Below are 65,079 nucleotides of genomic sequence, written 5' to 3' on the forward strand. Positions count from 1 at the left end.
ACTTGATCTGCTTCGGCTAACCGGCTACGGTCTTGGCTGTGTCGAATTCGACCCAAAGGATGACCCGGTTCAACGGCGTTTCATCCGAGTGGGGTACCTATTCTACTTCTCCAAGTTCTTAGAACTCCTCGATACTCTATTTTTCCTACTGAGGGGCAAATATGACCAGGTCACCTTCCTTCATGTTTTCCATCACGGTGCTATGCCTCCTTCAATCTGGTGGGGTATTAAATACGCTCCAGGTGAGTTTTGAACCGGGCTATCTACACTTTTTGTTGTACGGTTCGTTATTTGATCATGTTGACCAGTTTTTGAGGTCATACATGCAGTGGTTTTGGTTTGATTTGCAAAAGAGAATTTTATGCTGCTGGTTTTTTCCGCTCTCTCTCTCTTCTGCGAAACTCATTAAAAATGTGGCTTCTGCCCCGAGGGGCCTGGTGCATCGTACCCCACGAAAAAAAAACATTTAGGCAAACCGGAAGTAGATCGTTTAATCGCCTTTGTTGGCATCGAAATCCACTCTAGCTCTGGTGTGGTTAAGAATATCCGGTTTCAGGCCAACCTTTCTTTTCTTTGCCAAACAAGTATCAAAGACAGTGAGCGTTTTCCAGTGTTTATCTTTCGCTGGTTTTGAAAAGGAAGCTCTGTATGGGATGCAAGTGGAGGTGTCGTCGGGTTTGATGTACTAGCGACCTTCCCTCGAGGTGTGAGATCTTTGTGCCCGAAGGCACCTCTACAAGATCAGGCCATTCCATTATCCTCTTGTCCTTGCATTCACTGTCGACGGAATTGGACGAGAAGTGCTCCCTGAAGCTCAGAATTCCTAACATATTTTCTCTGCATGAAGGTGTGCCTCATTGAATTGGCGTCGAAACTCACCCGTTTACTCCTAAATGCTTCTAAGATTTGACAAGAAAACTGGTGAGATTCGCAATTGTGTGGGAGTTTTGAGCAATATTTTAGGGTGTAAGAATAGCTGTTTCAACGTTTCCGTTTCTTGTATACTGTTGTTGAAACTACGGGTGCCTTCCCATCTACGTGACCTTAAGATGGGGGTGTCGCAAACTCAAAAGGTACTGGTTCATTATCTAACTCTGAGAAAGTGAACGATACGATATTTTAGTACATGCCTTAGCCCTAAAGGTCATTCACCCATTCATCCTTTGAATCGGTATTAAATTTGTACTAAACGTAACCGTGGTGGTGAAGTGGATCTATGGCCTTAGGCTGGAAGGTGACCGATCAGAGTTAGGTCTCACTCGGTTATCTAGTCACCTGCATCACCTCGTTGCTGCACTTTGTGCAATTCAACGGTTTTGGTTTGAAACTTGAGCTTTGCTGCTCCTGCTGCTGCTGCTGCCGATGAGCCACGTGTGGCAAGGCGACAAATGTGTCTGCTTTCAGGTCGTCATCCACTGCCCTGGTCTCAGCCCACCTCTGACTCGCATATAGCACATGACCCATTTCCATAGCTAGACCGGGACCACTTGCCAGAAGGGAGGTTATCGATGTGCCGTGCGTTCATTAGCTAGATAAACGCCTTCTTCGTTGGTGAATGCTTCAAACTGTTGTCCGCAATGCACTGTGCTGTTCCGTTTCACGATAAGTCCTATTTTTACCTGAAGTTTAAATGAGGAGGCCTAGCTGTCATAAGTCAGATCGTCCGAACCATAGTATTCCTAGCTGGAGACCGTCTACTCGTGGAAGATCCAGTAAGCGAAGTTATCCGCAAGTAAGTGAACAACACGGAGATCAGTTTGAGCAAGAAAATTGGCAAGGCAAAGACTTCGGAGGACTGGATGAATTAAAGGAGTTTCAGAAGAGGAATTATCTCCTCTACTATCATCCAGATGGCTTCGGGATAGGTGGATGGGCAGATCAATCAGCAGTTCTGCAACGGTGGAATCTGTGATGAATTGCGAGATGTGTCCTCTTTTTTTATTCTTCATTACGTCGTGATCGAGTTCTTGACCTGCATCCTACGTACCTTGGGATGGATTTCACTTAGCCTGTTTATGCATCCGGCGTTGTGAAGTGTGGAACCCTCCCAGCTGATACATTGATTCAGGGTTTGGACTCCTCCTCTACCACTGCTGCCTAGCACCGACTCATGGGTGCTTGTTATTGTACGTATGGGTGGATGTGTGTACCCATGTGTGTGTAGTGCCTTTGATACGGAATACGGTACGTGTGCGTGTGGTTGGGTGTGTGCGTGCATTAGCTCTATCTCAATTCGCCTGGCTTTCAGCCAAACACGTCATTTACTCCGTTGTGAAAGTTGCAGTAGTTGAGCTTAGTCCTGTGTGCTGTTCGCGGTTTCATCGATTCCGTCGACAAGTTACAAGGATTGTTCAAAATTGGATCTGCTCGTAATACTTGCCTCGAAGTTCGACTAACACTCGGGGAAGAACTTTGTCGTAGATTTGTCAGCGCAGCTGGACGTCTCAAAGACAGAGAGCTGCCATGACCAGTGGTCAAGCTTGATGGTTAGGGTTACGGTCGTCCCTTCCCCCCCCCCCTAACTGATTTGACAGAAGTGACTTCTGGGGGGCGGAACCGCCGCAGCTGAGGTCGTTACTAGCAGGGGTGCGGTAGACTTTTAAGCGACTGTGTTTGAGGCCTTGGGTATATGTTTTTTGTTTTTCACCACGTACTGCAATCTTGATTAACAATGTCTGGCCTGGAGTGGCTGGCCATCAGTGTTACAATTACCTCCGATGGGACCCCCATGGCACTTGTTACTGCGGCTTCAATTTAACTATCTTTTCGCTTCTTAGGTTCTTAGCTTTCCTCATTCCTCGTCGTCGTGACAGTAAGCAGGATGGAGTTCCGGAGTGTTTGGCAGTCACTGCAGCGGTACAACCTATTTCGAACTGTTTACTTCAGTCATTTGACATGATGCAGAGCAATCCGAGGTGACTCCACACAGCCACAACTGTCCTCCATACGGAGCGTAGGGCGGAACACGATTTGTTCCTCTTTCTCACCAATATCACAGATCTCATAAGCAGGTTGACAAGTGTCGAACTAGAATGGAAGAGAGAAGTAGGCAAATGAAAAGTCAAGACATGACTGATGACTGCTACAGACCGTGAAATCTTTATTGCATATTCTGAAAAGTAGAAGATTCCGAAAAGTATTTTAATGTCTTATGACTTTGAGTCTTTTTTTTCCAAGTTGAAATGATAAAAAAACCTGCTTCTACCATACCTACGTTCACATGGCTCACATTGTCCATCGCTGGTTTAGTCTCAACTCAACTTTAAGCCTATATCTTCACGTGTCAGTGTGGCTGACTGGCTCATTGGTGTGATCCGAATCACCTGCATGCAAAAGAGATGGAACTTTTAGCTCAACTCGTCGAGCAATGTGCATTCATAAATCACCTGTGCTGCTTCATTGCCAATTTTATGACCGAACTCATGGTTGATAATAAAACGACTGCTTAATGGTCTTGTAAACAGCCCGGGCCTAGGAATGATGGCAAGAGACAATTGCAAATCCACAACCATGTGTATTCCAACCCACTTTTTGCGCAGTCGTTAGCTAGCCGACGGCAAATCCTTAATGTATTGATTTATCAGTGGTAGGGAAGAAAGATAAAGGAATACATGAACGGATCTGGAAATTTTTAGGTATTTGGGGGTTAGTTATTTATTCCAGCAGATTAAATGCCCTTGTCCACTCATCTTGGGCCGATTCATCGCCTCATCTATGTTGTATCATCTTAAATTTTCGTCTTCTTCAATTTCCATCCTCTGTGCCCATTCCATTCCGTATTCATTGCCCCATTCCAGATCTACTTCCATACCTTCCAGTTTATCAAGTGCTACTTATAAGCAGTCGACAAGTAGTATGTTAGACAGTTGTGGCAGTGGTATTCCTTCTCTTGTATCCTTGCGTCCAGCCATCGTGAACCAATCCTTTTGATCCCCAGCACATTTGGCTGTATTTCTCCCTCAAATCCGTCCATTTACTCACGCACCAAATCGTTGAAGCTTTACATCATCAAGCTCTTTTCCCAGGCATGCTGAGTTTTTCTTCCATCTCCTAGGCGGTATCGTGTACATGTTCCCCCTGGCCAACAGTTTCGTGCATGTCATCATGTACACCTACTACGGCATGGCAGCTCTGGGGCTGTACCGCTACCTCTGGTGGAAAAAGTACCTCACCGTCCTGCAGATGGTGCAATTTTGCATCTTCATTGTGCACCAGGGCCAGGTTTTGACGCCCTTCAACTGGGAGTGTCGCTATCCCAAGGTCTTTCCTCTCGCCATCGTCATATACGCTGTCATTTTCCTCGTCCTTTTCTCCAACTTCTACGTGCAAGCCTACTGGCGCAAACGAAGATTGGCGAAGCGGGTAGATGAGTCGAATGGATCCATCATCACCAATGGAAAGGTCATGGACCACAAGAAGGCGGAGTAGGCATAGTCGCCGGTGAGAAGTGCCGAGAAGGTTTTGTGGTACCTATATTCCCGCTTCCTCTGCCTATATGTCAGTCTGTCTGTCCCCCTGTCCTTCCATTTATTCTTTACCGCGCTCTAGGTGATTGAATTTTTTTTGGAAATGACGGTGATGTAAACGTATTAAAACAATCATAGGCCTCATTTTGCCCTCCTTGTATTTCTCCTTTATTTTTTCCCTCTTATTCCTCTCCCCCCGCTGCTGATACTCCTTTTGTGACGAAGAAAAATCGTATGACTATGGAAGAAGTCAGAGTGAATTGTCTTCCCGATTTAGTCGGGTAATGGGGAGGATAGATTGAAATGGGAGTTGATGCTTTCAGTCATCCAGTCCGTGATCGTCTACCCATTTCTTATCTGCCCGTAGGTCTTTACATCTTTCCTTCGTCCACCTCGAATCAATTTATCCTGGATCCACGTGAAATATAACTGTCAACCCAGTCTCAGATTCGACCACCTCGGTACTGATCCACTCATTCGGGGTCCGTCCATCCTGAGTTCGCTTTTCCGCTTGTCACATCCTTCTTACGACCCGCACCGTAGAGGATTGACTGCCTCGGTACCTGTTCCTTCTCTCGTTCTCGACTATTTTGGTACTGCTCATTTGCCTATCTTAATTATTCTCGACTCCTTTAAAAATCGCCGACCCTGTAGTAAACAGTATTGAGGAGTTATTTCATGGGTGCTTCTGATTGGTCCAAACCTCGACCTTGCTCTCCCATTGGTTATCACGACGACCTCGGGGTTGAGGTAGCGGCTGAAATTCGAGGCAGTCTCAATGGTCCTCCTGTTGTGAATCTTTACAGATTCGGCCTGAGACCTTGCTCCTCTGTCAGTAATGTAGCACCCGAGTTACGTCTGGCCACCACACGAGGCACATTGAATTAAAAGTGTCAAGTTTCGAGAAAAAAAAAATTGGGTTGGTGTTGTGGTGCAAAAGCAAATATCGAAGGTGTGGTGATAGCTTTCTCCTTGAGACAGTTTTCTTTGGTAGCTTCGGAACCTAACAATTGATTTTGGGTACCTACGATTATTGCCAATGCCAATGAGTCAAGTTGACGATCAAGCATGTTATGTATTAACACCGGTCCTTTTAAGTGTGGATGGTGACATCAATTGGCTTTTGATGAATTTTTTGTGTGGGGGATTGAGATAAGGGGTTTTGTACTTTATATGATAGCGCAGGAGTAACACCTTATGTCTTGTCAGGCGTCATTACACTCATCTTAATAAGCTCAAGGAAAGCGGATGCGTGGGGCTGGTCACCATAAAATAATGCAAAGAAGACCGCGATGTGTGTTAGTGCTCCATAGAGATGCTGAAATTGTGGCCTATTTCGGGAGGATAGGTGTTTTTTGCCTTTATTTACTTATTTTTGATAAGAATCGCCTCAACGTTGATTTTTATTGGTGAGTTCAAGACCACTGCGTTGGTCTTTCACAAGACCTGGTAATCTACCACATAAAACTTTTAAACTTGAGCGATTTTGCACAACAAAATACACAATTTGTATACCACTACCAGCTACACTTTTCTCTCAACTCTACCGCAAATTATCACATCAATGCCTTTCTGGCATTGAATAACACAAATGCCAGATTAACTGATGAAATGATTGCGCAGTAGTAGCCTTCTCTCCGTTTCCGGACTCCTGATCAAACAGAACGATGAGATAATGAAGGAGTTGCAAAATTCTTTTGCCTTATTAGGCCAAGCAAATTGAAAAGTCGAGTGCTAGTGACGGAAGTGATAAGATGGGTATGGATGAGGGTAGAGAGGGAATCCCTTTAGATGAAAAATATAGATTTGCTTTGGCATAGTCAACTATGATAGACTGGTTAAAGAGGAGTTTTGCAACTTCTTCATCCTAGCAGTCAGTATATTTATTACTCGAGCACCAATTTTATAGCCCACTTATGCAGTGCAGCTATTGTGACTGGGTGGGGGTGGATTCGTTCCACAGTAGCCGTCAAGGTGATTGGCTTGACTGACCAACCTCGGAGAGGTTTTTCGTGGCTCTCTTGAAGGCGTAAAATGAAAAGCAACTTTGCAGATGACTATTCTTTTTTAGCGTACACAGTGTTTATGTCAGCGCAGTAGATGAGAGAACTGTTAGTTGTAGGCCACTGGCATACATTTTAAGCATGAGATTATAAAGTGCCCCACACTTGAAGTTACACACAAACACACGTCATGCAGTTGTAATGTGAAAGCTCTACGAACTGGAGTGATTCGCGCAAACCTGAATAAACCAAACGAATGCCATTTGGGTAGACCTCGCTTCAGTCGCCTCCTCGAGCCATCAGTGCTCTCGACTATTGGGGGTATTTTATAACTTCAGACCATAAAATATTCGTCGTTTTTGGTGAAAAATTGACTCACTTAGAAGATAAAAAGGCAAGCAACTTGTTTCATATGATATCATAGCTAAGAGGGTACTAAATGAAAGAGGGTGCATTTTAAAAGGTGGAAAATTATTAACCCTCCTACCGGTCCGCGATGGAAAACTGGAAATTCGATGGAACAAACGAAATAATAGACTTAAATAGAGAGAGGGATAGCGAAGGAGATGGATGGAGAGCTTTTTATGGGAAAACAGATGGATGAGTGAATAGACCGATATCTTGATAGATGGCTATGTAAGACACACGGGGCGACGAATATTAGGACAGACAGATAACAGATAGATGGATAAATGGACAGACAGACGCAGAGACTGATGGATGGAGACAGACAGGTAGATAGATGAATAGGCTTGTGGATGGAAAGGTAGATGGATGGATGGATGGATGTGGGATGGATGAATGGTTGAAATCCCCTTAATGGTACTTAAGCTTACTTTGATTCCTTTCTGGAATATAAGCAACCGGGTCATTAGATATGCTTCTCACTCATTCAACTTCAATTCTCACTCTAACAAACACCAAGCCCACAAATGCGACAATGATCACACATCCGAAGGAGAAGACAAGGATGGTCTTCATAAAAACAATAAAAGGGCCCACCGGGTCCGGACATCTAAAATTAAATACAAATTATGGATAATTATCTTTAAATCTAGCATAACACCCAACTGACGCATCCAGTGGTCGATCTGCCTCTCCATGTCGGATCGAGTAAATCATCCACCCGCCCATTCCGCATCCATCCACTTAACTCAGACTCAATGTACGGTTAATGCGTACAACCATCCTGGGTGCAGCCAATCACCGTCACTACTCATTCTATCAATTTCAAATTCAACCATCTTTCCATTAATCTGTCTGTCTGGACTCTTTTCCACTAATGGACCTACGTGGCCTTGCAGAGTTGGCGTTGTACATCCTCCCCATCACAAAGCCCCTTGTCCATTTCAGTAGTGATTAGATGCGTAAGATTAGCTCGACAATGTCGAACGCGATGTCGCCAGCCGAGTCCCATGCAAATTTCTGCGGAACACCCACTCCATGCCTCCCACGGAAGCCTACAATCAGGTAAAACAGTAAAATAAGTGGGAAAGTAATTCTTGCAAGTTTACTTCGAACAATAGACTACAGGCTTTTATCTTGGAGTGTAGAAGGGTGATATTTTTGACGTGTCTTTTTGATTGATGGTAATCAGTTTCCATTAATGTCACAATGATCTCCCCTACCGGTTGTAGCTAAGGTGCGTCTAGATTAAAATGCGTAACTCGGATACGTATAATGCATGCGTTACTAATAGCTGGAGCTGCAGTAAAATCTCAACTAAATTTGGCACCATATTTATTGAAGTGAAACCTACATTTGTCCGCATAGTAATGACTCAATGCTACAAATGGAGAGTACTAAGATTGCTTAAGAAATAATTTAACAAAATGAGATGCACTTAAAGTACTTATTGTTCCAAAATCGTTTTAAAAGGAAAAATTTCAAGTAGAGATTTGCAACAACCCAATTACGCGGAAAAATGGCCTAATGAGGCATTCTACTGACAAAAACATAAGTAGCACAATTTTGAATCTTTTTTGCTATTAGCTGATGTAAAAACTAACCACATGCGAATGTCGGGAGTGTCACAATGTCGTCCACGCCAACCCATCTGACAAACACACACGTAGCTGAGTTGATCTCGCGATGAGACGCAGTCGCCACGTCGACAAATGACCTTGAGTAAGCAAGGAATGGAAGCATATCAAATCTAAATAATAGAAATATGATTTATTTAACTTAATTAATAAGACCTATTCCTTGCATCAGCCCTTCAAAAATTGTATAGGTATTTGTAATAATCACATCACTAGATAGAAGTATCTTTTAAGAGTAAAGTGGGAAAGTAGGACCCGCTCACTCCAGCGCAGATCGGTTTCACACGGTAGCAGTTGGAAAATGCGACTGCTTCATCGGCAGTATAGATGTCACTGCAATGGCACGTGTAGATGTTCGTCCCTATTCGGGGTTTACAACTGTTACCAAGGAAGACACGACATGCCTGGTTTCCTGATAATTGGTTTGGATCTTCATTCTGAAAGGTAAACGAATGGGCTTTGTAAAGCCTAATTACCAAATTTTGACCAAGTTTAATACGACGAGTTTATGTGTTATAAGCGTTTGGCTGTAAGCACCTTATAAGATTATTTCATTTTCTTAAACTGTTAGACTCCCTGTCCCTCGGTATGTTGTTTATAAATTGTTCCCAGACTCAGCCTATTTAATGTGTTTAAAGACAATCTGAACAACTAAGCAGAAAATTCACTCTAATAAAAAAGAACCTTAATTTTGTAGCTTAGGTGACACCTTTAAATGCCAAAGGAATGGCAGAGTCTGCCTCAAGTTACAATTTAAAATATTACCTTCTGTTATCTATATTACTGGTCATTCAGACCTTCTGCATGTTAATGATAGTCCTAATTATTCGTTTTATTTCTTAATGTCACTAAATTTAACTTGAAAATAATATGCTTGGCTTTGATTTATCCTACATTACTTGCAGTGTCAAAGTGTCACTTGGAGGAAATAGCTGCTACTCGCTTGATTAAGTAGACTAGATATTTCGAATTCAGGAACTACCTGACCTCAATGCAGGCATCACGTCGTTTCTCACACCTAGCGCCCATGAAACCGGAGAAGCAGAGACAAACGAAAGGAAGACTCAAGGAATTTGGTAGATTCACAACCGAAGAGACACACATTCGTGTGCCACGAGGATCGCATTTCGATTCACCACCACAGCCGTCCTCCAGGACACAGGATTTTGTCTCTTTTGACCACACGTAGCCCTTAAATTTACCACGTCAACAAATCTGTCAATTTTTATTCTAAGTAATATGTTCCCTTTGTAAAAAAGTTTGAATTTCGATTAGATCTGAACGTTGGGTGCGCATGTTTTACTTATGCGGTATCAGTAGAATGCTTACCTTCCTGCACACGCATTCATAGGCCTGATCCGTAAGCGTGGCATAGCCTTCAAGCATTTCACCATTTTCTCCAACACCACTGTCAATATTTCGGCATATCTGCATTCCGTAGATGCGATCATGATGGTCTGAAGAACCCTTTACAAGAGAGTTAGATAGCTGGACAACATTGTCCTTGCCCAGGCAAGGATTTCCACGATAGCGAGCGCAAACGTTAGGACAAGATGGATGAAATGTGGAGAAATGGGATTCGTTTCTACGTAGGTAGATGGCTTTCCGCCAGGCGTGCTTGCAGAAGAGGAGCCAAAATAGGGCTGATGTGGATGTAAAATTTATAAATGGCCATGTTAATAAATGCGTTAGTGAGAAGAGCAATGAATAATATCGAGATTTGGGTTTAATCGGAAAGTGTGAATAAGGTTTGTTAATTTCTCTGATCAAGTTGCCCGTAGAGAAGCTATCAGACATGCGAGTCTTAAAGCAGCGGTTATCAAAGGCATATTCAGCCATCCACAGGAGATACCTCCCTTCCGTCACGTTTTATCATGTTATTCATTCGTAGAACGCAAGGAATTTTCTTTTGAAATGAAGTAACTTACCAAAAATACTAGCATGATAGCTTTAGTCTCCCCTGAGAAATAATAAAGCAAAGCAACGGATACTCAGGACGATTTGGAGGCGACTAGGAGGACTCTATGTCTGTATCAATAGAACTTATTTGCAGAATGTTAGAAATGCAATTACTGGGATGCCTAAGTGAGATAATGCCACAAGGCAGTAGGAAAATTTAGTAGGCATCGCAAAACTGCGCCAAATACTACTCATTTCAAAAATAAGTAGCTCACCAGACATCGATTGACTGTCATTTCTAGGCGCCACTTGCACACAATCTCTAGGTATATTCGCCCTACTTTCATGCATTATTGCCAGAAAATTCGCATAACCACATGCCCATTCCTGCATCTCACCCGCCTTCAATGGCTTCGCCAATGCCTCCACACACTTCTCCATCACCTCTCGAATTGCCACCAACCTCTCCGTGGTAATCAGTCCACTGACACGGCTAAAACGCCGTTCTGGTACAAGGTCATGTTGAAGGTAGATAGGTATGTACATCCACGTCTGCTTGAACAGATGCTGAGTCCATGATTGCATCGTCCTTGTATTAGCTTCCCGCGTCTCTCCCACTCCATACGGCCAGTGCGAGTTATTCCGCATGATCCTATTGTAGTCTCGAGCGCCATAGACGCCATGCAGAGCTTGGATGGCGCGTTGACAACGGCGAGATGCACCTTCGTACTTGCCTGTTTTGATGAAACAGATGTCCCCATGTCGGCCCTGAGCTTTTACCGCGAATGTGGCAAACATTCCACCAAACGCGTCCACTGGATAGCCGTGCTGAAGGTTCAAGTGCTCTAAATGGTGAAGAGTGGTGTCTTTAAGGGTGGCTTTCGAGGCTAAAGTCGACAAAAAAAGCGTAAAAATCCCGAGAAGACGCGAACAGAACATGGTGGAAGTGAGCGTGCGTATTTTGCTGATTAATCGATATTGCAGGCTGATTGAAGGACGCCTTCCGATTGGGCAGCAATCAACGAATCACAGAAGAGGAAGTATTGATTGGTCTGACGTGGGCAAGCAAATCCCTTGACAGGGGCTTTTCTCTCTTTGGGAAAAAACTTGCATATTCGGCGACCATTTTGCTAATTTGGAATTAGAAGAAGGCGCTTCATTCAAACTGGCAAAACATGCTGCTGTGCTTGTGAATAACGGCTTGTTTTGATTGGCCGGAAAAGCAGGAGTAGATTAATATTCCTGGTCTTCGAATCAATCATTGCTGAATACGTGGAGAAAGTGAAGTGCACATTTTTAGGTCACCATAGCGACTTCATAATTGGAACAAAAATTAGGTGGCACTAACCACCATATATCATTGTGATAATAGGTAGGACAGCGATAATTGTTCAAGTTGGTTGGTTTAAGTTAATCAAAATAGACGTATTTTAATATTCACTAAACTTAATAAAATTAATGGAATCTTGTGTGGATTCCTAAAAAAAACATCAAAACGTAAAATGTCAAATTTCTGTTATTTCACAAAATCGAATGGGGACGCAAAACTATGAGAGGAGTAGTGGAAGGAAGGAAAGAAGGGATGGTGAATGGATGGATGGATAGATGGATATAGGATGGATGGATGAACTCGTGATGGACATGGGATTTATACGGCATGGACATGGATCGCAGTCGAGGTGGACATAGGATGCACATGGGATAGACTCTTGATGGACAGACATGAGATTGTTGGTGGTGAATAATTGCATAAGGTGTCACATTTCTTTTCTTCGAAAGAGTTTTTTCAATTCTTAATTCCTCCTTTTTGTCACCATTAGGCGGAATTATTACTGGTAGTCTAAATTTCCAAGGATTTTTGATAAGTCCGTCGAGATCTTACTCCATTCTTGGGCTTGTTTCTTATTGCCGATGGCATCAACTTCCAACTCGTGGACATTTGAAGTGGTTTACGAGCTAGTCAATGCACGGCACATCATTCCATGGTTTGGGTAAAAATCTGCGGCCTGGTAGATGCTCTTCACCTGACCACAATCTAGCTACTCAGCCACTTGCCACACAAAACAAAGACCTCCACCGGTTTATGACTGCAATCAAGGCGAATGCATTCCAACCCTCTATCACGATGTACTCATAGTTCTGCTAACCTTTTATCTCAAAGTTATTCCATGGTGTTGCGTTTTGAATTTCTTGATTTTTAATAATTTTTCATTTAAATTACCATCCCTCATTTTGACGATAATTATTTTGCTAGAAAAGGGAACCGAGCATCCCTGCATTGAAAAGACTGCTTGTTTAACTCCAAGTGGTGCTGCAACGAGTTGCTTACTACTTACAGTCATAAGTAGCGTTTGAATTTCGTGCATTAATTTGTAATTTTGGTTACTACAAAATCTAGGGAATTTCTGTTTACTGCAACACTTTTGATTATTTTTTACTTATGCTAAATAACATGCCTTCCTAATTGCATGACTGCAAAAAGTTAGTGCATTTTTTGCCCATCCATCAAACGGATTAGGTTAACATTTCATAAGCAATTTTCGAGTTGTTTAAGCAACTTAAAATGCGCTTAACTTCCTTATTTTTGCCACCGACTTTCATTGAAGGGTAAAACTTTTGTGCTTGTGAATTGTGACTAAAATAGGGTATCTTTTGTGTTGAATCTAAATTCAACCAATCATTGCTTGACTGTCGAGAGATTGGGGAATGGAGTGATATAAACTCCACGATCTCACATTTAAATTTCCTATTTAAAAACACCTTAAAAGCTCTCTATTTAGCATTTTAGTTACTTTTTAAGCTGGTACGAGAGGTATCTTTAAGCACAGAATGTCAAAATTGAATAGCTAAATAGAAGGTAAAATTTAATGAGGACTCGGTGCAGGCACCTTCTAAATATCCCCCCTCCCCCCCCCCACATCTTTCTTGATGGGATGGAGTTATCTCGTGTGAAAAAAAAGTCAGGTGAAATATGGAGCATGGGGGGGGGGGGCGAAACTGACTAGTCTCAGTGGTTCCTATGTCGCCCATCCAGTACCTCTTCATTCATTCTGCATCCATCCGGTCATCCCTCTTCTATCCGTCTACTACCTGTATCCCCTCTGCTGAACCCGTCAGCCGCATGCTGTCCGGGAGGTGAAACCAATTTGAGACCAGGGTTGGGAAGTGTGTGGCACCTGCATTTTGTCTGTTCACTTTAGTTTTTATATTTAGATTGGTGCATAGGCATGTCCATCTTCAGCATTTCTGCGTCCTACGGAGGCGTGGTAATGAGGACGAAAGAAGGCAGAAAATGCTTTATCTAAGCAGTGACATGGCATTCATCAATCAGTGCTGAGGAGAAAAAGGCAGTCCTTTTTGTGCTTCTTGAAGGGCATTCCTTCCTAACTCTTCTTTCTGGAGCCCGATATAACGGACAATTCCTCCTCTGCATAAGTGATTTTGCCCCTTTAAGTGAGTATTTCAATGCACTAAGACTCAAAACTGAAAAAAAAGGAATAAGGTGATGATTATCATTTAAATATCCAGTGAGCCCTCCGGCTGTGCTGCATTTTGTCCTTCCATAGGCCTATTCGCCCTTCCACCTACTCATTCTCACATTTACTTATCTACACATTTATATGTCAATCTAGCCATTTTCCCTTTCCATAATCCTCTTATCTGCCAAGATTCCGGCCTATTTGTCAATTGTCCACTTGTTAGGCTCTTCCACTAACTGATTGGTTAGTTGTCAAGACTGACAAAACCTGGAGGCACTCGAAGCAGGGGCGATAGTTTGGCAACCACTTTAAAAAAAACAGCTTTTGAGAAGTTGTGAACAGAATCTGAGGATGCAATACCTAATGCCTGAAAGCAATTTGGAATAATGACTAAGTAGCAGCCGATGATATCAAGGCCGTTCATATCAAAACGAGACTTTTGGTTTCGTCAACATTTAAACTGAATTTACATTAAAAAGAAACAATGTGGCCTTCTTGCATGTAACGGGTGTGCTTATTTATGCACTACCTCTCCTGAGAGTCACTGAATGCCTCCTACTTCGGCTGCATGACAGGTCACGGTGGCATTGTGTACGTGAACGGTCAACACCACGTGGTGATAAGCCCAAACCTTTCGCGACAAAGGTGCAAAACTTCTTCACTAGCCACAGAAGATCTAAAACACACTCTCCATGTCGATATTAGGTCAAGCCACTGTGAGATGATCGAATGGCTTCAATGTCCTTCAATGGTGCTCCGACAACTGACAGGGACGATTCCAATCATGGTTGCCGCAGCCCCACACCACCACCATTCCAGTCACTCATACGAGGGCAATGTCAACACGCAGAAGACTTAGTCGACGCCATGCCTATGATGGAAGCTTACAAATGGCGAATATGGCTGTGACAACTGCAAAAACTGGCATCAGGCACAAGTGTGGACCATCTCCGAGGGTCAGCATCCGTTAGGTACAAACATTAACACCAGTAAAAATCTTCCGAAGCAGAAGCTGGTCTTCAAGTCTCGGTCATACATTGAGTATGCAGTAGATCACCATGTCAGCAAATAAATCCCCCTTTTTATCCACAGAAATACGATTGTTATCCTTTTCTAAGCTCTGAACCCAGGTTTGGCCTAATCGGTCCCCATTCCTCTGTTCGACTGAAAATAAGGCGTAAACACCATTAGGATTGCATAAAGGTCGCGAAAAAGTCATTAATATTTTTAGGAAAGGTCATCCTCCACTCTGGAAGACATTTTAGCACCCCAGAGTGGAAGGTTCATTGATCCCCTGCAAACAAAGCTTATTTACCAAAGGTGTCACCATAGAAGTGTGGGATTTGATTACCGTTTCCTCCCTTAATTCTGCTTCATTTTTTTCAGCTGGTAGCATCTTCACACACAAAAGTTAAGCTGGAATATTTTTTTGCACCTTACAAGTTTGCCAAGGGCTGGAGATCATTAAAAATGCACATCATAAAGAGGGATTTGGCTTTAAGGTAGAAGTTCCTACAAAAAATGTAATACATTGGTTGTTTTGCTAACTCTTGATTTTGGTAAAGTCACCGAAAAGCTCCACAAATGTACCTCTGCCAGGCGGTCTGGCCTCGGGGGCATGCCTGTAGCCCTGTAGCCCTTCCGTATGTTGGTGGTGCATCTCCTTTTGTCTTCAAGGCGGTCTCGGGGCGCTACCTATGGTTACAAATGTGACAATTATAGTAATTATTGTGTAAAATCAAAATAATGACAAGTAAAAGGATCAAATGTTTTAATTTTCTTTTAAGAATTAAGCAACTTGACTGACAACTTTGAAGTGGATGGAGAGGTGGAGGGTCCAAGGGATGAGTACCCAGGATAGATGGATCAGCGACCGGCGGTGCCAGGGTGGAGAGATTCAAGATAGGCATTCAAGTGAGCAGGCCCTGGATGGAGAGATTCAAAGTTGGTAGATGGAGTGGATGAGGAGTAAGCAATTTGTTCGTTAAGTAATGCATCAAGAGAGGATAGGATAAAGGTGTCCACCCTACTTCTCTGCATCGCTACAACTCTGTATAAAGTCGAAGACAAAAGCCGTACCACATTTTGGCAGGTTTTTCTACCACTAAATTATGGCGTATTTTTGCATTGTACAGGTTCGCTAATGGGGTCACAAATATGTGGCACGTATTATTTGTCAGTTTATGGTAATGTTTTTGCACCAAATCACGTTGTAAACAGACTGACCGATGGTGAACAACACAGTGAACGCAGTGCAACCTTAGTTCAAAACTAGATATATGCTCTGCAAGCTTTCTACCATACAAAATCCTAAATAAAGCACGTTCCGGGTTGTGGTGATAGGCATACCCAGTCCTCCTCTCCAGCAACTCTTCTTTTGGAATCCCCACTCACATAATCAGATAACTATTTATTAAACATCCTAATGCAAGCAATGCTTTTAATTCCCAAAGATTTCTACTCTGCTAGAGGGTTTTTCCTATCATATTGAGACCATTTGGAAGATATCAAGTCCTCGTGTCCACACAATACGCAAACGACAGGGCGGTCCTATTTACGAAATAAATAGAAACCGAAATAGGGGAATGGCCTTAAACTCAATTCGTTGGATAAAGTCAACCCCGGATTGTTTAACCAAATGAAAAGATTAGAACGAATCTGGGGAAACACTCGTTCATAAACTTGGTCAGAAGCGCGAGCACATATGGTCTAAACAACCGTCTTATCGGCACAACTTTAAATTTACGACCGCAACACACCCTGAAAGGAAAACAATGATTTTGCCTATTTTCCCTTACAAGTGCTCTGGAAAGAGCGCATTTTGGGACTGAAAATGATAATAGCGATTGGCCCAATGTCCCACTTTGAAAAGCGCGCCGCAAAGGAATAAAAAATGAAAGCCAAATTCATTTAAGTGAAGGGTGTCTTTAGCAAAATATTTAAGTAGAAACAGATCTAGATTCAACTGAACATAATAATACTTTTAGGCTAATTTTATCTTTTTTATCCGAAGGTCCGTGATTATAATTTGTTTCTAAAATAATTAGGATTTTAACACCAATCTTGTTCATCAGAGAAAGATTTTCTAAAACAAAGGAAATGTAGTTGATTTTAAATAACCGTACTTGCCACCTAATAGTCAAAGTAGAATGCTCCAATTTATAGTGTGAATTTTTATAGTATTTAGGAATGTGGTCGGGAAAGTTTGATTAAGCCCTGGGCATTATTTGCAGTGGTCATTATTTTTTCTGGGAGCAATCTTCTTAAAAGGTTATCTTGCGAGGATGAAAAATAAGCATGTTTTGGATGAAAAAACCCTCCCGTGATTGCCCAACATCGGTGGAAGTGACACAGCTGACTGGGCAATTTTCCCGCCTCGCCTCTGGCATTCCTGCAATGTAACCTTAAGTGCACTTTCAGAAATTCCAGCAATAATAGAGTATTTGGCATTTGGATATCATTTAATTTCGCTTAGAGGACTGTTCCACCCATATCAGGACTTAATTTTTAATCAAAATTGAATAATTTTTAGCCTTTTATATGACTTCCTCTGTATCTTTGCGTCTTACTAAAGTCAATCAGTTAATGTGATTAAATAAAAAAAAAATGACTCCTTTTTTTGGTTACAAATGCATAGCATAATCATATGCCCTCAAGGGGTTTCTAGATATCATAGTATTAACGTAGTTGAAGCCTTTTAGTGCCCTATAACTAATTATTTTCAATCTCTTCAATAATCAATAAGGCTGCTGGTAAATGGCGCGATGAGATTGGTCACTGCATGTAAAGTGCGCTCGCAAATTAATAATTATTAACCAATCACAAGTAGGCATTGATTTCTTTGCTGACTAAAGACAAGGTTTCCTCAAACTTTTCCTAAAAAATTATTAGAACGGTGTTTTATTTAAACATGTAGCTGACAAAAAAGCTTTAATACTGCCAAAACAAATTTCGCATTTTTTTATCGAGTACTAACTAAAAGAAAATAAAGCGAGTGGCTAGGCAAAGGTGGAAGATACAATGTTAATCAATCGATCTGGTTGTCCGAATACCAGTCGAAGTAAAGTGGCGGCATTGCCCCTTCTTTGTTCCCGAAGACAACATTTTACTTATTACTCTTGCTTGAAGTGTACATGTGTTCCAATTGGGTGCAAATTATACAAAAATGGAGTGATTTTATGATTTTCTGTGGCAATTTTACAGAATGAAGGCAAAAAGGTGTGCACAGGAGGCCGTATTAATATGATGCAGCGGGGAATTTTCTTCAAGCTTGACATAATTAGAATTTGTGGACTTTGCAGCTAATGGAAGACACCAACCCCCCAATGACAACAAAAACTGCGGACTACATTAACGTACTATGTATGCCTGATAGCAAACAGACGCCGAAAAAGTTATTTGCGAAAAAGAAAGTTGCAGAGGAACATCCGCCCCCCAAAATGCAATGCGTAACCAATGGAATGTAGCTTGTTGTGATAAGAATTGGCTCTTAGTGCCTGCTCATAATAAATAATCAGAAGACACTTGTGTGGAGCTTTTGAATTTGTCTGCCCTTGGGCTCAATTAATTTGCTATAAATTTGTTTTATTTCAAGGCATTTAAAGCTCGAATTCTTAATCACCAAGATGACATAAAACTACTGTAGGGCTGGCTCGGGGGCCTGCCAACCCGTCAGGGTCACAGTGGAGGAGCACCTCTGTGGCCCGCTCATCAAAATCGTGAGTTAAACAAACAACCAAAGCAATACATAGCATCTCTCTCCCCTTTTGAGTATCGTCCAAGGAACTCCGCCTGCCCAACATCCAGCGTCAAGAACCAATCGTGCCAGTCATTGAATTAGCATTCATCTGAGAGGACAATGAACAGCAGGGTCACTAATCCCTCCTAATAATTCTGCTGGATCTGGCGTTCCGTCCGTCTCGGCAACTGTATTGGGTGACGGAAAAACGTGCTGGCAGTCCAAAATGCCATCGTTAGTCGTAAAAACGCTGCCCTAAAAGCAGAGTCTTATAAACAAGGATGGGCCAATTCCTCCTTTCCACTTTGTTATCATTTTAGTGCTGCCAGCCATATTTCGCTGGGTTCTATCTAGGTGGAAACGAGATGGAGGAGGTGCCGCGTGTTTACTTCATTGATATCTTCATATAGGTGCGGTAGGTAGCTTCGGAACTTACTTTTCCAGATGGTTTAAGGCTAGTGCCGATGTCGTTGTTGATATATATACTGCAGGCCGCGGGGCTGGGGAAGTTGCCACAGGTAGACATCATTTTCAGGCCTTCTGTTAGGGGTCGCCACTGATTTCCCAATTCGTACCTCATGCACTTCTTCCGCCACGCTAAGATTTATCTTTTAAAGGTAGAAATTAGGAAGAATATCCTCTAAGATTGGGTTTGCTTTCCGCTGCCACTAATGCAGAGTCCCTAGACTTCTTTAAATAAAAAGCAATCCAAAATACTAGGGCAGGATGTATTGTTGACGTACAGAGGGTCTGGAGGGCCCCTAAAATGTTCCGATGGCCAGTTCGCCCGGTGGAGAGCATCTGTAACTCCTCTACCAAAACCGACACATCACAGTATATCTCATCTTACCAAGCTAGACACATTTCTGCAGATTTAATTTTAGGCCGACTCTTTATCTTTTTGAAAGATTGAATGTATTTACTTATATTTAGACGTTTAATGAATTATTTTAAGATTCGATTGCCCACTTTGTGTTACTTTCCAACTGCGCAGCTTTAATGTTCGAGGCGGTGACATCAAACACAGCCACATAGTCCAAATGTACAAATTTAAGGTAGTTGAAATTCTTATTTTGAGATATTGTACAACGGCTTGGTTTCTAATATCCCCAATCGTATTCACCGCACTTAATGTGACTGTACGATTCAAAGTGAAAAAAAGTTGTTTAAATGGGCTTTCACGGACTGGGAGATAAGGGATAACAGTGATACACTTTGGGCTCAGAAATAGAAGGCTGCCCCATTGGAAGTTCATTTTAGCTACCAAATTGTTGATTCGGAAGGTGTAGGCGACTTGTAAATCACACAAATGTTACACCAATCTCCCAGCGAAATGTTTTCAAGAGGGTCCAGAAAAGACAAATGGCATGGTATGGTCATTTCTTTGCCTATAAAACGAACACGGAGGAGGAATGCACTAGCACCTTCGCCATTACTTAAAGAAATCTAGAAATCGGGCCATCCAAAAGCTTTGCTTTTGACTTGATTAAGGCAATTTGGTCATAGTAGTCGAGATTACCTAGTGAAAACCCAATTATGCAACGATTTAGCATCAATATGCGCCCTTTTTTGCTGTAGGCTAAAAATAAGTTACATAAGCACAAAATCTTCTCCCATATGGAGGGCGGGTGGTGCAGTCGTATCTCCTTACTGGCAAATGTCCATATCTTCACGTTAATTCATTGCAAATGGTCTGCATAACAATAAAGGCTCCTTTCTCCTCCATAACGGAAGGCGTGTAATCCCCTCGATGATACGAAATGACCATCTTTCTAACACCCTATCCAGGCACATAGTATTAGCTGCATCACAATTTCCATTACGCCGCTTTTTTTTCTCTTCGTCGGCAATATCTCAAGAATCAATTTTTTCCTTTGTAAGGTAGGAGTTATTCCCTTTTTTATTCGAAAATATTATCTGTGAAGCCCCATAACGCCAAATGGAGGAATAAAATGGAACTCCAAGCATTAAAGATTTCATTAACTTGATCCGTTAAATTAGGGTTCGGTAAACTTCGGTGAGTCATACTTGCCACAGGGTACAACGTGCCTGGCTGTGTGGATCGTTAAAAATAAATCAATATTTTCACCGATGATGCAGGTAATTATTGATCGATAATCTCATAAATTTGCGTGCCTAGACAAAAAAGCTCCACGTGTGGTGAATGCCTCATCGAGCACAACTCAGCAAGTGCGAATCCGAACGATAATTTGTGGTGGAGATAGAAATAATGGGATAAAAAATATAAAAATATTAGAGGGAAGGAAATGCATATTTACTTAACAGACCGTGAGCCATCCCCACTGAAATATCACATGTGAGAGACTGACATTTGGGCAAGGGAGTGACAGGTGTTGTCAATTTGGTGTTGGGAAGGGCAGGGCTACATAACCCATTGGTATTTCGATAATGTCAGATAATTAAACTGTAAGCAGGCAAGCTGTCAAATGAGCAAAAATTATTTTTGGACTTTTGGTAAAGAAATGATGAAAACGACTCACAAATGGCAGCAAGTAGATTAAAGGGGAACTACCTAAAGTCACTTGGACACTATGTACGAGCTAGATAGGACTTAGATAGCTATGGTGAGGCAGAACTGAAGTGAGAACAAGGTATCAAGGAGGAGTAGACCCGTCCTTCGTAGTATGTCCGTTTTCGGGGCAGTGTTCTTACTACTGGCAATGGATAAACGTGATGGCCAGCACGTTTTCCAGTCAGCCAATGCAGTAGCCGAAAAAGACGAAACCACAGATTTAGCAGAATTGTAAAGAGGGATCAGTGACGCTGCGATTAAGTGTAATTGATTGGTTGTTTAACTCTCGTTTTTTGTAAAGGGACAGCTCAGGTGATCCGCCATTGTACCATCGGAGGTTAAGGTGGCCTCCGGGCCATGTTGGTAGTTCCGTTATCACCTGTGCGTCAGGAGTGTATTTTCTGCCCGAGTATTGTCTCTTTTCGCCTTTAGGGAAGTCTCAGGGTAGGTGGCTACAGTAATTTCAAGGTCTTTATTCATTATTAAAAGAAAATGTGGCTAAATTAAATAATTTTGAAGTAACGTTTGTTGGTAACCATTGTTGGACACAGGAATGGATGGATTAGCAAACCCGATGCATCACCAGACGCAGCTATACCATCGCATTTACATACAGGACCAAAATAACACCTCAAAAACCGAAACACAAATGCATATAATGAAGTAGCAGTTAAAACATCGGTAAGTTCAGATCCCTTCAATCGCTCTAACAAACATTTTGTGCATTTGAAAGTAGGGATTCTTACATTTGGCATTTGTTAATATATAGTGTTGAAATGACCAAGTTAAAATAGACATTTAAACATCCGTTTGAAGTGTATTTTATTTTAGAAATGTATTTCTTTTTTAAAAAAGGTGCTAGGGTGTTTGTCTTTAATTAAGCTAACTTAATTTCATCGGTTTTTTGTACGCATGAGAATCGATTTATTGATTGATTATTGTAATTTAATTGCTCACCTGTCTATTTTTCGCAGTTAATTGATTAGGTCTAATTAGATTTCGCTTTTCGACCTTCTTGCAGAATAGCTGTTTGGTTAACACGAGGTGGAAGACACTTGTTTGCTGCTTAATCTGCTTTAATTCAGTAGTTAAATAAGTTTAACGACATTAATTATTTCTGATAGTTCTAACTGTACGCAATAGCATATTAATTTTTTGGCTAAAGTGCTTCAGTCGTGGACTACTCTTGAGTTATGCAGAAAAATGCCTGCGCCTCCTCCTCTCCACATAATTCCAAGTTATAGTAAACAGGCAGAATCTAAGAGCCCTTCTGTTAGAATTTATTCTAAATACGCAATTTTTAAGCAATTTGAAGAAATGCAGGCAAAATAGACGAAGTTGGTTACCTGGGTGAACGGAAAGAAGGTGCTAATCAGCCGAGACACACGTGGTCAGCGCTGATTAGACCTCATCCAGGAAATCGCCATGACCACAGTTCACAACTTTCGGCCTACCTACCGCACGCAATGCACTATATGAGAACGATGTGGAGGAGGGGAAGGACTGGGTGGGGGTCAAAAGCGGTTAAAAATCGATGCCCACGTGGGTAGCCAAAATCGATGAGCGGAGTTGCGATCAAGTGGACCCTAGACGGCTTATTCATAGTTTGGATTGCTGGTGCAATCCAAATGGCATTTCGAAGCGGGAAGCAGGCTTTAGGGATAGGAAAAAAAGAGCATCCTGGGCGAATAAATTGGCACAATGTGCAATATTTCAAAGTTACCGAGGTGTTTATTGCCCGGGTGTGCAAAAAATTCCACTACAATGGTCATAGATTAGGACCACTTTTGCTGTTGTTGTTGTCGTTAGGGTGGAAATTGATGGATTCATGAAAGAATAAAACACCTTTTTCCCATTAAGGTCATATCTGATTCTGTGAGGTACACTTTGACAGACGATCCCCACTTCAGCGTTGCAAAATATCAATTTCAGCTGCTTGGCATTTTTTAGAAAGGAATTTGAAAACTGTATTAGAAACTACCCCTTTCTCTGTAACCTAAAGTTCACCCATTTTCACTTTTTCTGCTTGAAAAAATACGTTTTTTTACTGCAGTGCAAAGCTTCAGGTTGCTAATTTCTACTTCGGAAGGCAAATTAAAGACGAGATGGCTAGGACTTTGGATGGGTGGGAGTAAACAACCTGATGTTGCGCCATTCCCCCTGAAGGCATAATACATCTGAAAGAACGCAAGATCTTTAGTGTTTTGATCAAAAATGTACAGAAAAGTTTTTGGTTTCGACATTTATGATCTCAAACTCCAATTGTGGCGCCCTATATGAAAAGAGGAATAGGCTTTACTATTTAATGCCACACTTATACCAGTTTAATCAGAAGAAATTTAAACTCAAATGGTCTACTATGAAACTTAATGCTTAAAACTGTGTATTAGGTAGGTTTACTCTCAAAAATTTGCCAACTTTAAAATTCTCATTCTAAAGTTTTTTGTAGAACATTGTCAAAACCCATGTACCTGTGGAAAATGGTTAATGAATAACCTGGGCGCCGATAATTTTGCGGCCTCCAACTTCACTTATGCTAAATCTCCCATTTTGACCATTTTTTAACGAGCAATGAGTTAGTTTTCCGTCTTTTGGTGGTTCAGGCGAAACAACCTGTCAATTAGAGGGGAAAGTTTTGTTTGGAGGCGTGCGCGCACTCTCCACTGATTGGTCGATGAAGTGCGCGCGTATGTACTTCCCGCAACCAACTGCTTTACGCCACTAACTGCGCCCTGATTGGTGTCTTTCCTTTTCTCCCAATCGATCGCCATGCAGCCATTGGCGACTGAGGCGCGTTTTGCGAATCTCAACAGTCAGTCCTTCTTGACGCCGCTTCGTAGCTGCTCCTGCTCTTCCGCGCACATCTTCCACTAGTCCTCTTCTTCCTCCCTTTTTGCATCCAAGCGCCGTACTCAAGTCTTTCCTCATCACTCATGGTGAGCAGTCTCCTCTTTAAGCCTTGATTATGCCTGGAGCTTCTTTCTTTTTGGTTGTTATACCGGTTTAAGGGTTCATTGGGAGTTTTGTCTTACTCATTGTACGCACATTAAGTTGTACATTTTGCGCAAGTGTTTTGTTTACTTTCTCTTTCAGCCATATGCTCATATATTCATACCTAAAGAGTTTTCTTAACTAGGGGAATTAACTCTTGCTTGGTGTGAAGGTTTATTATTCCTTTCATCGGATTTCGCTAAGTCAAATGTTTCGCTCGTCAAGATGAACTTCTTTGGTAGTTTTACTAGTAGAGACTTCAAGAACTACTAATGGTTTTTGAAACTTGGCAAATGTTATGTTGTGTTTCTTAATTTGAGACTATCTGGATTTTTAAAGAAGCAATTTTTACTTACTAAAATGGTTTTATCTGGTTTAAGACAAGTTCCGTCCTAATTTCCTAATTTCCTGTCTGCTGATACGAGAGGTATGAAAGGTTTCTGTCTGTATAGCTATGGCGACTGAGCTGTCTAATAAGATTTCAAATATTCTAATTCCTCTATCTACTTTGCTCGTCTGAAATCTACCAAAGGTACTTCAATCCACTATTCAACGTGGCACGATTGATACACAGGTTATTTGTCGTTTACGTCTTCGTGTTAAGTTTAATCTCTAAGAGTGCTTTTAGTTTTGCTATATTCCACTGCTCTTATTTCATAATATCGTTTCACATTTCAAGCCGTCAGTTCATTCGCCTCTCATTTTCCTGCTTTAAAGGAAAGTAATTGAAAACAGAGCCTCATTAGGAACACGCTCAACCAGGCTTTTCACTAGCAATCACTTTAATTCCCCATTGGATCTAGAAAGTTATTTTTGACGGTTATCTGGTTTGCTTTTCTTCTTGTGACGAGCAGCACATTTTCCAATAAACTTGGATTCGCTTTTAACTCGAACTTTCTTAATTCTTCTTTAAGTGGTCTTTTGAATGTCAATAGGGATTAAATTAACTCTCTCCGAAGTTAGTAACATGCACAATCGCGTAGAGGTCTTTGAAGACAGTTTTGGTAGTTTATTATATTATTTCTTATTTTGGTTCCATTAGTTGTTAATGCGTCATCATAGTACTAGTGGATTTCTAGTCGCTATTCGCATCGTTTTTGCAATTTCCTTTTTGTGGGCTTTTCTTGTTTTTTTTTTCCGTTAGATTGCCAGGAATAATAAGCACGACTTGCTTATATCCTGTAATAATCGGGTTTTCATGTGTTTAAATTGTTTTGATGTTTGTTTTTGCTTTTTTTAATAATGTCTTTTTGACTTCTCCATTCACACGCTTGTCTAAGCAGACGAGCGTGAACGTGCAGGCGTCGGAGTTTGCTGCACGCTACGTGGACCCCGAGGGTGTGCCGATTGCAAATGCGGGGCAGGCACTGCTCGGCGCAGGATCAGCCTCTGCCTCGTCCTCCAACGCGCCCAAATTCGGCACCCTAATCCCCAATCGCATCTTCGTGGGCGGCATCCCCTCCAATGCAAGTGTTTTGCTTTCCTGCTCTTTTCTTGGTACTCCACAGACGGTCTCTTTTTATATCGTTGTTTCTCGCACAACAAAGTTCCGTCCTTAGTTCTCGTATATGTTCCATTTAAAATAGCACACTTTTCATCGATTTCTGAGATGCTCACTGGTTTAAAAACAACCAATCATCTGTCTTCTCATACCCAAAACGAAATTTTAATGACTAGCATTAGAGGCAGCTTTTACTGTATTCTTGGCAGGTCGTGAATGCCCGCAATAGCTCCTTAAATGTGATTGTCCCTCCTCATTAACCGCGGCCTGGCTATGTCGGACTTCCAGGCGTAAAAAATTAGGTTACGGATTCTATGATTTTTTTTAAATGCTCCAACTTGGCTTTAAATTGAAGGCAAGGTAAATTGAACCATCATCACCACTATCGCTTGCTTAGTCATGAAAGTTAATATCCTGACACAATTGTCGCGTATTATGACCCTTTTACTGATCCAATGGCAACTTATTAGCAAAGTCAATTTTAACATTCAACAGCGTCCTAGATTACGACTGTGTAAGTTCTCTCCTTAGATTAACTTCTTCATGACATCATCATCTCTCCTTGCTTCACCCACTTTCACTATTTGTTCAGATAAATAATGAGTTCGCGGGGTCGGTGGTATATAGCCGGTTTAGTTCTCTCCAAGTAAAAAAGCCATTAAACTCGTTTTCTAATGAGACGAAGTTTTGCCTGATTTTTTCTACGTTTTTGGGGTCATTCTCAGGACTGGTCTGCGGCGAATTGATTTTGCTGTTTGCCTAAAATGACAAAACAGCCCTCTTGAAGTCGCCACTCTCATTTCTAACCTTCCAGACTACCGAACAGGAGCTCAAGACGTACTTCTCCAGCTTTGGTCAGGTAAAGGACGTAAAGATCATCAACGACCGACTCGGCGTCTCGAAGGGGTACGAATATTGTGCACATGTTGTGGGCATTATTTTGCCCTTCCTCTCTCATCATTCCTCTGTACCGACTTAGGAGCTACGGATTTGTCACATTCGAGAGTCAGGAAGTGGCCGAAAAGATCATCAAAAACGAGTCAGAGACGCTCATCTTCAAGGACCGCAAGTTGAACATAGGCCATGCCATTCGCAAACAGGTGAGCTTCGCCTACCTTTGTACGTGTGCGTGCGAGCGTGTTGTCCTGGTGCGTCCTGCATGTCTACAGTATACGCTCCTCTCTCCCCTCCAAATTCATCTCCATTTCGTCTCACCGTTTTGAATGCATCGTTCCTTCTTTGTGTTTTGGTTTGCAGCAGCTCTTCCCACGTCCAGGTATGTTGGTCGAGCCCGATTGTGCAGCATGTGTGCGTGCGTGAGAGTCCCAACTCGTTTTTGCGGTGCTGCGCATGGCTTCGCGCTTTGCTCACTTCTCCACACGCACATCCATCTCATTATCGTCATTTCTTGTTGTTTATTTGCTCAGTCGTTATGTCTTTGTTTCTTTGCTTTTCTGCGTGTCTTGTTTGCCCAAAAAACGGATCGTCTTCCTCATTTTTGTCTACTTCTCCCCACTATCGCCCTTCAACCATGTGTCGATTTCCTCGATTTCAGCTGACGTCCCACCAGCGCTATTTTTCCCCGGCGGAGCCGCAATTCCCTGCAGCTTTCAAAGTGGAATGCCAATCTTTCCGTTGACCGGACAAGACTACTCAGTACTTGCACAGGTGAGTTGGCTCAATTTTTCATGCAATTCGCTCTAAAGTCCTAACTACTTTTTCCATCACAGAAACAATTGGTCACTTATGATTTCAAGCTAAATGTTTTCATGGTTTCGTATTCGAAATTGAAGTATTAGAGTCGAAGTTTAGGAGAAGCGCCCAGACATCTCATAATTATTGTCTTAATGTGATTCTTTGATACTAAATTGCCATCGAAATTATTGCAAAATTCGTGACTTCATACTCTACGCTCGTTTCGGATTTCGGGGTTTGAAGATCTCTCAAAGGGTTTTCTAATAAGGGCTATGCTCTCTTTTATAAAATTAAGTTTCAACAGGTGAAACCCCATTTCAAATCCACTGAATGGTCAATTAAACTGGTTTCAGCTCAAAGACGTTACGCCGAGTTTCTCGGAATGTTGGTACAAAGCGTGTATTTTGCTTCATTTCCACTAACAACTTGGTGGATTTTGTTTAGCGGATGATAACTCATAAACTAGACATCTGTATAAAACTTCGGTTATTATTTGCACTAAAGATTGTCATTTGCGTGGAAGGGGATCTTTGTAGCTCTCCAAAATACTTTAAATGTAGCGGTGTTTTAATTCATACGCACCGAAATTATTTGATAAGGAAATGTTGAGCCATTGCGAAAGTGAGAAGTGACAATCTGGCAGCTTTATTAATTTTAGTTTTTTTTTAAAAAAAGATTGCATTTAAATATTTTAAGGATTTTCGGAATGCATGATTATTTAAAAGTGTCATGTTGCTTGGTACCTTGGCTTCCATTGTACTTTCTTGTCTGGGAAGTTTATACTTTAATCGTCCTTAAAAACTCATTTCTTTTGCAGCCAGGCTCGACGTACCAGCAGATGCTCCTGCAGCAGGCCAACGGTGCAATGTATCTCTCACCGCAGCCAAACCAACAGGCAGCGGCAGCAGCAGCAGCGACGGCAGCCGCAGTGCAGTATTCAGCCCTTCAGTCGCATCTTGCCGCCCATCAAAATGCCGCAGCTGCCACCTTTGCCACACTCCAGCACCACCAACAGTACCAACAGGCCTCCCTCACCGGTACGCCATCTTCTCTGCCCTCCACGCCCCTTTCCCCATTTTTATGGAATTGTGCCTTTCTCACTTAAAATGATGATATTTATGAAAGGAGGTCTCTTTTCATCAAAATGTGGGATTGTAATTTGACTAGATAGTCAGTGGATGATTTAGGTTGTGAGGTTAGACATATTCCTTCACATCTGGCACTGAATCACATGGATGTGAGTGATTGTGTGAATAGGGGCCTTCTGCTACCGAAAGCGCAAATGTCAAATAAGTGAAGCTATGATGTATTTCCCCAAACCGAGGAGTCTTACCAATGCAGACTTTTTTTGTCACCTAGAGATTCCTTTCCTTCGAATTTTCTCATAAGAAGATTTACCCAAAGGAACCTGTTCTGGATGCAGAGAATACATGAAACTATGTTCCGAAAATTCCAATTATAGAACAGATTGCAGTCACTAAGATATTTCGGGACAAGCTCATTTCCCTGATTCCACTTTCCTTGAAAAATTGGTTCTAGTAAAACTAGTTCTGGGGTTAAATTTGTTGTTTTTCCCATTGCTACTGAGCCTTTGAAATCACTATTTATAAAAGTGTTAAAATGACTTAAAGGTAACGGATTCATATCTCAAAACCTAGAGTTGTATTCTTTAACTGACTCCATATATCCATATGACTTACATATCCCCTAAACCACATCTATTTCCCTCTCGCTTGAAGCTCCATTGGCAGCTGGGGGGCAGACTTCGCAAGCAGCGATGATGGCAGCGGCAGCAGCAGCAGTGGCGGCGGCCTCTCAGTGGTCTAACGCCGCCAACACGGCTGCGAATGGTCACAACTCATCTGGCACTACGTCAGCAGGTCTACCACCTCCACCACAGCTGACGCCGGCGCCCTCGGTGTCGGTAGGACAGCATGCCCCTGCAACGCTGGGTGGCGCTGTAAGTGGTAACTGTAATGGCGTCCTTGACGTCACTCAATCACCGCAAGTGGCTGCGCTGGCAGCTGCTGTGGCCGCCCAACAACAGCTCGCTGCTGCTGCTGCCGCAGCCGCAGCTTGGAGGTGGTCCTCGCCTTCCGCCGCCGCTGCCGCTGCTGCTGCCTCGCAACACAGCAGTGGTGGTAGTGGTGCTCTCCTCGCACCCTCTCCCTCGGCTCTTACAAATGGATCTGCTACAACGCCTACAGGACAGTCCGTGTCACAGACTGCATCTCAACAGGTGAGTGGGGGTCTTTACGAGAGCCTCTTCTCGCGGTTTCTATACCAACATCATCAACAACAACAATCGGCTTTTGGATTGAGTGATGCTGCTTTGATGACTCCTACGGTGACTGCCGCTACTGTTGTTGGAGATTCCGGAGGGGAAGAGACGCGTTCAGCCAAACGACCCCGTCTCAAAACCGATGACTAGAACCAAAGCTTTCTCTCTTCCGATTTCCCATGTATTTCTAAACCCTGTTCTCCTCTCTATTCAAGTTCCCATCCCCTCTCTTACCCCCGTTAAAATTTGCGTGCATATGCCCGTGAAATGAGTGAAAAAGAGAGCATATCATCATTGGCGTTGCTATTATCGTTGTACCCATGTGCAAATCATCTGATCGCGCGTTTCTGTGTTTGGTTGATATAGATCCACTCTCACGATTTGCCACTACCACCACAACAACCACATCATCAACAGCAGCAGCTGGCTTTCCTGCCGAACACTACCACGACAAGCGACTATAGCACTGACCACAGTGCCCATTCCTCGGGCCTCATGGAGTCGGTAGAGGTATGATAGTTGATCAAACTCGTCGTCCACACCACCAATACACGTATTCGAGTTTAAGTGTTTCTGCTGACGCTGCTACTGATTGTGCTGTAGCCCAGTTCGGTTCCTAGTTATTTTCCCATACATTACATTGCTTGTGGTACGAACAGCGTTTGCCAGTTATTTCTGGTTTTCGCTTTCAACTTTCCTCTTTCTTCGTCTTCATCGCCAAGTTCACGTTATTCCACCTTACTCTGTGGTGACTTTTCCGCTCTCCGTTCTTTCTTTCTCCCTTCGCTCCCATTGTCAATGTATCTATCTATACCTCTCTCTCTCTCTCATCCTTACAGCCAAGTATTTTTCATTGTGACGGCCTAATGAGTCCACCACAACAGCTGCAGCCGACGCTCCTGCCAACCGCGGTGTTCGCGCCGGCGATCTTCGAGGGCGGTATAGCGGCCACCTCGAGTCCCCTGCTAACTACCCATAGACACCTTGTTTCACCGTCTGCCAATAACAACCACAACAATACCAACACCACTATAACTGTCACTCCTACTGCCACCTCCACCAACGGCAACGGCAGCTGCACCAGCAATTGCGCAGGTCAGACCTCCTCCCAACAGGCTCCCCAAACTCCTCACCTTTATGGCACCCCCACTCCCCAGGTAATTGTTCTCGTTCACCTTTTCCATCCACTTTGCATGGCAGCCGAACAAATAGTACAAAAGTAATGAGTAGGAGTAGCAAAACGGGAATTGGGGTGCCATAAAGACTGGAATGAGAGAGGGACGACCATCAACTTGTTGGGAGTTGTCTGATCCTTTAGGTCCATCTATTTGATGTGTATTCCATCTTTGTGGCACTCCGAAGGGGCTCTTTTGACAATCCTGAATTTTTGCCTTCCTGCGGCTTTCCCTTTTAGCCCATCATTCTTGATGTTTACTCTGGCGCCGGCGGTGGTATTCCACTGGCTCCGTTGAAGCAGACGTCCCTCTTATCCGCAGAGGGTCTCATGGTGGTTGAACACACGGGCGGCGCCTCTGGATTAAAGCAGAATGGTGGTGGTGGAGGTGGCTGCGGAGCGGGGGGTCGTGGGGGCGCGGGATCCAGTCCCAAGAAGCTGACTGCTGCAAACGGTACCACTACCAACACTCGCGCCGCGATCTAGACAGACTCGCGGGCAAGCACGCGCCCGTGTACGTACAAACGTACACGAACATACTTTTTGCATTCCACGGTCGCCCGCCTGACCCGCGTACAATTTTACCTCCTCTTCCACCCCCACCTCACTCACACATGCATCCATCCACACAAACACATGCATACACGCACAAAATGCAGAATGTTTGCTACTACTGCACAAATACGGAAATGATGGAAATCTTGGGTATATTTATACACACATGCACACTTGCCAGCAGTGCATTCTTCCATCATTCTCTTTTCGTAATGTCCTTGTCACTAGCGCTTTTTACTACTACTACTACTACTGCTATTTCCCTTATTATACTCTCTCTACCTCTGCCTAGGTCTCACCTTTTGCCCTTCGTCTATCGGTCTGACTGCTTCCTTGTGTTGTGTGACTTGGTGTCGAGACGTCGTTGATAGCTTTCCCGTGCATCCGTACGAGCGAGCAAGAGCGCGATATTGATTTTTATCGTCGCTAGGATTGTGTAGAAGGCGTTCCAGCTGTGCTCTCACTGCATGAGTCATTGTCCATTATCCAGTAAGGGCAAAGCAGCGAATGTTGGTCGTGCTGATGATTATGTTGGTGGTTTGTGCCAATTTGTACTTTTCAGTGTTTTTAACATAGTCGCCGTCCCCGAAACGGTTTTTTTCTTTTGCTTGCTCACTCGCTTTTGCGTTCTATTCGAGCCGGTGACAGTCAGTTCGTTGAGTGGAGCAAGTGCCTCTTAGTCTTGGTCCTCTATCAAACAGGTGAATTTGCCACAACTGCGTCCCTCCAGCGAAGGAAAAGCGCAAACATCTGCTGCCAATCGCATCATTTCCAAAAATCTGCAGTCTCGGAAACATGGTCGATTCTCACAATTTCGGTAGCATTTTCATGTTCACTTTTACACTTCGTCAAAGGGATCGGATCCAAAGTTGCGTTTTTGCTTAGTGACATTTTCACATAATAGTTTGACGGAGCTTCAAGTTGGCAGTCACGATACATTCCAGGAGTTGGGATCTTCGAAGTGAGGTAATGTGTAGTTGGAAGAGTCATTGGCGTTTCACAGGTTCCACGTTCATTTATCGATGTGAGGGCATTGGTTTGCCATGGTTACGTGAAATTATCAGTGTCAACAATCATATTTGAATCACTGGGTGTCAGGCTTCCAATGGAGATGAAGAATTCAAAAACTCATTAGTTGTAATTTGGCGTTATGTTAATGCAATAAAGCGTGCCGGTTAAGCCGTCTGATGTTACACAGAGAACTGGCTTGGTCTTGGGACTTCAGGAGTTACTTGGACAAACCACACCTGTGTGAGCGGCAATCAGTGGTGTGTGTTCAATCGCTCTTTCTGTCGGGGAAGAGTGCGCCACAGCTAACACGGTGGACACTTTCTCCGATGCTGCCACGTCCAATCAGGTCAAACCAAAGGAATTGCGGGAACATCTGACCAAGTGTTTTCGTCTGATGAACTTAAGGGAAACTTCCCCGAATTTTTGCTTACCTTACCTGCTATGTAGGCGCACGACTGCTCTAGCCAATACCGATGACCACACTTCCCAACCATCGCATCAAAACAGCACGAGTCAGCAATGAAGCCGACATCATGGCCGTGCTTGTATCACAGTAATTAGGCTATTAAAAGGATGTTACGTCAACTTTTGCATTTGGAAGGTGACCACGCCAAACGCGCGGATTCCTTTATTCGCCGTTTCAATGCGCGCAGTGACATTTTGCCCATCCATCAGCCCACTTGGATAGGCAATTTCAGGCGACGCATTTGACGTTACTGCTGTGCGTGTGTGGGTGCTCAAGTGGGTATACATGAGCTGTAGCCGCCTTAAGTATCGGTAACTGGAGTCAATGAGTCAATCATCTGAGGTGTGACCTCTCCACCTTAACACTAATCGTACAGGCTTGTTTTTGGCCGGTTTTTGTTGACGTTGCCGCTCCTGCTACCTTGATTGTGTGCGGTTCACAGGTCTGACTAAGCCGCCCACCCGCACACACACACTCTCGCCTTCTCACTGACCAATCCGTGCTACCTTGGTGCCTGGGATCTTGTGTGCGCATGCAAGCGTGCCGTAGTGCTCTGAAACGAGGACGCCTCTACTTGCAGTGTTGGTTGGATCCTCGCCTAAAAAAATTCTGCCTAAATCCCACCTAGGCGTAGACACTCACTTCTTCCATTGATTTTCGATGCGTCGGCTGGGCTGCAGTGCATGAACCGCCTCCATCATGCGCCTAGGCCAACCACAATCCCGCCCTGTCCATCATTGGTCCAACAGAAAAACTGGGTCATTTTTTTCGACTTTTCCGTTAGAGTTCAGGTCGGTAAGATTGAATTAGCACCGAGCACTTCCAATTTGGCCATTGGAGCTTCATGATCCAGCGCGTACATCACGGCCTTACGTGAAAGAGCAGAGGTTCTCTGATGTATGATCACCGGTGCGAGCTTCGACACACGAAATCACTTAATTGGTGTGAAGCGACGTCAATGGCAGTCGACGCCAAGCGGTGCCTTGCGTTCAAAATATGCTTATTTAGAGGCGGAACCTTATGAATGGAGGCACTTCTGCACTGGGTAAACTTTAGTTTTTAATAACCAACGTACTTATAAATTTAAATTTACAACTATTGAAACCTTGCTTACTCTCTTTGGAAAAGGAAGGTGTAAGCTGAAGAAGCCAAAAAAAGGTCAGCAAAATTCTGTATTTTGAATTAGCAAACTTCTAACAACCCGACAACATGGAAATTGCTTTTGGCATAGAATTTGGTGGTGATTAAGTGGTAGTTCCGTTGTAGTACGCTGCTTAACTCTCCGTTTCGGTAAAGGGGGCCACTGAGGCGCCTCGCCATTGTGCCTTCGCCGGGTGACCTGGGCTCGGGGCCATGTCAGTCGCCCCAGTACCTCCTGTGCAGCGAATATACCTATTAGACCCAAATGCTATATCTTCAGGAGAATCTCGAGGTTCTAAATCTCATTTTATATAATTCAAACAATCTAAGAATAAACACAAATCCAGTCTTTTCGAATCATGCTGGCAACTGTATAGGTTATTTAGTACTATTTGCACTATTACAATGGTAGGTGCTATGGGCATCATTTTGACTAAAAATGCTGACACGAATTTCATCTTTTTGCAATTATTCATAAGGATTGTGGGTTCTTCAGTACAAAAGTCCACTAGGTATGCTCATACGATAAATAATGGAAAAGAAGGACCATTATGTACATTTTTCCGCTGTAGCCAAGCCATTTTTTCATTTTTGCCTACTAACAATGACTGACAGAAATATTGGTTAGCAAAAACAGGGTTAGGAAAGGACGTTTAATAAATTTTGGAAGCAATAATTAAAAAAAAGAATCGGGAATAAATAATACAGCAAACAAAAAAACCAACAAATTTACGCCCAAAGGTTGCCTTGAAAATTAATATTTGAGTAGTATGATGGCATTTTTTATTTCTCTGATGGTTTGCTCTTTCGGATGATTTGTTTTAACCGACTGCTGCAAAGGTTGCCGTCCAGCAGAATTTTCCCTGTTCGTTGCACGTGCGTAATGGTGGGTTGTGCTATGCTAGTAATTCCTGTCATTGCAGGCCGCCAAAGCATTCAAGAACTTTTTGCCTCTCTTTGATCGCGTTCTTGTGCAGCGCTTTGAGGCAACTTCTACCACTAAGGGTGGGATTATGCTTCCGGACAAGTCTAAGGGAAAAGTTTTGGAAGCAACTGTTGTCGCTGCTGGTCCAGGCCGTATTACTGAGGTTTGTCCAGGATTATTTTTTCTCTATATTTAATCAATTTTCCATCTAGCACGGCAATACTGTACCCATCTGCGTTAAAGTTGGTGATAATGTTTTTCTCCCCGAATACGGTGGCACTAAAGTCATCTTGGAAGAGAAGGTAGTACCTGGTTTTTTCATCTATCACTATTCCTCTATTTATTTAGGAGTACTATCTCTTCCGTGAGTCGGACATCTTGGCAAAAATACAAGAATAAGTTGTGTACAAACTATTACAAATGCGAGTTCCTGTAGTCAGCGTTGTAAATCTGCATTTTAGCAATCTACTTTCATACCGTTCGCCCTAATGTCTTTTTTAGTGGTTCCGCTGTAGAGGAGTATTTTCTTGATTTGATGGTGACTAATCCCTCCCGAACTCGTCTCGATGGCTGACTCTAGGTGTTCTTAGTTGACGTCGATTTTCTAGGGGTGGGGGTATTCGCGATGTCTTGTGGCTGGTGCCTCGAACGGCTGGCCGTTCTTTGGCTGGTTTGACTTTTTGAGGTCGCCTTTTTGACTCAAGTAGGATTCTCACAGAAACTTTGGGGTAGCTCCTTAGTTGGACGGCTTAAACTTAATAGCAATCAGGGTTGATTTGGACTGCCTCGTTCTGATCGCAGTCGGTGAAGCACGTTTGTGGGTGCGGCTACTTTGATTAGTTAGTTCATTCAGCTTGGGTTCGCCTCTCTAGGCGCTGAGCATAGTGCTTAGGCATGGTCGCTCTTCGGGTTAGCTTGTGGTGTCTTTTGCTGCTTGCCCAATTCCACGTCGTAGTGCCCCCCCATTCGCATTAGTCACCACCTCGGGTTCTTACCTCACGTGACCCCGTATGCCACGTAGCGTTTTGCCGACTAGCCCTTTTATGTGAGCAGGTTTGGATTAAGGTCGTTCACCAGGGCAAAACTTTTCTGAAACTCTCTGTATTGTTATGCACTGCTTGTGCTGTGCAGGTATCAGCCAGCTAACCACTTTGCGTGTCGATTCATTCCGGAACTAGAATTATTCCGTTTTTTATCGTAATTTCTCAACATGTCTACTGCATGTCCTGACCAAAAGCAGCTAAAAATCTTGTGACGAATTGCATTTCCACAGATGCGAGTTGAGAAAGAACTGAAGGGAATAAAAGGTCCTCTTGATGAAAGTATGACGACGTATAAGTGATTACTGGGACCGAGAGTAGCAGAAGAATAGCAATCCTCACGAAGATGGCATGTCTCCGTCCATCCTGGCTCAGTCCATTACCCTGGATATTGGCATCGAATCCGTCCCCCCATTCCCTTGTTGATCGTCTGAAAAATCAACCTAGGCAGCGCTTTGCACCACTTAAACCATCAGCACAGCTATCCAGTACACGCATTCCGTGTAATATTCATCACATTCGCGGTAAAAGCTTAGAGCCAACGTGGGGGCATCTGTTTCATCAAAACAGGCAAGTACTAAGGTGCGTCTCGCCGTTGTCAACGCGCCATCCAAGCTCTGCATGGCGTCTATGGCGCCCAAGACTACGATAGGATCATGCGGAATAACTTGCACTGGCTGTATGAGGTGGGAGGGACACGGAAAGCTAATACAAGGATGATGCAATCATGGGCGCAGCATCTGTTCAAGCAGACGTGGCTGTACGCACCTATCTACTTTCAATATGACCTTGTACCAGAAAGGCGTTTTAGCCGTGTCAGTGGACTGATTACCACGGAGAGGTTGGTGGCAATTCGAGAGGTGATGGAGAAGTGTGTGGAGGCATTGGCGAAGCCATTGAAGGCGGGTGAGATGCAGGAATGGGCATGTGGTTGTGCGAATTTTCTGGCAATAATGCATGAAAGTAGGGCGAATATGCCTAGAGATTGTGTGCAAGTGGCGCCTAGAAATGACAGTCAACCGATATCCGGTGAGCTACTTATTATTGACATGAGTAGTACTTGATGCAGCTACTCCATGCCTAATTCAGAAATGGCTTGTCTATTGCCTTCTTTCCTGCGTCACAGAGCTGTTTCCACCACATTCATACTTTCTACCACTGCCATGCTACCAATCGAGCGTCCGCGCTGCATCTGACGACATTACGAAGTGTCCGAGTCATGAAAATACTTTATTGTGCCTGTACCAAAGAACTTGAAGACTAGTAGCGGAGCTACTTGCCACTGATGTTGAAGTCGAATCGTGGAAGATTGTATTAACAATATGTAAGCGGACTGGGGGAATGGTGGTTGAATGCTGTCATATTGTCAGACAGTGATCAGTTAGTCGGTCACAAGTCAACCATTCCGTGCCGCAAACACGAACGGTCTCCGTTTGCACTTAGAACTGGAAGGGAGAGTAGCAATTCGACAGCTAATCCAAGTACTCATTTCAGTGCTGGTTTCTACAGCGTCAGTTTATTGCTCATTCCTCCGAGTTCGTCAAATTTGGGACAACCTTAACTGTAGGTGCTGAACACCTCGGTGCTTACCAATCCAGTGTAGCTTCAACGAGGAATGCGAAACCAGTTGATCCAACCACCCTATCTCCAGCCGATCCTGCTATCACATCGTCAGAAGTCAGAGCAGTACCACCGAGTTTCGATTCAACCGTGGGAACACCACCACCAACTCCAACACCGCAGGAAGTGTTCCTAGCTGATTCGAGGATGATTGTGTTTGCATTGAAGACTGCAAGCCTGTTCAATCTTTCGTCATGTATTTAGCTTATGTTGAGGTTGTTTAACATTCACAACCTTCTACCTGGCTCTCATGATGATTCAAGCATAGTTCTCGATGTTCTCCGCTGTTGCTACATATTTCTGCAACACTCGAGTGTTTCAAAGCCCGAGCGAAGATAATGCATCATCACTTTTCATCCTACTGAGGAGGCTCCAAGTTACCCTGATAAGAGGTAGGCTAACCGATAGACGACAGAGAATCTGATTCAACTTTCTGTGAAAATAAAAAACACCTTGGCTATTCACTGCTTTGAAGGATTCGTTTCTCCGGAATTCCACAACTCAGACTTTTTTCCACCTGCCTAAATTTCACCAATTAATCGAACATACAAACTTCAGTTTCAGAGCTCCTCAAATAGTACTTATTTATCCATTTTAAGCGGAACTAAGAAGATTTCACTCAATTCCATCTTGACCCTTTTCTAGTTAGCAATGCTTACATGCTACTTAAATTGTCATTAGTAGTTAAAACACTACAACACTCGCGATCATCTCCGATAGGTGTTAAGGGTGAATGTTCTGCGGAATTTTTCACTGTCACTAGAGTTTGTACAAGAAGTTAAAATAGCACTTTCTTGATGGTTGCTTTGAATGTTAGTTAAATGCATTGTTATGGTCATATTAATTGTGTGGATGACAAGATTCTGATTGGTCTGGCGTTCTAGGCTTTCAACCCTCAAGTATTTTTATAACAGAAAAATGCCTATGCAAAACACATTAATATTTATGATACTACTGAGCCATGGCACTCTAAACGAACAGTAAATAAGGACAAATGGAGTAGACGAGAGGATCCGGGGTAGATGATGAACAGATTAGGAGCAGATGGACCATTGATGGATGCTTAATGTGTACAAGAGGGCCAGATGTGTCTAGGATAAATAGGTTTAAAATGAACAAGGAGTGGATGGTTAAAACCATGATGAACAGACTTAAATGGCATAGAGGATTCCGAGGTGGGTGTATCCTAGATCACTAAGTGGATCAGTTGAAGGGGATCAAGACTGAATGAATGATTCAGAAGTGTATGGATTAGTCGAGAGAGGAAGGCAGGCCAGTACATGGGTCCATGGCGGGGAGGCAGATTACGATTACATAGGTCAGGTTAATGAATTGAGTGATTAAGGATAAAGAATAAATAAGCGGGTGTAGGCTATGCAAAGTTAGATATAAGGAAAAACAACCTTCTTTTTGGGTGGCAACAAATCTATACCATCGAATTCATGTTGCTCTCCATTCATACATGCATTGTTAAACATGTGATTTAGAATGCCGGAAAATTGCTAATCTATATAGAATTGACAACAGGGTGGCTGCATCAGTTAGCATAAAACACAATTACTGGTCACTTTCTTATTAATCCATGAATTCGAAAGAAACATTTTTAACGAAGGCAGCAGGTGCGCAATGGCCAATAAGAAGTCGACTTTCCCGAATGTTCTATTAGAATTGGTTGGAGGATCCACCAATCCAAAAGAAACACAAGACCACAACAACCAATGGGATGGTTGACACTAACGACTGAAAATGGCTAAAAGTTCTCTATTACACAGACAAGCTTTGACTTAAAATTAGAAAAGAGTAATTTTTAGTACTTGAAATGAAGGCTAAAGATAAAAATTGACTAATACTAATCCAGTCGCATCTAGATAAACTGTGGTAATGTCACTATGTATTATTAATTATCAACTAAAATGAAAAACTTAAGTAAATTCTCTCTCCAAAAATGGGTTGTATTTCAAGCTATATTGTAGGTTATTTTAAAGACACAACACTCCCCACCAACACCACCTATGCCACAAAGGGCAAAGGAGAAGTATAGCAATGGAAAGGAGACAGAACCCTGAAAACCCGACCCTGATTTGAAGCATTCCACTGATGTCATGCAATCAAAATCCAATGACTAAGTAGCAGCCGATGATATCAAGGCCGTTCATATCAAAACGAGACTTTTGGTTTCGTCAACATTTAAACTGAATTTACATTAAAAAGAAACAATGTGGCCTTCTTGCATGTAACGGGTGTGCTTATTTATGCACTACCTCTCCTGAGAGTCACTGAATGCCTCCTACTTCGGCTGCATGACAGGTCACGGTGGCATTGTGTACGTGAACGGTCAACACCACGTGGTGATAAGCCCAAACCTTTCGCGACAAAGGTGCAAAACTTCTTCACTAGCCACAGAAGATCTAAAACACACTCTCCATGTCGATATTAGGTCAAGCCACTGTGAGATGATCGAATGGCTTCAATGTCCTTCAATGGTGCTCCGACAACTGACAGGGACGATTCCAATCATGGTTGCCGCAGCCCCACACCACCACCATTCCAGTCACTCATACGAGGGCAATGTCAACACGCAGAAGACTTAGTCGACGCCATGCCTATGATGGAAGCTTACAAATGGCGAATATGGCTGTGACAACTGCAAAAACTGGCATCAGGCACAAGTGTGGACCATCTCCGAGGGTCAGCATCCGTTAGGTACAAACATTAACACCAGTAAAAATCTTCCGAAGCAGAAGCTGGTCTTCAAGTCTCGGTCATACATTGAGTATGCAGTAGATCACCATGTCAGCAAATAAATCCCCCTTTTTATCCACAGAAATACGATTGTTATCCTTTTCTAAGCTCTGAACCCAGGTTTGGCCTAATCGGTCCCCATTCCTCTGTTCGACTGAAAATAAGGCGTAAACACCATTAGGATTGCATAAAGGTCGCGAAAAAGTCATTAATATTTTTAGGAAAGGTCATCCTCCACTCTGGAAGACATTTTAGCACCCCAGAGTGGAAGGTTCATTGATCCCCTGCAAACAAAGCTTATTTACCAAAGGTGTCACCATAGAAGTGTGGGATTTGATTACCGTTTCCTCCCTTAATTCTGCTTCATTTTTTTCAGCTGGTAGCATCTTCACACACAAAAGTTAAGCTGGAATATTTTTTTGCACCTTACAAGTTTGCCAAGGGCTGGAGATCATTAAAAATGCACATCATAAAGAGGGATTTGGCTTTAAGGTAGAAGTTCCTACAAAAAATGTAATACATTGGTTGTTTTGCTAACTCTTGATTTTGGTAAAGTCACCGAAAAGCTCCACAAATGTACCTCTGCCAGGCGGTCTGGCCTCGGGGGCATGCCTGTAGCCCTGTAGCCCTTCCGTATGTTGGTGGTGCATCTCCTTTTGTCTTCAAGGCGGTCTCGGGGCGCTACCTATGGTTACAAATGTGACAATTATAGTAATTATTGTGTAAAATCAAAATAATGACAAGTAAAAGGATCAAATGTTTTAATTTTCTTTTAAGAATTAAGCAACTTGACTGACAACTTTGAAGTGGATGGAGAGGTGGAGGGTCCAAGGGATGAGTACCCAGGATAGATGGATCAGCGACCGGCGGTGCCAGGGTGGAGAGATTCAAGATAGGCATTCAAGTGAGCAGGCCCTGGATGGAGAGATTCAAAGTTGGTAGATGGAGTGGATGAGGAGTAAGCAATTTGTTCGTTAAGTAATGCATCAAGAGAGGATAGGATAAAGGTGTCCACCCTACTTCTCTGCATCGCTACAACTCTGTATAAAGTCGAAGACAAAAGCCGTACCACATTTTGGCAGGTTTTTCTACCACTAAATTATGGCGTATTTTTGCATTGTACAGGTTCGCTAATGGGGTCACAAATATGTGGCACGTATTATTTGTCAGTTTATGGTAATGTTTTTGCACCAAATCACGTTGTAAACAGACTGACCGATGGTGAACAACACAGTGAACGCAGTGCAACCTTAGTTCAAAACTAGATATATGCTCTGCAAGCTTTCTACCATACAAAATCCTAAATAAAGCACGTTCCGGGTTGTGGTGATAGGCATACCCAGTCCTCCTCTCCAGCAACTCTTCTTTTGGAATCCCCACTCACATAATCAGATAACTATTTATTAAACATCCTAATGCAAGCAATGCTTTTAATTCCCAAAGATTTCTACTCTGCTAGAGGGTTTTTCCTATCATATTGAGACCATTTGGAAGATATCAAGTCCTCGTGTCCACACAATACGCAAACGACAGGGCGGTCCTATTTACGAAATAAATAGAAACCGAAATAGGGGAATGGCCTTAAACTCAATTCGTTGGATAAAGTCAACCCCGGATTGTTTAACCAAATGAAAAGATTAGAACGAATCTGGGGAAACACTCGTTCATAAACTTGGTCAGAAGCGCGAGCACATATGGTCTAAACAACCGTCTTATCGGCACAACTTTAAATTTACGACCGCAACACACCCTGAAAGGAAAACAATGATTTTGCCTATTTTCCCTTACAAGTGCTCTGGAAAGAGCGCATTTTGGGACTGAAAATGATAATAGCGATTGGCCCAATGTCCCACTTTGAAAAGCGCGCCGCAAAGGAATAAAAAATGAAAGCCAAATTCATTTAAGTGAAGGGTGTCTTTAGCAAAATATTTAAGTAGAAACAGATCTAGATTCAACTGAACATAATAATACTTTTAGGCTAATTTTATCTTTTTTATCCGAAGGTCCGTGATTATAATTTGTTTCTAAAATAATTAGGATTTTAACACCAATCTTGTTCATCAGAGAAAGATTTTCTAAAACAAAGGAAATGTAGTTGATTTTAAATAACCGTACTTGCCACCTAATAGTCAAAGTAGAATGCTCCAATTTATAGTGTGAATTTTTATAGTATTTAGGAATGTGGTCGGGAAAGTTTGATTAAGCCCTGGGCATTATTTGCAGTGGTCATTATTTTTTCTGGGAGCAATCTTCTTAAAAGGTTATCTTGCGAGGATGAAAAATAAGCATGTTTTGGATGAAAAAACCCTCCCGTGATTGCCCAACATCGGTGGAAGTGACACAGCTGACTGGGCAATTTTCCCGCCTCGCCTCTGGCATTCCTGCAATGTAACCTTAAGTGCACTTTCAGAAATTCCAGCAATAATAGAGTATTTGGCATTTGGATATCATTTAATTTCGCTTAGAGGACTGTTCCACCCATATCAGGACTTAATTTTTAATCAAAATTGAATAATTTTTAGCCTTTTATATGACTTCCTCTGTATCTTTGCGTCTTACTAAAGTCAATCAGTTAATGTGATTAAATAAAAAAAAAATGACTCCTTTTTTTGGTTACAAATGCATAGCATAATCATATGCCCTCAAGGGGTTTCTAGATATCATAGTATTAACGTAGTTGAAGCCTTTTAGTGCCCTATAACTAATTATTTTCAATCTCTTCAATAATCAATAAGGCTGCTGGTAAATGGCGCGATGAGATTGGTCACTGCATGTAAAGTGCGCTCGCAAATTAATAATTATTAACCAATCACAAGTAGGCATTGATTTCTTTGCTGACTAAAGACAAGGTTTCCTCAAACTTTTCCTAAAAAATTATTAGAACGGTGTTTTATTTAAACATGTAGCTGACAAAAAAGCTTTAATACTGCCAAAACAAATTTCGCATTTTTTTATCGAGTACTAACTAAAAGAAAATAAAGCGAGTGGCTAGGCAAAGGTGGAAGATACAATGTTAATCAATCGATCTGGTTGTCCGAATACCAGTCGAAGTAAAGTGGCGGCATTGCCCCTTCTTTGTTCCCGAAGACAACATTTTACTTATTACTCTTGCTTGAAGTGTACATGTGTTCCAATTGGGTGCAAATTATACAAAAATGGAGTGATTTTATGATTTTCTGTGGCAATTTTACAGAATGAAGGCAAAAAGGTGTGCACAGGAGGCCGTATTAATATGATGCAGCGGGGAATTTTCTTCAAGCTTGACATAATTAGAATTTGTGGACTTTGCAGCTAATGGAAGACACCAACCCCCCAATGACAACAAAAACTGCGGACTACATTAACGTACTATGTATGCCTGATAGCAAACAGACGCCGAAAAAGTTATTTGCGAAAAAGAAAGTTGCAGAGGAACATCCGCCCCCCAAAATGCAATGCGTAACCAATGGAATGTAGCTTGTTGTGATAAGAATTGGCTCTTAGTGCCTGCTCATAATAAATAATCAGAAGACACTTGTGTGGAGCTTTTGAATTTGTCTGCCCTTGGGCTCAATTAATTTGCTATAAATTTGTTTTATTTCAAGGCATTTAAAGCTCGAATTCTTAATCACCAAGATGACATAAAACTACTGTAGGGCTGGCTCGGGGGCCTGCCAACCCGTCAGGGTCACAGTGGAGGAGCACCTCTGTGGCCCGCTCATCAAAATCGTGAGTTAAACAAACAACCAAAGCAATACATAGCATCTCTCTCCCCTTTTGAGTATCGTCCAAGGAACTCCGCCTGCCCAACATCCAGCGTCAAGAACCAATCGTGCCAGTCATTGAATTAGCATTCATCTGAGAGGACAATGAACAGCAGGGTCACTAATCCCTCCTAATAATTCTGCTGGATCTGGCGTTCCGTCCGTCTCGGCAACTGTATTGGGTGACGGAAAAACGTGCTGGCAGTCCAAAATGCCATCGTTAGTCGTAAAAACGCTGCCCTAAAAGCAGAGTCTTATAAACAAGGATGGGCCAATTCCTCCTTTCCACTTTGTTATCATTTTAGTGCTGCCAGCCATATTTCGCTGGGTTCTATCTAGGTGGAAACGAGATGGAGGAGGTGCCGCGTGTTTACTTCATTGATATCTTCATATAGGTGCGGTAGGTAGCTTCGGAACTTACTTTTCCAGATGGTTTAAGGCTAGTGCCGATGTCGTTGTTGATATATATACTGCAGGCCGCGGGGCTGGGGAAGTTGCCACAGGTAGACATCATTTTCAGGCCTTCTGTTAGGGGTCGCCACTGATTTCCCAATTCGTACCTCATGCACTTCTTCCGCCACGCTAAGATTTATCTTTTAAAGGTAGAAATTAGGAAGAATATCCTCTAAGATTGGGTTTGCTTTCCGCTGCCACTAATGCAGAGTCCCTAGACTTCTTTAAATAAAAAGCAATCCAAAATACTAGGGCAGGATGTATTGTTGACGTACAGAGGGTCTGGAGGGCCCCTAAAATGTTCCGATGGCCAGTTCGCCCGGTGGAGAGCATCTGTAACTCCTCTACCAAAACCGACACATCACAGTATATCTCATCTTACCAAGCTAGACACATTTCTGCAGATTTAATTTTAGGCCGACTCTTTATCTTTTTGAAAGATTGAATGTATTTACTTATATTTAGACGTTTAATGAATTATTTTAAGATTCGATTGCCCACTTTGTGTTACTTTCCAACTGCGCAGCTTTAATGTTCGAGGCGGTGACATCAAACACAGCCACATAGTCCAAATGTACAAATTTAAGGTAGTTGAAATTCTTATTTTGAGATATTGTACAACGGCTTGGTTTCTAATATCCCCAATCGTATTCACCGCACTTAATGTGACTGTACGATTCAAAGTGAAAAAAAGTTGTTTAAATGGGCTTTCACGGACTGGGAGATAAGGGATAACAGTGATACACTTTGGGCTCAGAAATAGAAGGCTGCCCCATTGGAAGTTCATTTTAGCTACCAAATTGTTGATTCGGAAGGTGTAGGCGACTTGTAAATCACACAAATGTTACACCAATCTCCCAGCGAAATGTTTTCAAGAGGGTCCAGAAAAGACAAATGGCATGGTATGGTCATTTCTTTGCCTATAAAACGAACACGGAGGAGGAATGCACTAGCACCTTCGCCATTACTTAAAGAAATCTAGAAATCGGGCCATCCAAAAGCTTTGCTTTTGACTTGATTAAGGCAATTTGGTCATAGTAGTCGAGATTACCTAGTGAAAACCCAATTATGCAACGATTTAGCATCAATATGCGCCCTTTTTTGCTGTAGGCTAAAAATAAGTTACATAAGCACAAAATCTTCTCCCATATGGAGGGCGGGTGGTGCAGTCGTATCTCCTTACTGGCAAATGTCCATATCTTCACGTTAATTCATTGCAAATGGTCTGCATAACAATAAAGGCTCCTTTCTCCTCCATAACGGAAGGCGTGTAATCCCCTCGATGATACGAAATGACCATCTTTCTAACACCCTATCCAGGCACATAGTATTAGCTGCATCACAATTTCCATTACGCCGCTTTTTTTTCTCTTCGTCGGCAATATCTCAAGAATCAATTTTTTCCTTTGTAAGGTAGGAGTTATTCCCTTTTTTATTCGAAAATATTATCTGTGAAGCCCCATAACGCCAAATGGAGGAATAAAATGGAACTCCAAGCATTAAAGATTTCATTAACTTGATCCGTTAAATTAGGGTTCGGTAAACTTCGGTGAGTCATACTTGCCACAGGGTACAACGTGCCTGGCTGTGTGGATCGTTAAAAATAAATCAATATTTTCACCGATGATGCAGGTAATTATTGATCGATAATCTCATAAATTTGCGTGCCTAGACAAAAAAGCTCCACGTGTGGTGAATGCCTCATCGAGCACAACTCAGCAAGTGCGAATCCGAACGATAATTTGTGGTGGAGATAGAAATAATGGGATAAAAAATATAAAAATATTAGAGGGAAGGAAATGCATATTTACTTAACAGACCGTGAGCCATCCCCACTGAAATATCACATGTGAGAGACTGACATTTGGGCAAGGGAGTGACAGGTGTTGTCAATTTGGTGTTGGGAAGGGCAGGGCTACATAACCCATTGGTATTTCGATAATGTCAGATAATTAAACTGTAAGCAGGCAAGCTGTCAAATGAGCAAAAATTATTTTTGGACTTTTGGTAAAGAAATGATGAAAACGACTCACAAATGGCAGCAAGTAGATTAAAGGGGAACTACCTAAAGTCACTTGGACACTATGTACGAGCTAGATAGGACTTAGATAGCTATGGTGAGGCAGAACTGAAGTGAGAACAAGGTATCAAGGAGGAGTAGACCCGTCCTTCGTAGTATGTCCGTTTTCGGGGCAGTGTTCTTACTACTGGCAATGGATAAACGTGATGGCCAGCACGTTTTCCAGTCAGCCAATGCAGTAGCCGAAAAAGACGAAACCACAGATTTAGCAGAATTGTAAAGAGGGATCAGTGACGCTGCGATTAAGTGTAATTGATTGGTTGTTTAACTCTCGTTTTTTGTAAAGGGACAGCTCAGGTGATCCGCCATTGTACCATCGGAGGTTAAGGTGGCCTCCGGGCCATGTTGGTAGTTCCGTTATCACCTGTGCGTCAGGAGTGTATTTTCTGCCCGAGTATTGTCTCTTTTCGCCTTTAGGGAAGTCTCAGGGTAGGTGGCTACAGTAATTTCAAGGTCTTTATTCATTATTAAAAGAAAATGTGGCTAAATTAAATAATTTTGAAGTAACGTTTGTTGGTAACCATTGTTGGACACAGGAATGGATGGATTAGCAAACCCGATGCATCACCAGACGCAGCTATACCATCGCATTTACATACAGGACCAAAATAACACCTCAAAAACCGAAACACAAATGCATATAATGAAGTAGCAGTTAAAACATCGGTAAGTTCAGATCCCTTCAATCGCTCTAACAAACATTTTGTGCATTTGAAAGTAGGGATTCTTACATTTGGCATTTGTTAATATATAGTGTTGAAATGACCAAGTTAAAATAGACATTTAAACATCCGTTTGAAGTGTATTTTATTTTAGAAATGTATTTCTTTTTTAAAAAAGGTGCTAGGGTGTTTGTCTTTAATTAAGCTAACTTAATTTCATCGGTTTTTTGTACGCATGAGAATCGATTTATTGATTGATTATTGTAATTTAATTGCTCACCTGTCTATTTTTCGCAGTTAATTGATTAGGTCTAATTAGATTTCGCTTTTCGACCTTCTTGCAGAATAGCTGTTTGGTTAACACGAGGTGGAAGACACTTGTTTGCTGCTTAATCTGCTTTAATTCAGTAGTTAAATAAGTTTAACGACATTAATTATTTCTGATAGTTCTAACTGTACGCAATAGCATATTAATTTTTTGGCTAAAGTGCTTCAGTCGTGGACTACTCTTGAGTTATGCAGAAAAATGCCTGCGCCTCCTCCTCTCCACATAATTCCAAGTTATAGTAAACAGGCAGAATCTAAGAGCCCTTCTGTTAGAATTTATTCTAAATACGCAATTTTTAAGCAATTTGAAGAAATGCAGGCAAAATAGACGAAGTTGGTTACCTGGGTGAACGGAAAGAAGGTGCTAATCAGCCGAGACACACGTGGTCAGCGCTGATTAGACCTCATCCAGGAAATCGCCATGACCACAGTTCACAACTTTCGGCCTACCTACCGCACGCAATGCACTATATGAGAACGATGTGGAGGAGGGGAAGGACTGGGTGGGGGTCAAAAGCGGTTAAAAATCGATGCCCACGTGGGTAGCCAAAATCGATGAGCGGAGTTGCGATCAAGTGGACCCTAGACGGCTTATTCATAGTTTGGATTGCTGGTGCAATCCAAATGGCATTTCGAAGCGGGAAGCAGGCTTTAGGGATAGGAAAAAAAGAGCATCCTGGGCGAATAAATTGGCACAATGTGCAATATTTCAAAGTTACCGAGGTGTTTATTGCCCGGGTGTGCAAAAAATTCCACTACAATGGTCATAGATTAGGACCACTTTTGCTGTTGTTGTTGTCGTTAGGGTGGAAATTGATGGATTCATGAAAGAATAAAACACCTTTTTCCCATTAAGGTCATATCTGATTCTGTGAGGTACACTTTGACAGACGATCCCCACTTCAGCGTTGCAAAATATCAATTTCAGCTGCTTGGCATTTTTTAGAAAGGAATTTGAAAACTGTATTAGAAACTACCCCTTTCTCTGTAACCTAAAGTTCACCCATTTTCACTTTTTCTGCTTGAAAAAATACGTTTTTTTACTGCAGTGCAAAGCTTCAGGTTGCTAATTTCTACTTCGGAAGGCAAATTAAAGACGAGATGGCTAGGACTTTGGATGGGTGGGAGTAAACAACCTGATGTTGCGCCATTCCCCCTGAAGGCATAATACATCTGAAAGAACGCAAGATCTTTAGTGTTTTGATCAAAAATGTACAGAAAAGTTTTTGGTTTCGACATTTATGATCTCAAACTCCAATTGTGGCGCCCTATATGAAAAGAGGAATAGGCTTTACTATTTAATGCCACACTTATACCAGTTTAATCAGAAGAAATTTAAACTCAAATGGTCTACTATGAAACTTAATGCTTAAAACTGTGTATTAGGTAGGTTTACTCTCAAAAATTTGCCAACTTTAAAATTCTCATTCTAAAGTTTTTTGTAGAACATTGTCAAAACCCATGTACCTGTGGAAAATGGTTAATGAATAACCTGGGCGCCGATAATTTTGCGGCCTCCAACTTCACTTATGCTAAATCTCCCATTTTGACCATTTTTTAACGAGCAATGAGTTAGTTTTCCGTCTTTTGGTGGTTCAGGCGAAACAACCTGTCAATTAGAGGGGAAAGTTTTGTTTGGAGGCGTGCGCGCACTCTCCACTGATTGGTCGATGAAGTGCGCGCGTATGTACTTCCCGCAACCAACTGCTTTACGCCACTAACTGCGCCCTGATTGGTGTCTTTCCTTTTCTCCCAATCGATCGCCATGCAGCCATTGGCGACTGAGGCGCGTTTTGCGAATCTCAACAGTCAGTCCTTCTTGACGCCGCTTCGTAGCTGCTCCTGCTCTTCCGCGCACATCTTCCACTAGTCCTCTTCTTCCTCCCTTTTTGCATCCAAGCGCCGTACTCAAGTCTTTCCTCATCACTCATGGTGAGCAGTCTCCTCTTTAAGCCTTGATTATGCCTGGAGCTTCTTTCTTTTTGGTTGTTATACCGGTTTAAGGGTTCATTGGGAGTTTTGTCTTACTCATTGTACGCACATTAAGTTGTACATTTTGCGCAAGTGTTTTGTTTACTTTCTCTTTCAGCCATATGCTCATATATTCATACCTAAAGAGTTTTCTTAACTAGGGGAATTAACTCTTGCTTGGTGTGAAGGTTTATTATTCCTTTCATCGGATTTCGCTAAGTCAAATGTTTCGCTCGTCAAGATGAACTTCTTTGGTAGTTTTACTAGTAGAGACTTCAAGAACTACTAATGGTTTTTGAAACTTGGCAAATGTTATGTTGTGTTTCTTAATTTGAGACTATCTGGATTTTTAAAGAAGCAATTTTTACTTACTAAAATGGTTTTATCTGGTTTAAGACAAGTTCCGTCCTAATTTCCTAATTTCCTGTCTGCTGATACGAGAGGTATGAAAGGTTTCTGTCTGTATAGCTATGGCGACTGAGCTGTCTAATAAGATTTCAAATATTCTAATTCCTCTATCTACTTTGCTCGTCTGAAATCTACCAAAGGTACTTCAATCCACTATTCAACGTGGCACGATTGATACACAGGTTATTTGTCGTTTACGTCTTCGTGTTAAGTTTAATCTCTAAGAGTGCTTTTAGTTTTGCTATATTCCACTGCTCTTATTTCATAATATCGTTTCACATTTCAAGCCGTCAGTTCATTCGCCTCTCATTTTCCTGCTTTAAAGGAAAGTAATTGAAAACAGAGCCTCATTAGGAACACGCTCAACCAGGCTTTTCACTAGCAATCACTTTAATTCCCCATTGGATCTAGAAAGTTATTTTTGACGGTTATCTGGTTTGCTTTTCTTCTTGTGACGAGCAGCACATTTTCCAATAAACTTGGATTCGCTTTTAACTCGAACTTTCTTAATTCTTCTTTAAGTGGTCTTTTGAATGTCAATAGGGATTAAATTAACTCTCTCCGAAGTTAGTAACATGCACAATCGCGTAGAGGTCTTTGAAGACAGTTTTGGTAGTTTATTATATTATTTCTTATTTTGGTTCCATTAGTTGTTAATGCGTCATCATAGTACTAGTGGATTTCTAGTCGCTATTCGCATCGTTTTTGCAATTTCCTTTTTGTGGGCTTTTCTTGTTTTTTTTTTCCGTTAGATTGCCAGGAATAATAAGCACGACTTGCTTATATCCTGTAATAATCGGGTTTTCATGTGTTTAAATTGTTTTGATGTTTGTTTTTGCTTTTTTTAATAATGTCTTTTTGACTTCTCCATTCACACGCTTGTCTAAGCAGACGAGCGTGAACGTGCAGGCGTCGGAGTTTGCTGCACGCTACGTGGACCCCGAGGGTGTGCCGATTGCAAATGCGGGGCAGGCACTGCTCGGCGCAGGATCAGCCTCTGCCTCGTCCTCCAACGCGCCCAAATTCGGCACCCTAATCCCCAATCGCATCTTCGTGGGCGGCATCCCCTCCAATGCAAGTGTTTTGCTTTCCTGCTCTTTTCTTGGTACTCCACAGACGGTCTCTTTTTATATCGTTGTTTCTCGCACAACAAAGTTCCGTCCTTAGTTCTCGTATATGTTCCATTTAAAATAGCACACTTTTCATCGATTTCTGAGATGCTCACTGGTTTAAAAACAACCAATCATCTGTCTTCTCATACCCAAAACGAAATTTTAATGACTAGCATTAGAGGCAGCTTTTACTGTATTCTTGGCAGGTCGTGAATGCCCGCAATAGCTCCTTAAATGTGATTGTCCCTCCTCATTAACCGCGGCCTGGCTATGTCGGACTTCCAGGCGTAAAAAATTAGGTTACGGATTCTATGATTTTTTTTAAATGCTCCAACTTGGCTTTAAATTGAAGGCAAGGTAAATTGAACCATCATCACCACTATCGCTTGCTTAGTCATGAAAGTTAATATCCTGACACAATTGTCGCGTATTATGACCCTTTTACTGATCCAATGGCAACTTATTAGCAAAGTCAATTTTAACATTCAACAGCGTCCTAGATTACGACTGTGTAAGTTCTCTCCTTAGATTAACTTCTTCATGACATCATCATCTCTCCTTGCTTCACCCACTTTCACTATTTGTTCAGATAAATAATGAGTTCGCGGGGTCGGTGGTATATAGCCGGTTTAGTTCTCTCCAAGTAAAAAAGCCATTAAACTCGTTTTCTAATGAGACGAAGTTTTGCCTGATTTTTTCTACGTTTTTGGGGTCATTCTCAGGACTGGTCTGCGGCGAATTGATTTTGCTGTTTGCCTAAAATGACAAAACAGCCCTCTTGAAGTCGCCACTCTCATTTCTAACCTTCCAGACTACCGAACAGGAGCTCAAGACGTACTTCTCCAGCTTTGGTCAGGTAAAGGACGTAAAGATCATCAACGACCGACTCGGCGTCTCGAAGGGGTACGAATATTGTGCACATGTTGTGGGCATTATTTTGCCCTTCCTCTCTCATCATTCCTCTGTACCGACTTAGGAGCTACGGATTTGTCACATTCGAGAGTCAGGAAGTGGCCGAAAAGATCATCAAAAACGAGTCAGAGACGCTCATCTTCAAGGACCGCAAGTTGAACATAGGCCATGCCATTCGCAAACAGGTGAGCTTCGCCTACCTTTGTACGTGTGCGTGCGAGCGTGTTGTCCTGGTGCGTCCTGCATGTCTACAGTATACGCTCCTCTCTCCCCTCCAAATTCATCTCCATTTCGTCTCACCGTTTTGAATGCATCGTTCCTTCTTTGTGTTTTGGTTTGCAGCAGCTCTTCCCACGTCCAGGTATGTTGGTCGAGCCCGATTGTGCAGCATGTGTGCGTGCGTGAGAGTCCCAACTCGTTTTTGCGGTGCTGCGCATGGCTTCGCGCTTTGCTCACTTCTCCACACGCACATCCATCTCATTATCGTCATTTCTTGTTGTTTATTTGCTCAGTCGTTATGTCTTTGTTTCTTTGCTTTTCTGCGTGTCTTGTTTGCCCAAAAAACGGATCGTCTTCCTCATTTTTGTCTACTTCTCCCCACTATCGCCCTTCAACCATGTGTCGATTTCCTCGATTTCAGCTGACGTCCCACCAGCGCTATTTTTCCCCGGCGGAGCCGCAATTCCCTGCAGCTTTCAAAGTGGAATGCCAATCTTTCCGTTGACCGGACAAGACTACTCAGTACTTGCACAGGTGAGTTGGCTCAATTTTTCATGCAATTCGCTCTAAAGTCCTAACTACTTTTTCCATCACAGAAACAATTGGTCACTTATGATTTCAAGCTAAATGTTTTCATGGTTTCGTATTCGAAATTGAAGTATTAGAGTCGAAGTTTAGGAGAAGCGCCCAGACATCTCATAATTATTGTCTTAATGTGATTCTTTGATACTAAATTGCCATCGAAATTATTGCAAAATTCGTGACTTCATACTCTACGCTCGTTTCGGATTTCGGGGTTTGAAGATCTCTCAAAGGGTTTTCTAATAAGGGCTATGCTCTCTTTTATAAAATTAAGTTTCAACAGGTGAAACCCCATTTCAAATCCACTGAATGGTCAATTAAACTGGTTTCAGCTCAAAGACGTTACGCCGAGTTTCTCGGAATGTTGGTACAAAGCGTGTATTTTGCTTCATTTCCACTAACAACTTGGTGGATTTTGTTTAGCGGATGATAACTCATAAACTAGACATCTGTATAAAACTTCGGTTATTATTTGCACTAAAGATTGTCATTTGCGTGGAAGGGGATCTTTGTAGCTCTCCAAAATACTTTAAATGTAGCGGTGTTTTAATTCATACGCACCGAAATTATTTGATAAGGAAATGTTGAGCCATTGCGAAAGTGAGAAGTGACAATCTGGCAGCTTTATTAATTTTAGTTTTTTTTTAAAAAAAGATTGCATTTAAATATTTTAAGGATTTTCGGAATGCATGATTATTTAAAAGTGTCATGTTGCTTGGTACCTTGGCTTCCATTGTACTTTCTTGTCTGGGAAGTTTATACTTTAATCGTCCTTAAAAACTCATTTCTTTTGCAGCCAGGCTCGACGTACCAGCAGATGCTCCTGCAGCAGGCCAACGGTGCAATGTATCTCTCACCGCAGCCAAACCAACAGGCAGCGGCAGCAGCAGCAGCGACGGCAGCCGCAGTGCAGTATTCAGCCCTTCAGTCGCATCTTGCCGCCCATCAAAATGCCGCAGCTGCCACCTTTGCCACACTCCAGCACCACCAACAGTACCAACAGGCCTCCCTCACCGGTACGCCATCTTCTCTGCCCTCCACGCCCCTTTCCCCATTTTTATGGAATTGTGCCTTTCTCACTTAAAATGATGATATTTATGAAAGGAGGTCTCTTTTCATCAAAATGTGGGATTGTAATTTGACTAGATAGTCAGTGGATGATTTAGGTTGTGAGGTTAGACATATTCCTTCACATCTGGCACTGAATCACATGGATGTGAGTGATTGTGTGAATAGGGGCCTTCTGCTACCGAAAGCGCAAATGTCAAATAAGTGAAGCTATGATGTATTTCCCCAAACCGAGGAGTCTTACCAATGCAGACTTTTTTTGTCACCTAGAGATTCCTTTCCTTCGAATTTTCTCATAAGAAGATTTACCCAAAGGAACCTGTTCTGGATGCAGAGAATACATGAAACTATGTTCCGAAAATTCCAATTATAGAACAGATTGCAGTCACTAAGATATTTCGGGACAAGCTCATTTCCCTGATTCCACTTTCCTTGAAAAATTGGTTCTAGTAAAACTAGTTCTGGGGTTAAATTTGTTGTTTTTCCCATTGCTACTGAGCCTTTGAAATCACTATTTATAAAAGTGTTAAAATGACTTAAAGGTAACGGATTCATATCTCAAAACCTAGAGTTGTATTCTTTAACTGACTCCATATATCCATATGACTTACATATCCCCTAAACCACATCTATTTCCCTCTCGCTTGAAGCTCCATTGGCAGCTGGGGGGCAGACTTCGCAAGCAGCGATGATGGCAGCGGCAGCAGCAGCAGTGGCGGCGGCCTCTCAGTGGTCTAACGCCGCCAACACGGCTGCGAATGGTCACAACTCATCTGGCACTACGTCAGCAGGTCTACCACCTCCACCACAGCTGACGCCGGCGCCCTCGGTGTCGGTAGGACAGCATGCCCCTGCAACGCTGGGTGGCGCTGTAAGTGGTAACTGTAATGGCGTCCTTGACGTCACTCAATCACCGCAAGTGGCTGCGCTGGCAGCTGCTGTGGCCGCCCAACAACAGCTCGCTGCTGCTGCTGCCGCAGCCGCAGCTTGGAGGTGGTCCTCGCCTTCCGCCGCCGCTGCCGCTGCTGCTGCCTCGCAACACAGCAGTGGTGGTAGTGGTGCTCTCCTCGCACCCTCTCCCTCGGCTCTTACAAATGGATCTGCTACAACGCCTACAGGACAGTCCGTGTCACAGACTGCATCTCAACAGGTGAGTGGGGGTCTTTACGAGAGCCTCTTCTCGCGGTTTCTATACCAACATCATCAACAACAACAATCGGCTTTTGGATTGAGTGATGCTGCTTTGATGACTCCTACGGTGACTGCCGCTACTGTTGTTGGAGATTCCGGAGGGGAAGAGACGCGTTCAGCCAAACGACCCCGTCTCAAAACCGATGACTAGAACCAAAGCTTTCTCTCTTCCGATTTCCCATGTATTTCTAAACCCTGTTCTCCTCTCTATTCAAGTTCCCATCCCCTCTCTTACCCCCGTTAAAATTTGCGTGCATATGCCCGTGAAATGAGTGAAAAAGAGAGCATATCATCATTGGCGTTGCTATTATCGTTGTACCCATGTGCAAATCATCTGATCGCGCGTTTCTGTGTTTGGTTGATATAGATCCACTCTCACGATTTGCCACTACCACCACAACAACCACATCATCAACAGCAGCAGCTGGCTTTCCTGCCGAACACTACCACGACAAGCGACTATAGCACTGACCACAGTGCCCATTCCTCGGGCCTCATGGAGTCGGTAGAGGTATGATAGTTGATCAAACTCGTCGTCCACACCACCAATACACGTATTCGAGTTTAAGTGTTTCTGCTGACGCTGCTACTGATTGTGCTGTAGCCCAGTTCGGTTCCTAGTTATTTTCCCATACATTACATTGCTTGTGGTACGAACAGCGTTTGCCAGTTATTTCTGGTTTTCGCTTTCAACTTTCCTCTTTCTTCGTCTTCATCGCCAAGTTCACGTTATTCCACCTTACTCTGTGGTGACTTTTCCGCTCTCCGTTCTTTCTTTCTCCCTTCGCTCCCATTGTCAATGTATCTATCTATACCTCTCTCTCTCTCTCATCCTTACAGCCAAGTATTTTTCATTGTGACGGCCTAATGAGTCCACCACAACAGCTGCAGCCGACGCTCCTGCCAACCGCGGTGTTCGCGCCGGCGATCTTCGAGGGCGGTATAGCGGCCACCTCGAGTCCCCTGCTAACTACCCATAGACACCTTGTTTCACCGTCTGCCAATAACAACCACAACAATACCAACACCACTATAACTGTCACTCCTACTGCCACCTCCACCAACGGCAACGGCAGCTGCACCAGCAATTGCGCAGGTCAGACCTCCTCCCAACAGGCTCCCCAAACTCCTCACCTTTATGGCACCCCCACTCCCCAGGTAATTGTTCTCGTTCACCTTTTCCATCCACTTTGCATGGCAGCCGAACAAATAGTACAAAAGTAATGAGTAGGAGTAGCAAAACGGGAATTGGGGTGCCATAAAGACTGGAATGAGAGAGGGACGACCATCAACTTGTTGGGAGTTGTCTGATCCTTTAGGTCCATCTATTTGATGTGTATTCCATCTTTGTGGCACTCCGAAGGGGCTCTTTTGACAATCCTGAATTTTTGCCTTCCTGCGGCTTTCCCTTTTAGCCCATCATTCTTGATGTTTACTCTGGCGCCGGCGGTGGTATTCCACTGGCTCCGTTGAAGCAGACGTCCCTCTTATCCGCAGAGGGTCTCATGGTGGTTGAACACACGGGCGGCGCCTCTGGATTAAAGCAGAATGGTGGTGGTGGAGGTGGCTGCGGAGCGGGGGGTCGTGGGGGCGCGGGATCCAGTCCCAAGAAGCTGACTGCTGCAAACGGTACCACTACCAACACTCGCGCCGCGATCTAGACAGACTCGCGGGCAAGCACGCGCCCGTGTACGTACAAACGTACACGAACATACTTTTTGCATTCCACGGTCGCCCGCCTGACCCGCGTACAATTTTACCTCCTCTTCCACCCCCACCTCACTCACACATGCATCCATCCACACAAACACATGCATACACGCACAAAATGCAGAATGTTTGCTACTACTGCACAAATACGGAAATGATGGAAATCTTGGGTATATTTATACACACATGCACACTTGCCAGCAGTGCATTCTTCCATCATTCTCTTTTCGTAATGTCCTTGTCACTAGCGCTTTTTACTACTACTACTACTACTGCTATTTCCCTTATTATACTCTCTCTACCTCTGCCTAGGTCTCACCTTTTGCCCTTCGTCTATCGGTCTGACTGCTTCCTTGTGTTGTGTGACTTGGTGTCGAGACGTCGTTGATAGCTTTCCCGTGCATCCGTACGAGCGAGCAAGAGCGCGATATTGATTTTTATCGTCGCTAGGATTGTGTAGAAGGCGTTCCAGCTGTGCTCTCACTGCATGAGTCATTGTCCATTATCCAGTAAGGGCAAAGCAGCGAATGTTGGTCGTGCTGATGATTATGTTGGTGGTTTGTGCCAATTTGTACTTTTCAGTGTTTTTAACATAGTCGCCGTCCCCGAAACGGTTTTTTTCTTTTGCTTGCTCACTCGCTTTTGCGTTCTATTCGAGCCGGTGACAGTCAGTTCGTTGAGTGGAGCAAGTGCCTCTTAGTCTTGGTCCTCTATCAAACAGGTGAATTTGCCACAACTGCGTCCCTCCAGCGAAGGAAAAGCGCAAACATCTGCTGCCAATCGCATCATTTCCAAAAATCTGCAGTCTCGGAAACATGGTCGATTCTCACAATTTCGGTAGCATTTTCATGTTCACTTTTACACTTCGTCAAAGGGATCGGATCCAAAGTTGCGTTTTTGCTTAGTGACATTTTCACATAATAGTTTGACGGAGCTTCAAGTTGGCAGTCACGATACATTCCAGGAGTTGGGATCTTCGAAGTGAGGTAATGTGTAGTTGGAAGAGTCATTGGCGTTTCACAGGTTCCACGTTCATTTATCGATGTGAGGGCATTGGTTTGCCATGGTTACGTGAAATTATCAGTGTCAACAATCATATTTGAATCACTGGGTGTCAGGCTTCCAATGGAGATGAAGAATTCAAAAACTCATTAGTTGTAATTTGGCGTTATGTTAATGCAATAAAGCGTGCCGGTTAAGCCGTCTGATGTTACACAGAGAACTGGCTTGGTCTTGGGACTTCAGGAGTTACTTGGACAAACCACACCTGTGTGAGCGGCAATCAGTGGTGTGTGTTCAATCGCTCTTTCTGTCGGGGAAGAGTGCGCCACAGCTAACACGGTGGACACTTTCTCCGATGCTGCCACGTCCAATCAGGTCAAACCAAAGGAATTGCGGGAACATCTGACCAAGTGTTTTCGTCTGATGAACTTAAGGGAAACTTCCCCGAATTTTTGCTTACCTTACCTGCTATGTAGGCGCACGACTGCTCTAGCCAATACCGATGACCACACTTCCCAACCATCGCATCAAAACAGCACGAGTCAGCAATGAAGCCGACATCATGGCCGTGCTTGTATCACAGTAATTAGGCTATTAAAAGGATGTTACGTCAACTTTTGCATTTGGAAGGTGACCACGCCAAACGCGCGGATTCCTTTATTCGCCGTTTCAATGCGCGCAGTGACATTTTGCCCATCCATCAGCCCACTTGGATAGGCAATTTCAGGCGACGCATTTGACGTTACTGCTGTGCGTGTGTGGGTGCTCAAGTGGGTATACATGAGCTGTAGCCGCCTTAAGTATCGGTAACTGGAGTCAATGAGTCAATCATCTGAGGTGTGACCTCTCCACCTTAACACTAATCGTACAGGCTTGTTTTTGGCCGGTTTTTGTTGACGTTGCCGCTCCTGCTACCTTGATTGTGTGCGGTTCACAGGTCTGACTAAGCCGCCCACCCGCACACACACACTCTCGCCTTCTCACTGACCAATCCGTGCTACCTTGGTGCCTGGGATCTTGTGTGCGCATGCAAGCGTGCCGTAGTGCTCTGAAACGAGGACGCCTCTACTTGCAGTGTTGGTTGGATCCTCGCCTAAAAAAATTCTGCCTAAATCCCACCTAGGCGTAGACACTCACTTCTTCCATTGATTTTCGATGCGTCGGCTGGGCTGCAGTGCATGAACCGCCTCCATCATGCGCCTAGGCCAACCACAATCCCGCCCTGTCCATCATTGGTCCAACAGAAAAACTGGGTCATTTTTTTCGACTTTTCCGTTAGAGTTCAGGTCGGTAAGATTGAATTAGCACCGAGCACTTCCAATTTGGCCATTGGAGCTTCATGATCCAGCGCGTACATCACGGCCTTACGTGAAAGAGCAGAGGTTCTCTGATGTATGATCACCGGTGCGAGCTTCGACACACGAAATCACTTAATTGGTGTGAAGCGACGTCAATGGCAGTCGACGCCAAGCGGTGCCTTGCGTTCAAAATATGCTTATTTAGAGGCGGAACCTTATGAATGGAGGCACTTCTGCACTGGGTAAACTTTAGTTTTTAATAACCAACGTACTTATAAATTTAAATTTACAACTATTGAAACCTTGCTTACTCTCTTTGGAAAAGGAAGGTGTAAGCTGAAGAAGCCAAAAAAAGGTCAGCAAAATTCTGTATTTTGAATTAGCAAACTTCTAACAACCCGACAACATGGAAATTGCTTTTGGCATAGAATTTGGTGGTGATTAAGTGGTAGTTCCGTTGTAGTACGCTGCTTAACTCTCCGTTTCGGTAAAGGGGGCCACTGAGGCGCCTCGCCATTGTGCCTTCGCCGGGTGACCTGGGCTCGGGGCCATGTCAGTCGCCCCAGTACCTCCTGTGCAGCGAATATACCTATTAGACCCAAATGCTATATCTTCAGGAGAATCTCGAGGTTCTAAATCTCATTTTATATAATTCAAACAATCTAAGAATAAACACAAATCCAGTCTTTTCGAATCATGCTGGCAACTGTATAGGTTATTTAGTACTATTTGCACTATTACAATGGTAGGTGCTATGGGCATCATTTTGACTAAAAATGCTGACACGAATTTCATCTTTTTGCAATTATTCATAAGGATTGTGGGTTCTTCAGTACAAAAGTCCACTAGGTATGCTCATACGATAAATAATGGAAAAGAAGGACCATTATGTACATTTTTCCGCTGTAGCCAAGCCATTTTTTCATTTTTGCCTACTAACAATGACTGACAGAAATATTGGTTAGCAAAAACAGGGTTAGGAAAGGACGTTTAATAAATTTTGGAAGCAATAATTAAAAAAAAGAATCGGGAATAAATAATACAGCAAACAAAAAAACCAACAAATTTACGCCCAAAGGTTGCCTTGAAAATTAATATTTGAGTAGTATGATGGCATTTTTTATTTCTCTGATGGTTTGCTCTTTCGGATGATTTGTTTTAACCGACTGCTGCAAAGGTTGCCGTCCAGCAGAATTTTCCCTGTTCGTTGCACGTGCGTAATGGTGGGTTGTGCTATGCTAGTAATTCCTGTCATTGCAGGCCGCCAAAGCATTCAAGAACTTTTTGCCTCTCTTTGATCGCGTTCTTGTGCAGCGCTTTGAGGCAACTTCTACCACTAAGGGTGGGATTATGCTTCCGGACAAGTCTAAGGGAAAAGTTTTGGAAGCAACTGTTGTCGCTGCTGGTCCAGGCCGTATTACTGAGGTTTGTCCAGGATTATTTTTTCTCTATATTTAATCAATTTTCCATCTAGCACGGCAATACTGTACCCATCTGCGTTAAAGTTGGTGATAATGTTTTTCTCCCCGAATACGGTGGCACTAAAGTCATCTTGGAAGAGAAGGTAGTACCTGGTTTTTTCATCTATCACTATTCCTCTATTTATTTAGGAGTACTATCTCTTCCGTGAGTCGGACATCTTGGCAAAAATACAAGAATAAGTTGTGTACAAACTATTACAAATGCGAGTTCCTGTAGTCAGCGTTGTAAATCTGCATTTTAGCAATCTACTTTCATACCGTTCGCCCTAATGTCTTTTTTAGTGGTTCCGCTGTAGAGGAGTATTTTCTTGATTTGATGGTGACTAATCCCTCCCGAACTCGTCTCGATGGCTGACTCTAGGTGTTCTTAGTTGACGTCGATTTTCTAGGGGTGGGGGTATTCGCGATGTCTTGTGGCTGGTGCCTCGAACGGCTGGCCGTTCTTTGGCTGGTTTGACTTTTTGAGGTCGCCTTTTTGACTCAAGTAGGATTCTCACAGAAACTTTGGGGTAGCTCCTTAGTTGGACGGCTTAAACTTAATAGCAATCAGGGTTGATTTGGACTGCCTCGTTCTGATCGCAGTCGGTGAAGCACGTTTGTGGGTGCGGCTACTTTGATTAGTTAGTTCATTCAGCTTGGGTTCGCCTCTCTAGGCGCTGAGCATAGTGCTTAGGCATGGTCGCTCTTCGGGTTAGCTTGTGGTGTCTTTTGCTGCTTGCCCAATTCCACGTCGTAGTGCCCCCCCATTCGCATTAGTCACCACCTCGGGTTCTTACCTCACGTGACCCCGTATGCCACGTAGCGTTTTGCCGACTAGCCCTTTTATGTGAGCAGGTTTGGATTAAGGTCGTTCACCAGGGCAAAACTTTTCTGAAACTCTCTGTATTGTTATGCACTGCTTGTGCTGTGCAGGTATCAGCCAGCTAACCACTTTGCGTGTCGATTCATTCCGGAACTAGAATTATTCCGTTTTTTATCGTAATTTCTCAACATGTCTACTGCATGTCCTGACCAAAAGCAGCTAAAAATCTTGTGACGAATTGCATTTCCACAGATGCGAGTTGAGAAAGAACTGAAGGGAATAAAAGGTCCTCTTGATGAAAGTATGACGACGTATAAGTGATTACTGGGACCGAGAGTAGCAGAAGAATAGCAATCCTCACGAAGATGGCATGTCTCCGTCCATCCTGGCTCAGTCCATTACCCTGGATATTGGCATCGAATCCGTCCCCCCATTCCCTTGTTGATCGTCTGAAAAATCAACCTAGGCAGCGCTTTGCACCACTTAAACCATCAGCACAGCTATCCAGTACACGCATTCCGTGTAATATTCATCACATTCGCGGTAAAAGCTTAGAGCCAACGTGGGGGCATCTGTTTCATCAAAACAGGCAAGTACTAAGGTGCGTCTCGCCGTTGTCAACGCGCCATCCAAGCTCTGCATGGCGTCTATGGCGCCCAAGACTACGATAGGATCATGCGGAATAACTTGCACTGGCTGTATGAGGTGGGAGGGACACGGAAAGCTAATACAAGGATGATGCAATCATGGGCGCAGCATCTGTTCAAGCAGACGTGGCTGTACGCACCTATCTACTTTCAATATGACCTTGTACCAGAAAGGCGTTTTAGCCGTGTCAGTGGACTGATTACCACGGAGAGGTTGGTGGCAATTCGAGAGGTGATGGAGAAGTGTGTGGAGGCATTGGCGAAGCCATTGAAGGCGGGTGAGATGCAGGAATGGGCATGTGGTTGTGCGAATTTTCTGGCAATAATGCATGAAAGTAGGGCGAATATGCCTAGAGATTGTGTGCAAGTGGCGCCTAGAAATGACAGTCAACCGATATCCGGTGAGCTACTTATTATTGACATGAGTAGTACTTGATGCAGCTACTCCATGCCTAATTCAGAAATGGCTTGTCTATTGCCTTCTTTCCTGCGTCACAGAGCTGTTTCCACCACATTCATACTTTCTACCACTGCCATGCTACCAATCGAGCGTCCGCGCTGCATCTGACGACATTACGAAGTGTCCGAGTCATGAAAATACTTTATTGTGCCTGTACCAAAGAACTTGAAGACTAGTAGCGGAGCTACTTGCCACTGATGTTGAAGTCGAATCGTGGAAGATTGTATTAACAATATGTAAGCGGACTGGGGGAATGGTGGTTGAATGCTGTCATATTGTCAGACAGTGATCAGTTAGTCGGTCACAAGTCAACCATTCCGTGCCGCAAACACGAACGGTCTCCGTTTGCACTTAGAACTGGAAGGGAGAGTAGCAATTCGACAGCTAATCCAAGTACTCATTTCAGTGCTGGTTTCTACAGCGTCAGTTTATTGCTCATTCCTCCGAGTTCGTCAAATTTGGGACAACCTTAACTGTAGGTGCTGAACACCTCGGTGCTTACCAATCCAGTGTAGCTTCAACGAGGAATGCGAAACCAGTTGATCCAACCACCCTATCTCCAGCCGATCCTGCTATCACATCGTCAGAAGTCAGAGCAGTACCACCGAGTTTCGATTCAACCGTGGGAACACCACCACCAACTCCAACACCGCAGGAAGTGTTCCTAGCTGATTCGAGGATGATTGTGTTTGCATTGAAGACTGCAAGCCTGTTCAATCTTTCGTCATGTATTTAGCTTATGTTGAGGTTGTTTAACATTCACAACCTTCTACCTGGCTCTCATGATGATTCAAGCATAGTTCTCGATGTTCTCCGCTGTTGCTACATATTTCTGCAACACTCGAGTGTTTCAAAGCCCGAGCGAAGATAATGCATCATCACTTTTCATCCTACTGAGGAGGCTCCAAGTTACCCTGATAAGAGGTAGGCTAACCGATAGACGACAGAGAATCTGATTCAACTTTCTGTGAAAATAAAAAACACCTTGGCTATTCACTGCTTTGAAGGATTCGTTTCTCCGGAATTCCACAACTCAGACTTTTTTCCACCTGCCTAAATTTCACCAATTAATCGAACATACAAACTTCAGTTTCAGAGCTCCTCAAATAGTACTTATTTATCCATTTTAAGCGGAACTAAGAAGATTTCACTCAATTCCATCTTGACCCTTTTCTAGTTAGCAATGCTTACATGCTACTTAAATTGTCATTAGTAGTTAAAACACTACAACACTCGCGATCATCTCCGATAGGTGTTAAGGGTGAATGTTCTGCGGAATTTTTCACTGTCACTAGAGTTTGTACAAGAAGTTAAAATAGCACTTTCTTGATGGTTGCTTTGAATGTTAGTTAAATGCATTGTTATGGTCATATTAATTGTGTGGATGACAAGATTCTGATTGGTCTGGCGTTCTAGGCTTTCAACCCTCAAGTATTTTTATAACAGAAAAATGCCTATGCAAAACACATTAATATTTATGATACTACTGAGCCATGGCACTCTAAACGAACAGTAAATAAGGACAAATGGAGTAGACGAGAGGATCCGGGGTAGATGATGAACAGATTAGGAGCAGATGGACCATTGATGGATGCTTAATGTGTACAAGAGGGCCAGATGTGTCTAGGATAAATAGGTTTAAAATGAACAAGGAGTGGATGGTTAAAACCATGATGAACAGACTTAAATGGCATAGAGGATTCCGAGGTGGGTGTATCCTAGATCACTAAGTGGATCAGTTGAAGGGGATCAAGACTGAATGAATGATTCAGAAGTGTATGGATTAGTCGAGAGAGGAAGGCAGGCCAGTACATGGGTCCATGGCGGGGAGGCAGATTACGATTACATAGGTCAGGTTAATGAATTGAGTGATTAAGGATAAAGAATAAATAAGCGGGTGTAGGCTATGCAAAGTTAGATATAAGGAAAAACAACCTTCTTTTTGGGTGGCAACAAATCTATACCATCGAATTCATGTTGCTCTCCATTCATACATGCATTGTTAAACATGTGATTTAGAATGCCGGAAAATTGCTAATCTATATAGAATTGACAACAGGGTGGCTGCATCAGTTAGCATAAAACACAATTACTGGTCACTTTCTTATTAATCCATGAATTCGAAAGAAACATTTTTAACGAAGGCAGCAGGTGCGCAATGGCCAATAAGAAGTCGACTTTCCCGAATGTTCTATTAGAATTGGTTGGAGGATCCACCAATCCAAAAGAAACACAAGACCACAACAACCAATGGGATGGTTGACACTAACGACTGAAAATGGCTAAAAGTTCTCTATTACACAGACAAGCTTTGACTTAAAATTAGAAAAGAGTAATTTTTAGTACTTGAAATGAAGGCTAAAGATAAAAATTGACTAATACTAATCCAGTCGCATCTAGATAAACTGTGGTAATGTCACTATGTATTATTAATTATCAACTAAAATGAAAAACTTAAGTAAATTCTCTCTCCAAAAATGGGTTGTATTTCAAGCTATATTGTAGGTTATTTTAAAGACACAACACTCCCCACCAACACCACCTATGCCACAAAGGGCAAAGGAGAAGTATAGCAATGGAAAGGAGACAGAACCCTGAAAACCCGACCCTGATTTGAAGCATTCCACTGATGTCATGCAATCAAAATCCA

At 42.9% G+C, this 65,079-nt stretch overlaps 6 protein-coding genes across 6 annotated transcripts in view; 5 read left to right on the forward strand and 1 right to left on the reverse strand. All coding sequences in view use genetic code 11, as the record gives it.

The window, feature by feature from the left end:
• EGR_09746 (Elongation of very long chain fatty acids protein) overlaps positions 1 to 253 on the forward strand; it is a gene marked incomplete at both ends in the record, with an annotated part of 576 nt that extends 323 nt beyond the window's left edge. The window contains one exon of the mRNA XM_024498995.1: positions 1 to 253. This exon is cut by the window's left edge and continues 323 nt beyond it. Coding sequence (XP_024346596.1) covers positions 1 to 253 — 253 coding nt within the window.
• Positions 254 to 8,473: 8,220 nt separating this feature from the next.
• EGR_09747 (epidermal growth factor) lies at positions 8,474 to 11,349 on the reverse strand (the record flags this gene model as incomplete). The annotated part of the gene is made up of 4 exons (XM_024498996.1): positions 8,474 to 8,624; positions 9,494 to 9,702; positions 9,841 to 9,968; positions 10,686 to 11,349. 4 exons carry the CDS (start codon positions 11,347 to 11,349, stop codon positions 8,474 to 8,476), a joined length of 1,152 nt encoding a protein of 383 aa, XP_024346597.1.
• A 15,462-nt stretch (positions 11,350 to 26,811) lies between these two features.
• On the forward strand, positions 26,812 to 27,798 carry EGR_09748 (hypothetical protein; the record flags this gene model as incomplete). Its single annotated transcript, XM_024498997.1, has 2 exons — positions 26,812 to 26,928; positions 27,652 to 27,798. The coding sequence occupies 2 exons, from the start codon at positions 26,812 to 26,814 to the stop codon at positions 27,796 to 27,798; spliced, it is 264 nt and encodes an 87-aa protein (XP_024346598.1).
• Positions 27,799 to 34,239: 6,441 nt separating this feature from the next.
• On the forward strand, positions 34,240 to 34,586 carry EGR_09749 (hypothetical protein; the record flags this gene model as incomplete). Its single annotated transcript, XM_024498998.1, has 2 exons — positions 34,240 to 34,382; positions 34,454 to 34,586. The coding sequence occupies 2 exons, from the start codon at positions 34,240 to 34,242 to the stop codon at positions 34,584 to 34,586; spliced, it is 276 nt and encodes a 91-aa protein (XP_024346599.1).
• A 17,746-nt stretch (positions 34,587 to 52,332) lies between these two features.
• EGR_09750 (boule-related protein) lies at positions 52,333 to 56,690 on the forward strand (the record flags this gene model as incomplete). The annotated part of the gene is made up of 6 exons (XM_024498999.1): positions 52,333 to 52,366; positions 52,610 to 52,722; positions 53,567 to 53,786; positions 54,489 to 54,988; positions 55,397 to 55,540; positions 56,445 to 56,690. The coding sequence occupies 6 exons, from the start codon at positions 52,333 to 52,335 to the stop codon at positions 56,688 to 56,690; spliced, it is 1,257 nt and encodes a 418-aa protein (XP_024346600.1).
• Positions 56,691 to 60,187: 3,497 nt separating this feature from the next.
• EGR_09751 (heat shock protein) lies at positions 60,188 to 60,700 on the forward strand (the record flags this gene model as incomplete). Its single annotated transcript, XM_024499000.1, has 4 exons — positions 60,188 to 60,262; positions 60,300 to 60,464; positions 60,514 to 60,603; positions 60,650 to 60,700. 4 exons carry the CDS (start codon positions 60,188 to 60,190, stop codon positions 60,698 to 60,700), a joined length of 381 nt encoding a protein of 126 aa, XP_024346601.1.
• Between the last annotated feature and the right edge of the window lie 4,379 nt (positions 60,701 to 65,079).

Source organism: Echinococcus granulosus (assembly GCF_000524195.1).
Source record: "Echinococcus granulosus chromosome Unknown EG_S00164, whole genome shotgun sequence".
Classification (NCBI taxonomy): domain Eukaryota; kingdom Metazoa; phylum Platyhelminthes; class Cestoda; order Cyclophyllidea; family Taeniidae; genus Echinococcus; species Echinococcus granulosus.